The sequence below is a fragment of the Macrotis lagotis genome, chromosome X, assembly GCF_037893015.1.
Source record: "Macrotis lagotis isolate mMagLag1 chromosome X, bilby.v1.9.chrom.fasta, whole genome shotgun sequence".
Lineage (NCBI taxonomy): Eukaryota > Metazoa > Chordata > Mammalia > Peramelemorphia > Peramelidae > Macrotis > Macrotis lagotis.
This window is the reverse complement of record NC_133666.1, coordinates 83,740,094-83,812,182: the sequence shown is the minus strand read 5'-3', so window position 1 is coordinate 83,812,182 and position 72,089 is coordinate 83,740,094. Positions and strand designations below refer to the sequence as shown.

The 72,089-nt window shown below is 42.0% G+C and overlaps 3 long non-coding RNA genes and 1 pseudogene across 3 annotated transcripts; all 4 read left to right on the top strand.

The window, feature by feature from the left end:
* Positions 1-12,400: 12,400 nt before the first annotated feature.
* On the top strand, positions 12,401-20,880 carry LOC141503332 (uncharacterized). Its single transcript, XR_012472809.1, has 4 exons — positions 12,401-12,463; positions 19,034-19,173; positions 19,370-19,635; positions 20,537-20,880. It is a non-coding gene; the product is annotated as an uncharacterized LOC141503332 (long non-coding RNA).
* Positions 20,881-28,260: 7,380 nt separating this feature from the next.
* LOC141503379 (uncharacterized) lies at positions 28,261-38,255 on the top strand. The gene is made up of 4 exons (XR_012472828.1): positions 28,261-28,322; positions 36,410-36,549; positions 36,746-37,011; positions 37,912-38,255. It is a non-coding gene; the product is annotated as an uncharacterized LOC141503379 (long non-coding RNA).
* A 7,773-nt stretch (positions 38,256-46,028) lies between these two features.
* On the top strand, positions 46,029-54,975 carry LOC141497506 (structural maintenance of chromosomes protein 6 pseudogene; annotated as a pseudogene).
* Positions 54,976-59,310: 4,335 nt separating this feature from the next.
* Positions 59,311-62,955, top strand: LOC141499882 (uncharacterized). The gene is made up of 3 exons (XR_012471781.1): positions 59,311-59,407; positions 60,723-60,775; positions 62,863-62,955. It is a non-coding gene; the product is annotated as an uncharacterized LOC141499882 (long non-coding RNA).
* Positions 62,956-72,089: the final 9,134 nt, after the last annotated feature.

Here is a 72,089-nt window from a genome sequence, read left to right as displayed (position 1 = left end):
GTGACTGCTTGTCCTGGGATGAGCGCTGCACCAGCAACCTCTTGCCAATCATAAGGGATTCAGGGCATGCAGCAGTGGCATTAGTTAATAAATGTTTCATATATGCCGAAGAGGGGCCGTACTTGGCAACAGCTTCCTTGAGTTCTTTCAATACTTTAAAAGGAACTGGCTCATGACGGCGATTGCCACCCTGGCCATCATCAAACACAGGACAAAGAGTGGGAGTAATACCCCAATCTTCCCAATCTACAATTTCCCGTTCTTCAGCAGGCGCTTTAAGAATGCGTGCTATGAGACTTTCTGGAGCAGGGCCCCTAGAATTTATTATGTTTATTATAAGTTTCTCTAAATTCTGCCCAAGGATAAATCGGAGGAGGAGGATTATTACAATTCTCCTCCTCAGAAGATTCTCCTAATGATTCTCCCACTTGTGTGCCAATTGTTTCTCTCCCACAGGGACGAGAACCCCCCTGTAGCATTGTATTTATGAGAGAATAAAAGGAGAAGTCATGTAGGTTAGGATTCCAGGGCATGACTCATCAAAAGAAGCAAATTGTCGCCCAACTGTCTCCCAGTTCTCTTTGGTAATCCCTGAATGTTCAAACCAAGGGGATACCCCCCCACACCTTATCTACAAATTCACCACACTGCTTAATATGTGGCTTAAATTGATGCTGCTTACCTAATTTATATAACTGACAAGCTAGAACTGCCTTTTCTTCAGGTCTAATCAGGGGAAAACCCATCCCCTGCCCCATAACTTCATCCCAGATTAATCTCAAATTAATCTGAGGCTGTCCAGCTCTTCTCACTATTAAGGGAGGCCAGGCAGAAATTTCCTTTACCCCACGTTGGGCGCCAGCTGCTACGGGGCCAATCCCGAGCCTTCACCTGGATACATACCTTTCCCCGGTCTTCGGACACACAGACCCTCCTTTGGGGAAGGAGGGCAATAACGGGACAGAGCACACGGCTGCAGTTACCAAGAGAGAAGTCCACATTATTGACTTCTTTAAACATACATTGTTAATATAAATTAAACATTAAGATTTTAAACATCTCATTTCCCTTAGAACAAAAGTGAAATTCTCAGAATCCAATCTCATACATATGACACCTTTAAACCCGAATGTCATTACAATTCAACTAACTTTCCAACAGCTTAGTTCAATAAAAACATTAGAGTACCTTATACAGAGAATCCAGGACTCACTTTCCAAAAGCTCCATCCAAATAAAAACACTGTTAGCATCATTAAACTCAACATTAAAACCAATTAGAGTTTTCCCCAAAAAGACATCAGTAAACATGCCTGATAACCTAGGTGTTTCTCTTCTTAGTAACCCAATACCAGTTTTCTTAACTCAAAGGTGTTAGAATAGAGTTTTGAAATCCAAAACTCCTTGCAAAAGTTACAATAGTGTTAAAACTGTTTAATCCCAAACTAATTTAACAATCTAGGATATTGAATTGCTCCCATTCTGTAAAAATTTTGTCAGAATATTACAAAACTAGTATTCTTCTTTTAGAACCCTCAGTATGCTTTCCAAAACTGTAGTTCACAAACTTTAGAAACAATGGGAGTCATCACTCAGGCTACATGCTGAGCAGGTAGTCATTAAATGTGATTTCCTTTCAATAAAGGAGTCTCTTATCCACGGGATCTTAGATAATTAATGTTTTCTTCCAATCACACATCCCACCTGTGGAGGGTTCTTTCCCTCTAAGGCTTAAGTAGGTAAGGATTTTTGGAGTTCCCCACCATCTTCCTGCTACCCTCTTGCCCCTTTTTTTTATTCAGTGAAGGAACCTTCTGAGAGGGGAGTAGACTGCTTCAAGGGGAAGGGGAGCCAGGTCTAGGAATGCTAATTACCTTCCCGGCTATTGTATTCACACATTTTGATCTAGTGAAGGAAGCTTCCAAGGGGAAACAGAAGGGACCTGGTGACAGGGGCGGGGGATGCGGTGTGGAAATTCAGGGGCTGAGGGTTCTAAATTTAACAATAGAGAAATATGCATAATTTCCTCTTCAACAGATAAGAAACTACACTGATCTCACATATCAATATTGCCTTTCATAAACATGAGGTGAAAAACAAAGCCTTTCACAAATTTTGTGGGCCAAAAGGACCTTGAGAAGTATAAACCACTGGCAAGGTATTCTCTAGTTGTTTTTTTTTTTCCAATAACAAAATCTTTACAATTGTGATAGGTGAAACTTCAATTCATTTGTTCTTACAAAACAATTTATATCTCAAAAAGTGTAGTTTAAACTGTTCTTATACAAAGCTTACTAATTGTACACAGCATATTTCCATTGCATGTTGTATGTTCTCTTCATTCCCTAAATCTTTAAAAAAAAAAAAGAATTCTTAAGACTAATTGTTGCTAAAAAAATCCCTTCTTATGACTACAAGATTTCCTTCATGTTTCTCTTAAATTGCAAAAGTTACATTCAAATTAGTTTTAAAACATTTTCTTTCCAAAAGCCTAAAAAGTTTGCATATTCTTCTTATCCTCTTCAGTGCAATTCTAACTTCTGAATGCTCTCACTTATAAGAACTTTCTATCTTCACTGAACAACATTGCTTATTATAAGACCATTCTATGTTCTGGGAATGAGAGATTCCCCACAATTTGAGATGTCAAAGTGATACGCACTGATTCTTTACCTTTACTGTTTATCATTACTCACTTACTCCAGATTCTTCCCAAATATATGATCCACATTCCAATTAGTGTAAAATATTAACTTCCTCATGTTTAGTTATTCTAAAGCTAATTCACAAGTCTATCCTGACTCCTATGACTCTGGAGGGGCCATAAAACATCAGAATCCAAACTCAAGCATATTCTTTACAAACGCCTCAATTCAATTTACAGTTATCTTTAGATTAGCACATTATAGGATCAATAATAAAGTTAATAAAATTAACATTTACCTAGCAATCGCTTTCATATCAAACTTTTCACTTTATGGGGCTTTTTGCTTTTCTTATCAATTCATTGCCAAACATTGCAAAAAGTACCAATTTAATGCAATTTTACATGACCCCAATCTCAGATAAACACATATCACCCTATAGACTTACAGTTCTATACTTTCTTCTTTTCTCATAATGATTTGTACACATTTTTACAAAGTTCCCAAAATCCATCTTTGGTGTACAACAAAGTCAAGCCTGCTGAAACCTTCTGTCTACCTACTTTTACCACTTTCCTTACTTGGCAAATGGTTCAAAAGGAACCCCATTTGTCTCTAAGTCTGGATTTTCTTGCCCAGTACTTTCAGAATCTCTTACTCAAACTATACAACTCACATTTTCCACCATTTCTTTTCATTAGCTCCCACGGACCTCAAGTCACATCATCCCAAACTAGAGTCACATACTTCATACTACAGATATGATTCCACTTGTCACAAGGCACCTTCCATTCCAAGGTTTTAATACGTAACATTTCTTGAATACAACTGCTAAAACTCTAGAGAAGGCAGTCATTCAAAAATCTCCTAGCCCAAATAGAACATTACCTGCCCCCCCTTCTTCAAATAGAGTTAACTGAATAACTTTTATAAAGAGAGAGAGAGACCATCCTAGATTCTTTCTTTGGGGGGGTTGATCTTCCATTCTTCAACCCTTACATGTTCCATAATTTTCTGTAATTACTAAAATATCTGAATCCTTATTGATAAACTCCTAAAGCTCTAATGATGTCATATCATTCTGGAAAAAGTCTATTTAGCTTCCCCTGTACAGCCATCTTGGTAGCCACAATATAAACTTTAGGATTAAACCGACTCTCTTGTCTTCCTGAAATTTATTTTCCCTATTTTCAAATTAAAATAACATTTCTTTCTATGATTTCTTTGCTTAACACATTTGGTAATATTTGCTATTTCTTTACCTTCAAAATAAGGTCCTTTTTAATACTTATTTTACTCATTTTCCTGAAGTAGCACTCTCTCCTGTAAGGGGGAGGGAAGGGCAAACACTCTGGCAGCACAGAATGAAGGAGGATGGTCCCTTGACCTCCTTAAAGTGGTCTAGGAGCAGGCTCAGAGGAGTGGTCTGGGTCTGTCCCATCCCAGCAGGAACTTTGCTTAAATGATTAAGAGCAATAAGCAAAGTAGAAGCAAAGCAAAAGAAGAAAATGTGATAGATAACCAGTCAGCATCCATCCCTTCCAGCAGGACTATGTGTTGTTAGCCAGGTCCTAAAAGAAAAATCAGGTTAACCTTGTTTCCTTATCTCAATCCCATACATCAGTCATTCCTGATGTGCAAAAAGAGTTCCCTTATCTCATTTCCAAGTGTCAGTCCTTCTAATACTGAACTCTCAAAGGGTGGGGGAACGTCTTCCACCACAACCCATTGGCGACCATAGCAGTGTGTCCACCTAGGTCCTTTGCGAGCTTAGTCCAAATAAAGAGCCGCACGGATTTGGTTACATCATATACCCCTCCAAGTATGTCTTGTGGCCTCTGTTGGGGATCCCGGGAGAGAACCCAAATGTTAAGGTCCGAGAAATGTCCCCAATTATGGAACAGAGGCACTCGACACAATGGAGATGCAATAGCAAGAGTTTATTAAACTAGGTCGAGCTAGGATTCTGTCCTAGAACAGGGCTAGGATCCTGGAACCCCGAGTAAAGTGAGGCGAGACCTTACATATGGTTCAGTGGGGGATTTCCAAGCATCTGGCTGCTGATTCTCCTGAGATGGTGCAGCATGTTCTTATTGGATGCAGGTCCTAGGAGAAGCCACCCTGTTGCATGGTCTGAGAGCTGAGCAGGCAGAATCTCCAGGAGCTGACCAGGCAGAATCACAGAGAGCTGACCACGGATAGATTTAGAAGTAGAATTCAGGCAAAACTTCATAGGTTTTGATACTCAGGGTCTTACAGACATTAGGGCAAAAGTTCATAGGTTTGGACAGTGAGGATCTTACAGGCATTCAGGCAAAAGTTCATAGGTTTCGAAACTCAGGGTCTTACACTAGGATTCCCTCATCAACATCTTCCTGCACTTGGGAGAAATCAATGAACCTTTCCCAAGAAATGACTCTAGTCCCACTGAAGCAGAAAGATGGGGAAGGCCACTTGTGGTCCTGTGACTCTGTTCTAGAACAGGTGAATGTGGATCCAAGCACAGATCCACCAGAAATTCTCTATTCTCTCTCTCTCTCTTTCTCTCTCTCTCTCTCTCTCTCTCTCTCTCTCTCTCTCTCTCTCTCCCCATTTTAAAGTTTAAAATTCATCACATTTTTATTTATCCCTTTTGTTTTCCCATCACATTCATTTCTAAATATATTCCTCTCACTTCTATCTAACCAGTAAATATATATGTCAAAAACTTTTCCTAAGAAAAACCATTGCAGTTCAGTTCACATGACCCTTGCCTCTCTGAAGTACGTATTCATTAACATTGGGCATTTAAGTTGTGTTGATAAATGTTGGAAAGTCAGAGAGTTTCTTTTCTAAATGTTGCATTTCTTCCAGGGCTTAGAGTGATTCTTCTGCAGATGGTGGATGCTTAATCAATGTTTGTCTACAACAATTCATTCTGGAAAGGAATTACATTGTTCAATTTGACTGGAAGCTAGAAGAGATAAAAGTTTGTATACTAATTCTGGATTAGGGAAAACAGGACAGAAAAATTTGGCAGAATGCAGATTTTTATCTCTAGAACTTTCCCTTTTCCTCCCTCACTGTGATCACTTACACAGGCCCAGCCTTCTGGGTTGAACTCTAATTGTTCAATAAAATTAAGCTAAACTGCTTAGTTCTCTCAGGTCTTCGAGGAATCAATGCTTTTTCAAAGCTCTATTTCCTTAGCAAAGGAAGGACGATTTACTGATTCACTCCTAGGTGTCTACATTAAAGGAGAATGTTAACAACAAACTCCTCACCCTGGAGTCAGGCTGTGTTGGGAAGGAGGACTTTAGGATGCATAGTGCCTTCCCCCAAAAATGAATTCCTAAGCATGGGAATCTCAAGACCACACTCTCAGTAAATAGCGTGTCAAACCTCAAATTGCAAAACCTTTAAAATATAGTTAAAATAAAATGTGGAAATATAAGTTAGACATTTTGAAGATTTATTCTCTAAAATCTTGCCTCTAAACCTTAATCTGGATGTCATTATGATAAAGATCATACTGAACTAGGAAAGAAATTGACCTTTTAAGCAAAAACAGAGAATAGGGTAAATTACTAACTGGTTTTGTGACTTAACTGAAAACATCACAATATCTCTGCCCAAAACTGTTCCTCAAAGACTATCATCCTTGTACAATATTACCAGGTCTGTTGGTATCTTTTCCTGGAAGGACAGTCTCCCAACATCCTGATCATCATCCTACTGCATTTGTAATAAGCATAAGGAGAGATACCTTGGAATTTTAATATTATACTAACATATGCAGACTGAGTACTCAAAGTAATTAATCGTTTCCCAGGATTATAGTTTTGAGAAATTATGCTTTGAGAGCAGTGAGGAAGTCTGATCCTACACCTGCCTGTGCTGTATGGTTTCTCCTACTCACTCCAGATGAAGACCTTTTGATAACTTTCGATGCTCCCAGGAAAATACTTGATTGAAAGTGCCTTGAGCAAGCCTATGAAAAGTTCACCAATTCTCTGCCAAACTATGAGGGGCTGTCACTTGTCATGTTGGCCAATAGCAACCTCATTAGAAAGGAGACATTCTGCTTGATCTGACCCAAATGGAGAAAGACAGTCTGCATTCTGATCAAGAAAGCCACCCTGCTCTGGAAATTACAGAAACCAGAATCAGGAAGAAAAGTCCAAGCAGCAGAGAGCCACATTTGGGGTATAATGAAGTAGCTAAAAAAACAGTCAAAGCTCCCTGATTTATTATTCATAGGCCAATAGATAGGTTATCTTGCTACAGAAAGAAGGCAATGATATTTTAAGTCAGGGACAATGTCAAGACACAGGATATTTCTGTTAAGGGCCTGTGGGAGCCCAGAGATGAAATCTGTTCCCTGAAGACTAAGTGATCAGTGAATTTCAAGTACATGAGGAAGAAAATATGCTATGAAACTAGAGTGCCATTTCCAGGTAGGAATTGTATGTTGCCCACAAACCCTCGAAAAGACCCAAGTGTTTTGTCGCAGCATGCTTTTCTCTTCCCCCTTCCATCCTCACCCGCAAATGTAAGGAATAAATGGAGAGATAATAGAGAAAATGACAGTGATCTAGTGATGGGAGGGGAAGGGGAAGGGAGGTCTGCATTCTATTATAGTTTATAAGAAAACATCCTTTTCAAAGACACATTGTAATGGACAGGACGAAAAACTACATTTCCCAGTACTCAATTAATGAATGAAGAGGACTCACAGGTCACCATTCTTAAAGATCTTTTTAGGAGGATTGGTTTTGGGGGCGGCTAGGTGGGACAGTGGGTAAAGCACCGGCCCTGGAGTCAGGAGTACCTAGGTTCAAATCTGGCCTCAGACACTTAAGAATTAAATAGCTGTGTGGCCTTGGGCAAGCCGCTTAACCCCATATGCCCTGTAAAACCTAAAAAAAAGTCCTCTCTATGCATTCAATAGGATAAAGATTCATATAAAGAAAAATTCAATATGAAATAATTGCATTTGGTGTGTGTGGGTTGCATTATCATCAATTCACATTTCAATTCACCAACAATGCATTGCTCAGTAATGTAGAACACACTGGAACAAATCAGAGTTTGGATCTAGATTGTGTTTTTAAATGTTGTGTTTAGGCATATTAACTTTATAGTTATTGAAATAACCTAGAGGTTTAAATATCCAGCTTCCTGGACTGTTGATGAAGTGTTTACAGCACTCCTCAGGAAACAGCTCTCCTATATTTAGGGTCTGATTCTGACAGTCAGAATTGGTTCCTACCTCTAGTGTCTTCAAGGTGTTGGCAACAGGAGCCAATCTTCAAATGTCCACAAAGCTGATCTCTTCATGGTGGGGTAGAAGTCCTCTTTCTCTGGTGGGCAGAGATCCTCTGACATGCTCAGGCAAGGAAAGAAAGGGGCACATGAGCTCAGTTTGGGGGCATTCCACTTCTTTCCTTGCCCTGACTCTCCCAGCACCTTTCTGACACCCAGCCTGCACCTTCTGCATTGACACCAAGATTCACCTTTGCTCCTGTCTGCAGTTTTACCTTCAGCTACTGCCCACCTCTGGAAAGCCATTCCTGATTCCCATGTCACAAAATGCACTCTCAACTGTCCAGCCCTTTAGTTAGCAATACGACATATCCCCAGGTCAAACTTATACCTTTCTTTGCCCCACTAGTCTCTGTGTTTTCTGAGGACAAAACCTCAGTCTTGCCTGGGCTAATCTCCAAGCCCCAGGAAGTGTGCAAATAAGACTCTGAGCATAGGAGGTGGCAGTGGTTGAGGGATTGTCCTCCTTTTTGACAAATGAAAGAAACCCACTAAGAGAAGGTGTGGGAGCGGCTAGGTGGCACAGTGGAAAGAGTACTGGCCTTGGAGTCAGGAGTACCTGAGTACAAATCCAGCCTCAGACACTTAATAGTTATCTAGCCCTGTGGCCTTGGGCAAGCCACTTAACCCCAATGCCTTAGAAAAGCTAAAAAAAAAAACAAAAAAAAAAAGAGAAGGTGTGGAATATATGTAGGCTCACTATGATAGTGTGAATCCCAGGCTGGCCCAAAGGTAGAGGGGCAAGGTGGGAAGAGGCTTGCTTTGGTCTTAATCCCACAATTCTAACTGCAAACTGCTAGAACCCCCAACTCTAAGGGAGACCTGTACAACTGCTTCTGTCAGACCTTCCCAGGAGCTTTGGAGCCATGAAGCCCTCCCCATTTCCCAGAGACTGTCTGATCTGTGGAGGGGACCAGTTGGGTACTGGTACCCTGATAGGTCAAGAGTCCTGGGGATTGGGGTTTAAATTTCCGGACCCCTTGTTTGCCATGCTTAACATTCTAGGGGGGCTTTGGACAGGTCCCCTATCCTTTCTCCTCTCTTAGCCTGAGAGCCATCAACCAAGGGGAAGGGGAGGGGGGGAACTAAGCCTGGCCTAATTGCCACTCCTGCCCTGAGCGCTGAGGATCCGTGACATCAAGTGCCCACCTTGGTAAGGCAAAAGTCCCATTCCTGCCAACCCTGGCATTTCCTCTACTAGTCCAGTAGACATCCTACTCACCCCTCTCCCTGGAGACAGCAGCCCCTGCCCACCACCCTCTCGGGGCCATTTTGTTCTGCCCCGGGCATCCTCTCCATCTCTTTTTCAGCCACCACCCCGCCCCCGCCTCGGGCTGATTTTTCCCCTCCCTATCCTGGTAGGGGGTCGACCTCCCAGCGGGGTTCCCTTGAGATTGGCCATTCAGGGAGTAGGGTTGGGAGGTAGGACCAGGGGGGCACGTGCAAAGATAGATTGCAGCCAACCACCCCTTTTTCCTTCAAATCAAACTAGAATGACTTTTTCCATTTTTATGCCTGAGTCCTCATACATTATATGTTTGGATATATTACTATTCCCTCTATAATCAAATGTATTCTACTCACATAGACGCATTAATGTATATTAATACAGTGAATACATGAACTTATATACATATATGTGAATCTATAGAGAATATATGGCAATTCATGCATATGACTATAGTGAATATATCCATATATCTAAGAACATATATTGTCTCTATTCACATATGAGACTCATATTCGCCTGTACCCATAAGTTCTTTCTGACCCTATATCCATTAATCTTTGTACATTTTTCTCTATTAATAAACATAATGCATATAATATCTATCTATTCCTTCATAGATAAAAATAGATACCCACTCATATGTCCCTATATCGAGAGAATATAGAAGTATTCATCTAATTGAATAGCCAGAGAGACACTAGGAGCACATCAGTATTATATTCTCCCATTTAGTGAATAAATGATTCCTCTTTTATTGGAACAGAGATAATATCAGAGTACTGACATCTTTGTGAATACTTAGAGAAGAGATATGAATATCTCTAAATGAAAAGGAAGAGATAATATAGGAGTCTTCATATATATGAATATAGAGAGATCATATCTGTAGCAATATGTATATTGAGAGAGAATATTTGATTTTAATATACCGAAATAATACAGAAATATTCATCTATAAGGCCCAATTTTCAACCATTATTTCCAGGAAATTTTATAACCAAATATAGATTCTATTTCTCTTTTATCATTGGTTACCAAATAAGAAAATCAAATACCAACTAAAGCACTTTGGAGGCCCTCTTTGGTCCTTGGCAAATGCATAATATATATACATATATATATATATATATGCATATATATATATATATATAAATTCTATATGTAATGATTTTTAAGAGTTGTGCAATCATGTATATATGTATGTTTGTGGGTATGTGTGTATGTGTGTGCCCTTTCTTAACACATCCCCTTTGAACTAATAATACTTTTTTGGAATATGTCAGATTGGAAGGGTTCTTATTGTGGGCCACATCTCTATTGGTTTTGTTTTCTTTTACTTTTATACTACCATAATTATCTTCTCTGAGAAGTTAGTGGATGGGGCAGCTAGGTGGCATACTGGACAAAGCACTGACCCTGGAGTCAGGAGTAGCTGGGTTCAATTCCGGTCACAGACACTTCATAATTACCTAAGTGTGTGGCCTTGGGCAAGCCCCTTAACCCCCTTAGCCTTTCAAAAATGTAAAAAAAAAACAATTAGTGGCTAATGTGGTCAACCTCTGAGGTTTTTGCTGAAAAATATAAAATTACTAAAGCTTCAGGAGAAGGTGTTCTCTTATATTTGAGGCCTTGGATAAACAGAGATTTTTACAATGATTTCCACGAAGCTGATATTTCCTTCAGCTGGTCTAAGGGGATCTGCCCAGAGTAGGAAAGAGAGGGTCTATGAGCACTGGCCTAGGGCCTAATTCTGACTTGTTTCCCCAGTCTGATGCCCACAAGCCACTTCTACAGCCCAGCCTAGTCCCTTTACTGGACAAATCACAGCTCCGCTTTTTGGAGTATTTCCAACTCCCCTACCCTCCTTGAAAACTCTGCTCATGGGGCTGCTAGGTGGCGCAGTAGATAGAGCACAGTCCCTGGAGTCAGGAGTATCTGAGTTCAAATCTGGCCTCATACACTTAATAATTACCTAGCTGTGTGGCCTTGGGCAAGTCACTTAATCCCATTTGCCTTGCAAAAAAAAAAAAAAGAAAACTCTGCTCAGATGTTGCTCCACAAAGGTCTCCCTCTTTGACCTAACTCTTTTTAACCCATAACAACTTCACCCTGTCAAAGGCCATTCCCTGTCCACCTCTAATCTCTCCACTTACCCCTACTAGACTATGCGCAGGACTAAGGGACCTTGGCTAGGTATTTCCTTCAAGAACCCAGGACAATGTCTAAGTAGAGCTCTGTATGAAGCAGCTAGGGGTTATTCCTCTATATTTGTGTATTATTGGTGCATTTGTGAAATAAACAAACGGAAGCAACTCATTCAGGGAAGGCATGGAAATTATCTCAGGTTCAGGAGTTTGCCCTTCACTTAGCCCAATTGTCTTAACTGAAGACGACCCGAACCCCAGCTCTATGGGGAACCTGTCCCCTACCTTCTGGAAGTGCTTTCCCAGGAACTTTTGGCCCACAAAGGATGAATGTCGGAGGAGGGAAAGGGAACAAGGTGGAAACCAGTCAGCCTGACAGGTTAAGAGAGACTCGGGCTCCAGGTCTGGGTCAGCCCCTTCCTCACTGTGTGACTTTAGTTATGAACCCACCCGCCTCTAGAACTCAGTAGCCCTTTTACCCAAATGAGGAGGTTGGGCCAAATGAGTTTGGGGTCTCTGGTAGGCCTCCATCCCATCCAGTCTTACAAGGCTGTTGGGACTCCAGCCCACCCACCAGCCACCCCCCACAGCCCTCATCCCCCTCTGAGACAAGCCCCTGAATTGGGGACAATTTCCCTACCTCAGAGCGGATGTTTCGTTGTTGTCTGCGGCCTTCCCGAGGCACCTGAGGCTCCACTGGCTGTTGGTCGGGACCCCTGCTGTCACTCGAAGCCGATATTTTCTTTTTTTTTTCCCAAAGCAATAGGGTTAAGTGGCTTGACCAAGGCCACACATCTAGGTAATTATTAAATGTCTGAGCTCTAATTTGAACTCAGATCCTCCCTGACTCCAGGGTCAGTGCTCTATCCACTACGCCAATTAGCAGTCATCTCGTCCCTGATGTTTTCTTCCAAACACAGGGAAGCTCAGAGAGTCACGAGCTGAGCAAATCCAAATTTTGGATCGATACTACCCTATTAGTCTTAAGCTTGTGACGTAGGGGACCCACCTTTGTGCGGTTGGCGTTGGTCCGCTCCCTTCTTCTCCGCTCCCGGCAACAGCACAAACATTCCAGCACCAACCGCCTGCCCCAGGAGCATTCATTCCGTCAACCACCGCCTGCGCTCCGCCAGCCCCATCGTGAGTATGCTTCTACTACCCAAATCTTTTCTCCTCTGCCCCCTCCGCACCTCCCTATGGCCCCGTGTGTTTAATTTATTTGACTACTTGCGTCCTAACGCCAATTGGTCCCCCTGCCCTTCGATAAAAACCCTCCATTCTTCCTTCCTTCTTTTCTTCCTTCCGTCTTTCCTTGATTCCTTGTCTCCATTCTTCCTTCCTTCCTTCTTTCCTTCATTCCATCCTAGCTTCTTCCTTCCTACCCTCCTTCCTCCCTTCCTTCCTTCAGTCTTTCCTTCCTTCCTTTCTTCCTTCCTCCTTCCCTCCTGCCTTACAAACTTCCCTTCTTCCTTCCTCCCTCCCTCCCTTCATACCTTCCTTCCATTCTTTCTTTATTCTTTGCTTCCTTCTTTCCTTCCTTCCTTCATTCTTTCCTTCCTTCCTTCAATCTTAACTTCCTTCCTTTCTTCCTTCCTCCTTCCCTCCTACCTTACAACCTTCTGTCCTTCTGTGGTTCATCCCTTCCTTCATTCATTACTTCCTTCCTTACTTTCGTCTTTCTTTGCTTCCTTCCTTCTTTCCTTCCATCCTCCCTTCTTTCCATCTTTCCTTCCTTCCTCCCTTCCTTCCACCCTTCCTCCATTACTTCCTTTCTTCCCTCCTTCCATCCCTCATTCTTCCTTCGTTTCTTCTCTCCTTCCTTCGTTCCCTCCTTCCTTCCTTCCCTCTTTACCTCCTTCCTTCCCTCCATCCTTCCCTCCTTCCTACCCTCCTTCCTTCCCTCCTACCTACCCTCATTCCTTCCTTCCTTCCCTCTTTCCTTCCTTCCTTCCTTCCTTCCTTCCTTCCCTCCTTCTTTCCTTCCTTCCTTTCGTCCTGCCTTCCTCCACTCCTTCCTAGCTCCCTTCTTTCCTTCTTTCCTTCCCCCTGCATTCTTTCCTTCCTTCCTTCCTTCCTTCCTTGGAACATTCCTACCATCTCTCCTTTCTTTCTTCCTCCCTTCTTTCCTTCCCTCCTTCCCCCACTCCTTCCTTCCTTCTTTCTTTACTTCCTTCCATCCTTCCTTTTTCCTGCTTTCCTTCATTCTTTCTGTATTTCCTTCATTCCATCCTTTGTAACAACCTATCTTTTTCCCTTCCTTCTATGCTTCCTTCTTTCCTTCCTTCCCCCTTCCTTCCTTCCTCCCTTCCTTCATTCCTTCTTTCCTTCCTTGCTCTCTTCTTTCCTTCTTTTCTTGCTTCCCTCTTTCCTTCCTTCATTCCTTCCCTCTAACCTCCCTTCCTTCCATGCTCCATTTCTTCCCTTGTTCCACCATTCTTTCCTTCCTTACTTCCATCTTTCCTTCCTTCATTCTCCCTTTCATTCATTCCTTCCTTCCCTCCTACCTACCCTCGTTCCTTCCTACCTTCCTTCCTTCATTTCCTTCCTTCTATCCTTCCTTCCGACCTTCCTCCCTCCTCCCTTCGTTCACTCCTTCCCTCCTTTCTTCCATCCATCCTTCCTTCCTTCCTTCCCTCCTTCCTACAGTCCTTCTTTCCTTCCTTCTTTCTTTCCTTCCTTCCTTCCTGCCCTACTTCCTAGCTTCCTTACCTCCTTCCTTCCTTCTTTCTTTATTTCCTTCCATCCTTCCTTTATTCCTTCCTTCTTTGATTCTTTCCTTCATTCCTTCCTTCTTTCCTTCCTTCTATCCTTCATAACTCACTTCTTTCCTCCCTTCCCTCTATTCTTTCCATCCTTCATTCATTTCTCCCTGCTTTCCTTGCTCCCTTCTCTGTTTCCTTCCTCTTTTCTTTCCTTTCGTCCTTCCAACCTTCTTTGCTTCCTTCCTTCCTTCCTTCTTTCCTTCCATCCTTGCTTTCTCCCATCCTTCCTCCCATCCTTCCACCCTTCCTTCCCCTTCCTTCTTCCCTTCCTTCCTCCCTTCCTTCCCACCTTCCTTCCTTCCTTCTTTCATCCTTCACTCCTTCCTTCCTTTTTCTTCATTTCTTGCTTCTTTCATTCCTTGCTTTCTTCCTTTTATCTTGCCTCCTTCCGTCTTTCCTTCAATCTTTCCTTCCTTCCTCCCTTCTTTCCTTCCTTTAATCCTTGCATCCTCCCTCACTTCCATCTTTCCTTTCTTCCTTCTCTCCCTCCTTCCTTCCATCCATTTTTCCTTCCTTCCCTCCTTCCTACCATTCTTCTTTCCTTTCTTTTTTCTTTCCTTCCTTCCTGCCCTCCTTCCTAGCTTCCTTACCTCCTTCCTTCCTTGCTTCTTTCATCCTTCCCTCCTTCCTTCCTTTTTCTTCATTTCTTGCTTCTTTCATTCCTTGCTTCCTTCCTTTTATCTTGCCTTCTGTCTTTCCTTCATTCTTTCCTTCCTTCCTCCCTTCTTTTGTTCTTTTCCTGCTTCCCTCTTTCCTTCCTCCACACCTTCCTTCCTTCTTTCTTTACTTCTTTCCATCCTTCCTTTTTTCCTACTTTCCTTCATTCTTTCATTCTTTCTATCCTTTTTAACTCCCTTCTTTCTTCCCTTCCTTCTACACAGCCTCCTTTCCATCCTACCTTCCATCTTTCCTTTGTTCATTCCCCATTTCATTCATTCCTTCCTTCCCTCCTACCTACCCTCGTTCTGTCCTGCATTCCTTCCCTCCTCCTAGCTCCACCCCTTCCTTGATCCCTTCCTTCCTTCTTTCTTCATAGCTTCATTGTTTCCTTGCTTCCTTCCCTCCTTCTTTCCTTACGTTCCTTCTTCCCTACCCTTCCCTACTTCCTTCCTTCCTTCCTTATTTCTTTGCTTCCTTCCATCCTCCCTTCCTCCCCTTATTCTTCACTTTTTTCTTCCTCCCTTCCCTCCTTCTTCCTGCCTTCCTTCTTTCCATCCTTCCTTCTTTCCTTCCATCCTTGCTTTCTCCCATCCTTCCTCCTTTCCTTCCTTCCTCCTTTCTTTTCTTTCTTCTTTCCTTTCTTCTTTCCTTCCTTCCTTCTTGTGTTCATTCCTTTTCCCCCTCAATCCTTCATTCCTTCTTCCTTCCTTCCCTCCATTGTTTCTCCAGATGGTCCTTCCCTCCTTCCTTCCTCCCTTCCTTCCATCCTTCTTCCCTTCCTTTCTTCAATCTTTCCTTTCTTCCTTTCTTCCCTCCTTCCTAATCTCCTCCCTTGCCATCTTCCCTCCTTCCTTACTTACTCCATTCTTTCCTTCCATTCTTCTTTCCTTCCCTCCTTCCTATCTTCCTTCCTGCCTACCTTCCTTCCTTCTTTCCTTCCTACCATGTGTCCTAACTCCCTTCTTTCCTCCCTTCCTTCCACCGTTCCTTCATTCCTTCCTCTATTCCCTCCTTCCTTCCTTCTTTCCTTCGTTTCATCCTTGCTTCCTCCCTCTTTACTTCCTCCTCTCTTTACTTTCCTTCCTTCCTTCCAAGCTTTTTAGCTTCCTTCCTTCCTTCTTTCCTTTCTTCCTTCTGACGTTCCTGCCTCCTTCCTTCCTTCCCTCCCTCCTTCTATCCATCCTTCCTTCCCTCCTTCACACCATCCTTATTTCCTTCCTTCTTTCTTTACTTCCTTCCATCCTTTCTTTATTACTTCATTCCTTCTTTCATTCTTTTCTTCCTTCCTTCTTTCCTCCCTTCCATCCTTCGTACCTCACTTCTTTCCTCCCTTCCCTTTTTTTTCTTCAGTCCTTCATTCTTCCCTTCATTCCTTGCTCCCTTCTCTCCTTTCTTCCTTCCTTCCAACCTTTTCCCACTTCTTTCCTTCCTTGTTTCCTTTCTTCCTTCCTTCCTTCCTTCCTTCCTTCCTTCCTTCCTTCCTTCCTTCCCTCCTTACTACCATCCTTATTCCCTTCCTTCTTTCTTTCCTTCCTGCCTTCCTTCTCTCTTTCATAGCTTACTTACCTTCTTCCTTCTTTCTTTACTTCCTTCCATTCTTCCATTATTCCTTCGTTCCTTCTTTCATTCTTTTCTTCCTTCCTTCTTTCCTTCCTTCCATCCTTCGTACCTCACTTCTTTCCTCCCTTCCCAATATCTTTCCTTCCTTCATTCATTCCTCCCTTCTTTCTTTGCTCTCTTCTCTCCTTTCTTCCTCCCTTCCTTCCTCTTTTCTTTCATTCCTTCCAAACTTCTTTGCTTCTTTCTGACCTTCCTTCCTTGCTTCCCTCTTTCCTTCCTTCATTCCTTCCCCCTTCTTTCATCCCTCCTTCCTTCCTTCTTTCCTTCATCCCTTCCTTCTTTCCTTCCTTCCTTCCTACATTACTTCCTTCGTTCTGCTCCCTTCATTCTTTCCTTCTTTGCTTCCATCATTCCTCCACACCATCCTTGCTCCCTTTCTTCCCTCTTTCCTTCCTCTCTTCATTCTTTCCTTTTTTCTTCCCTCGTTCTTTCCCTATTTTTTTATTCCTTCCTTCCTTCTTTCCTCCCTTTCATCCTTGCTTCCATCCTTCCTTCCTTCTTTCCTTTCTACCTTGTTTCTTACCTTCCTCCCTTCATCCTTGCTTCCCTCCTTTCTTCCTTCTTGTCTTGCTTCCCTTCTTCCTTCCTTCCTTCACTCCTTCCTCACTTCCTTCCTTTCATCCTTGTTTCCTTCCTTCCTTCCTCCCTCCCTTCCTTCTTTTTGGCTTCGCTATTTCTTTCCTTCATTCCTTCCCCCCTTCATTCATCCCTCCTTCCTTCCTTCTTTCCTTCCTTCCCTCCTTTCTTACTTATTTTCTTGCTTACCTCCTTCCTTTGATCCCTCCTTCCTTCCTTCTTTCCTTTCATCCTTCCTTGTTTCCTTCCTCCCTTCCTACATTCCTTCCTTCCTTTCTTCCCGCTTCATTCTTACCTTCATCACTTCCCTCATTCCTTGGAAAATTCCTACCATCCCTCCTTGCTTCGTCCATTCTTTCTGACCTCTTTCCTCCCCTCCTTCTTTCCTTCTTTCTTTATTTCTTTCCATTCTTACTTTTATCCTACTTTCTGTCATTCTTTCATTCTTTCCTTCATTCCATCCTATGTAAGTCCCTTCTTTCTTCCCTTCCTTCTACACTTCCTTCCTTCCTTCCTTCCATCTTTCCTTCCTCCATTAGCCCTTTCGTTCATTCCTTCCTTCCCTCCTACCTACCCTAGTTACTTCTCTCCTTCCCTCTTTCCCTCCTTCCCTCCTTCCATCCTCCACTCCTTCCTTGCTGTCTCCCTTCCTTCCTTTTTCCTATCTTGTCCCTTCTTTACTTCTTTTATTGCTTCCCTCTTTCCTTCCTTCATTCCTTCCCTTCCCTCCTTCCTTCCTTATTTCATTACTTCCTTCCATCGACTGATCCTACCCTAATTCCTCCCTTCTTTCCTTCCTTCCTTCCCTCCTTCCTTCCTTCCTTCCTTCCTTCCTTCCTTCCTTCCTTCCATCTTTCCTTCCTTCATCACCCCTTTCATTCATTCCTTCCCTCCTATCTACACTTGTTCCTTCCTTCCTGCCTTCCTTCCTTTCCTCCTTCCTTCCTTCCCTATTTCCCTCCTTCCTTCCTTCCTTCATTCCTTCCTTCCCTCCTTCCGTCCTCCATTCCTTCCCTTCTCCCTTCCTTCTTTCCTTCTTTCCTTCCTTGCTCCCTTCTTTCCTTCTTTTCTTGCTTCTCTCTTTCCTTCCTTCATTCCGTCCCTCCTTCCTTCCTACATTCCTTCCTTCCTTATTTCTTAAATTCCTTCCATCCTCCCTTCCTTCCCTTATTCCTCCCTTCTTTCCATCCTTCCTTCCATGTTTCCTTCATTCATTCGCCCTATCGTCCATTCCTTCCTTCTTTCTTATTTAGACTCGTTCCTTCCTTCCTTCCTTGCTTCCTTCCCTACTCCCTTCCTTCCTTCCTCTACTCCTCCCTTGCTCCCTTCCTTCCTTCTTTCCTTCCTCCCTTCATTCTTTCCATTCTTCCTTCCCTCCTTCTTCCCCTAGTTTCCTTCTTCACTTCCCTCCTACCTACTTTCCTTCTTCCCTTCCCTCCCTCCATCCTTCCTTCCTTCATTTTTTCCTTCCTTCCTTCCTTCCTTCCTTATTTCTTTACTTCCTTCCATTGTCCCTTCCTTTCCTTATTCCTCCCTTCTTTCCTTCTTCACTTCCTCCCTTCCCTCCTTCTTCCTGCCTTCCTTCTTTCCATCCTTCCTTCTTTCCTTCCATCCTTGCTTTCTCCCATTATTCCTCCCTTCCTTCCTCCTTCTTTCCTTCCTTCAATCTTTTCTTCTTTGCATGATTCTTTCCTTCCTTCCTCCTTTTGTTCCTTCCTTCCTTCCTTCCTTCCTTCCTTCCTTCCTTCCTTCCTTCCATGGCCTTGGGAGGACTTAATTTACCCAGACTTCTGACTGAACATTCTTGAAAGCTCCACTGCTTCTGACCTTGGGAGGCAATGTGTGTGAGTTCTCAGAAATATGTGTATGCATGTGCAGAGTTGTGTGTGGCAAACACAAGACTTAGGGGCTTTATGGAAAAGTATGCATGATAATGTGAAGCTTCTGTGAATTCACACATCCTTAGGACCATGCAAAGCCGATATATGAGTCTTGTTACTATGTACATGGAAAATACTCCTACCTAAAACTCTAGACATAATTTATGCAAGTGAAAAATATAGCTAAAATCAGTATGTATATCACTGTGTAGATACAACACCTGAGAACTACCCTGAGAGAAACAGAGGGACTCAATGAAAGCTCGTGCAGATGAAGGTACAAGTAAATCCAACTTTGTTAAAGGAGAGAGATTAAAAGCATCTATATTGCTCCAAGACTGGCAGATGGCAGGTAAGCCCACTAGGCATGTGGGTGGCCTACAACAGAGGTTGGGGGATTGAGGAGTGGATGCTAGAAGGCCCATAGGGCATGGGGGTGTGGTGAAGGGGTTGGGGCAGGACTACTGGGGAGGGGGCTCCTGGCTCAGAAACGTGAGCCGCGACATGTCATAGAGATGGCTACATCATCTCAGGGCTTGTCTCTCCAGGTTCGGTCATACCCAGCTTTTGCCTCCTTCAGCAACATCCCTTCCACTACCTCCCCCTCTCCTTCCCCCCTCCCCCTCCACGTAACCCCATCCCTTCCCCCTCCCCCCTCCCCCCTCCACGCCCCAAGACCTTACGCAAGCATCACAATATGCACCGCATTCGTAACCGGGTCCATCGCAGACGGAGATGCCGAATGAGACTTCGAAAGAGATTTCGAAGGAACCCACGAATCATCCATCTCAAGAACAACAGACTCGTTCCCAAGGTGGGACAGTGGGCCCCAGCTGGGTCCTGGGGTCTTTATTCTTCCAGCCCACCCCCACAACCACCTTCTGAAGTGTGAAAGCCTCTGTGAGATGGGAGGGCACATCCAGGGTAGAACTGGGCTTCCTTCCAATCTTTAGGGTTAGACTAGCAGTTGGGGGCAGAAACAAGGGAAAGCATCCAAATAGCCGGGTAAGCTCAAGATAGGGTGGGGGTGCGGTGAAATTGCTAGAGTGGGGTGACAAGTGGTCAGGATGTGGGGGTGAGGGATGAATGGGCTTCTAGTTTTGGGTAAGGTGGAGGGTTAGAAGAAAACTCAGAGCTAATCTGGTCCAACTTCTCATCGTAGAAAAAGGAGACTGAGGTCAAAGGGAGGGCATAGCCATGGCCAAACTCACAGAGTCAATCAATGGAGCAGATGGAAATCTTGAGTCTCTTCCCTGCTGCCTCCCTGCCAGACTCATTGGCTTCCATCTTGCTCCTTTTTCTGCCACTCAAATTTTTATAGGCTGCAGGTTTCTTTGAAGACACTCCCCAGAAGTAGGTTACAGTAACATTTGGGCAGGTTAACTATAGAGCTACTGATTTGGAGTGGGGGGGATTAAAAATGTGATGATGAAAATGGAGAGTAAGAAAAAGTCCCTTGGCCTTTGGGTCAGCTCTCCTTCAACATTTTCCTGGAGCTTGGAGGTGTTAGCCTAGGCCAGGGCCCTGTGCACTGCCCTCAGAGAACTCTCAGTCTAGGGAGGGAAAATGTGCCTGGGATATGCCTAGTGTGGTAGTGGTGGGCAAGGATACCTGTTTTGGGTTGTAGAAGGGAGTTCTGGGAATCAAGGTGAGAAAGGAACACAGATATTCTCTTGAGCATAATTCACTTACTCTTTTCTTTTCTTTCCTAACAGGTGAGTCAGGTTTTGTTACCTTGGATCAGAGACTCCTTCCAATCTACAGAGATGGACCTCAGTGAAATCATTAAGACAGTGGATCTGATGCAAATAGAATGAAGAAAAAGGATCATTAGGCTCAAAGTTAAATTAATTGTCCATAAAAATGAAAACACCCAAATAGGAAAACAATTTCACCAGTAACTAAAATTCCTTTGTCAACTGTTTTGGAGATTGGACAATTTTAGCCAATACCTTAGCAACAATACTGACAGTATGAAATAGGAACAAAACGTGATCCATTGTGGCCTCCAGAAAAACTCACTCCAATTTGTCCCAACAGGATAGTAGTGATTAAAATGATGGGCTTTGACAAAAATTATATGCTGTTAATTTTTATTTAATATAGCTTTATAAGTGATATATTTTCATAGTGCGTCAATAAAAGGGAGCATCACAAATGGGCCTAAAGAAACATTTTACTCATTTCCTGAGATCTGGCAAGCAAGGGCAAAAAATGATTTAGAACACAATCATTTCTAAACTCTCATAGAAAAGTGTATTGGAAAATTAGGATATATCTCTTCATAGATGGGTATTCCTGTATTTTCTGTTCATTGGCATGTGAGTATTCACATATTCTCCCTCCATATATAAATATTAATAATTTCTTCATACAGATTTCCAAACGTGAGTGCTCATGTATTGTCTCAAAGGGACAGGAAAAGTGAAAGTTTTAAGGCGTGTTCAGTGGGGGGGCATTCAACTAACAGAAATAAATAATGAATCAATAAATAAAATAAAACTGGAGGGAAGATGACATGATGTCAAATGATATCAAAGATCTGCACATGTTTCGCTGTCCCCATCACTGGTGACAATAGTAGAGATGGATGTTGTTCTTTTTTGTGGTTTTTGCAAGGCACGTCCTCTTGACTCCCAAACTGGTGCTCTATCCACTGTGCCACTTAACTGACACCCCCCCCCCAGCTCATTTCTTAAATCACATCAGTAGTCCGTCCCAATCATATACCACAGCTCCTTTTGCCATTCCTCACTTGACAACCATCTATAATTTTGGCCAATCTGATAGGTCTAATATGCTATATCTCAGTTATTTTAATTAGCATTTCTCTAGTCAATGATTTTGAGCGTTTTCTCATTATAGGCACAGTGTTCTCATGTCCTTGCAAACACAGAGTTGGACATAGTCTGCTATGTAAAGAAGGAGGAGTTCTGATAAGGTGTCCAACAAAACACCCAAGCTACTCCTGTTTCTAGCTATGTCAAAATCCTCTTAGCTTCTGTGTCAGCACAGAGGGGAGATAATCCAGCATGTACTCCATTAGGTCTATCCTTCTGTCCAAAAAATAGGACTTCCTACCGCAGAACCTTCCATAGCACAGGTAAAGGAAAGAGTAGCAACTCGTGCCAAAAAAGTGGTGTCATTCAATGATCACTATATTTTGGTAAATATTTTTTGTTCACATTATATGTAAAGATACTTTTCAACATGTATTTTTTATTAGTTCTTGAGTTCAGATATTTCTCTCTTCCCCTCTTCCTCCCAGAGATGGTAAGCAATCAGATAGAGGTTTTACATATGATATCCTATTTAAACATTTCCACCTTAATCATATAGTGAAAGAAGAAACAGACCAAGGTGGAAAATACAATTAAAAATGTGGGTAGAATATGTTTGGTTCAGCAATTACATTTGTAGCTCTTTGTCTGGATGTCAGTTGTATTTTACTCCACAAGCCTTTTGGAATTGTCTTGGATCTTTATATTGCTGAGAAGAGTTCATCAAAGTTGCACAATATTGCTGTTATCTCTACAATGTTCTCCCTTTAGTCATATATATATGAGGAATCTCTTTATACAAATACTCAGACTATTCTTTCTATTCTTATGTATTAATGCTTTCTATATTCCCATTTGAGTACTGTTTTCTCTTTCTATTTTTCTATTTCTGAACAATTTTCTATTATGATTATTCATACATTCTGTTCATATTTATTCATATTTTATACATTCCCATGAGTGCTTTATGTATTCATTTGAGTAATCTATTCTCTTTATATTCATATGCATATATTCATCTATGTAAGAATCTCCTTTTGTTTTTGTTTATTATATAGATGGGGGATTCTATATTCTGTTTAACTATGGGAGTCCTCTAGCATCTCATGAGTTCTATAGGTAATATGCACTTATTCTCGACTCTTACAAAACAAATCCTTTAGTCTCTAGTCATATATGAATATTTAGAGAGAATGTATGAGTTCTCCCATATAATGAGAGCATATACAAGGACGTGGGGATATGAACAGAGAAAATAAATCCAGTTTTATTAGGGAACCAGAGGGATGAACACAGAGATGACTAGACTGTGGTAACCGGGTCCTCCACTCTGTCTGCAGGGCACATGCAATGCTTGCAGTCAGATAACGGAACGCGAGCTTAGGAGAATTGGCAGATTTGAGTCGGGGTGCGGTGGGGTGGGGGGAGGGAAGTGAGGGAGGGCTGGTGGCTAAAGAGAGGTCGGGAGGTAGTGTGGGGAAGGGGAAGCAATCCACAGGTGGCTCCCTAGTTAGTGGGGCACCTTAGCCCAAGGGCATATTGGCTGGGGGGGCTGCCAGATAGTGGGGCTCTGGGCTCCTGAAGTTGGGCACTGACATCACTGACTATCGGCTCTCTTCGGGATTGGTCTGTCCCGGGCTCTGCTGAGCACCTGTTATCCGGACTATTCCCGTCCACTCTCACCCCTACCTCTTGAGCCAGGAGTGGAAATCTGTGCTGTTGAGAGATTCCAGGAGACCTGCCTCACCCACTTTATTCTGTTCTACCTGGTGAAAAACTGAGAAGAGGGATTGGGGCAAAGGAGACGCTCGATGTGGACGAGTGCCCCTGCCAGAGTCATTAGCTCGACCCTTGGAGGGAGAGAATTGAGGAGAGCCTGGGTGAGGCAGAAACGGCCACTTTCAGTCCCCTCTTCTTGTCTCTGTCAATCAAAGTTGGGGATCCAGGTCTTGTTTTCACTGAGGGTGTGGTCACCTGTGACCAAATAGGCCGGGTCATTTTTCTCTTTGAGCTGCAGACACATTCTGGAGGGCCACGGTCCACTCCAGGTTATCCTTTAAGTTAAGGAGGAACCTGATCTGAGCCAGTCGGGGAGGAGAAGGGGAAGGAGATGGATCCTAAAACCCATCCCAGGTTCTCTCCCTCCCCGGACTCCAGAGTCCAGTAGGTTTCTGGGCAGATAGCTGAATGGGGGTACTTGTCATCCCTACACTGCTCTTCGCTCCCTCTCTTCCTCTTCTTCCTTCCCAGGTCGCATTGGGAGACCACAGCAAGTTGCTTGTCTCCCAGAGCCCCAGGACTGAAGGAGGAGATGAGGAAATGCAAATAAGGCCTGGAGGACTGGGGAGAGGGGTGGAGGAACCTCCGGGAGCCCCCTGGTTACTGGCAACCTGACTCCACAAGAATAGACTCCAGTTCCTTGAATTTTATTTTTGATTGAAAAAACATTTCTAATATTCTTCCATGGACTTAGTGTTGTGCTTGGGTGGGCACAGAAAGACAAAAAAACAGCCCCTGCCCTCAAGGAGCTTAAAGTCTACAGGAGACATTGACACCCCCCCCCCCAGACTTGTTCCAGTCACTCCTAGGACAAGAGTCACTAGTTTAGGAGGTCAGGTTATCATGTGACCCTCATATAGTGTTAATTTCCAAGAAAAGTCCCCCATTTCAGAACAGAGGCACTCAACACGATGGAGATGCAATAGCAAGGGTTTATTAAACTAGCTCATGCTAGGGTTCCGTCCTAGGACAGGGCTAGGATCCTGGAACCTGTAGCAAAGTGAGGGGAGACCTTATATATGGTCCAGTGGGAGATTTCCAAGCACCTGCCTGCTGATTGTCTTGAGATTGTGCAGTGTTTTCTTATTGGATGCAGGTCCTCGGAGAAGCCCCCCTGTTGCATGGTCTGAGAGCTGACCAGGTAGAATCTCCAGGAGGTGACCAGGCAGAAACTCAGAGAGTTAACCAGGCAGAGACATAGGGGTAGAATTGAGGTAAAAGTTCATAGGTTTCAACACTCAGGGTCTTACAGACATTCAGGCAAACATTCATAGGTTTCCACACTCAGGGTCTAACAGGCATTCAGGCAAAAGTTCATAGGTTTAGACACTCAGGGTCTTACATTCCCTCCTCTTCTTGTTCAATCCAGGAGCACTCATGCTCCTCAAAGGGATTCACAGAACCCCCAGGGAGACTGTTTTAAGACTGCATGAGTACCATTAGTTAGATAGTGTTAAACCTATTCCTAATGAAAGCAAGCAATCTGTTTAACACACAATGCCCAAAGGGAAGGTGGAGTAAAAGCAGTATCAGGGGGCCAATCAGGGTAGAGATCAATGTGGTGAGCCACAGGGATTGGTTGAATCATGCTTCAAGCCATCCTTCTTGCTGTTCTCATTCTTTCCTTCTTCTTACCTAAATATCCCTTCAAAAAATCAAAGAAACTTAATTCCTACTGTAACATGTAGCTGTTAGCAGGTGTTAGAGCCATACACCAACCCACCTAACCTATCTCTGGCTATTGGATCCAATTCACCTAAAATTTCTTTTTCTAGTTTGCTTAGTAATTAACCAAAAAGATCCAGAACATTAAAGGAAAATTCCTTTATACATATAAGTATTGCGTGTCAAATGTATTCTATTCACATAGACACATTATTGTATATTAATGCAGAGAATACATGAACGTACATACATATATATGAATCTATAGAGAATATATGGCAATTCATGCATATGACTGTAGTGAATATATCCATATATCTAAGAACATATATTGTCTCTATTCACATATGAGACTCATATTCATCTGTACCCATAAGTTCTTTCTGACCCTATATCCATTAATCTTTGTGTATTTTTCTCTATTAATAAACATAATGCATATAATATCTATCTATTACTTCATAGGTCTCCATGTCTATTTATATTCATCTGAGTACTTCTATACGTGACTATAGAAAGATGGATATATGATGACTATTTTACATGGAAATACATAGAAAATACCTATGAGTACTCACTTAGGCCAATATACAGAGAGAATATGTCAGTCGTCATGTATATGATTACAGATAAAATAGATAACAACTCATATGTGCCTATATCGAGAGAATATGGAAGTATTCACCTAATTGAATAGCCAGAGAGACACTAGGAGCACATCAGTATTATATTCTCCCATTTAGTGAATAAATGATTGCTCTTTTATTGGAACAGAGATAACATCAGAGTACTGACATATTTGTGAATACTTAGAGAAGAGATATGTATATCTCTAAATGAAAAGGAAGAGATAATACAGGAGTCTTCATATATATGAATATAGAGAGATCATATCTGTAGCAATATGTATATTGAGAGAGAATATTTGGTTTTAATATAAAGAAATAATACAGAAATATTCATCTATGAGGCCCAATTTTCAACCATTATTTCCAGGAAATTTTATAACCAAATTTAGATTCTATTTCTCTTTTATCCTTGGTTGCCAGATAAGAAAATCAAACACCAACTAAAGCACTTGGAGTCCCTCTTTTGTCTTTGGCAAATGCATAATATATATACATATATAAATTCTATATGTAATGATTTTTAAGAGTTGTGCAGTCATGTATATATGTGTGTGTGTGTTTGTGTGTATGTCTGTATGTGTGTGTCCTTTCTTAACACACATCCCTTTTGAACTAATAATACTTTTTTGGAATATGTCAGATTGGAAGGGTTCTTATTGTGGACCACATCTCTATTGGTTTTGCTTTCTTTTACTTTTATACTACCATCATTATCTTCTCTGAGAAGTTAGTGGCTGGGGCAGCTAGGTGGCATACTGTACAAAGCACTGGACCTGGAGTCAGGAGTACTTGGGTTCAAATCCAGTCTCAGACACTTCATAATTACCTATGTGTGTGGCCTTGGGCAAGTCACTTAACCTCCTTAGCCTTTCAAAAACCTAAAAAAAAAACAATTAGTGGCTAATCTTGTCAGCCTGTGAGGTTTTTGCTTAAAAATATAAAATTACTAAATCTTCAGGAGAAGGTGTTCTCTTATATTTGAGGCCTTGGATAAACAGAGATTTTCACAGTGAGTTCCACGAAGCTGATGTTCTCTTCAGCTGGTCTAAGAATTCTTCTCCTGGTTGGAGAAATATGGGGATCTGCCCAGAGTGTAAAAGAAAGGGTCTATGAGCTCTGGCCTAGGGGCCAATTCTGACTCCTTTCCCAAGTCTGATCCCCACAAGCCATTTCTACAACCCAGCCTAGTCCCTTTACTGGACAAATCACAGCTCTGCTTTGTGGACTATTTCCACCTCCCCTACCCTCCTTGAAAACTCTGCTCATGGGGCTGCTAGGTGGCACAGTACATAGAGAACAATCCCTGGAGTCAGGAGAATCTGAGTTCAAATCTGGCCTCCTACACTTAATAATTACCTAGCTGTGTGGCCTTGGGCAAGTCACTTAACCCCATTTGCCTTGCAAAAAAAAGAAAACTCTGCTCAGGTGTTGCTCCACAAAGGTCTCCTTCCTTGACCTAACTCTTTTTAACCAATAACAAATTCACCCTGTCCACCTCTAATCTCCCCACTTATCCCTACTAGACTATGGGCAGGACTAAGGGACCTTGGCTAGGTATTAACTTCAAGAACCCAGGACAATGTCCAAGTAGAGCTCTGTGAAGCAGCTAGGGGTTATTCCTCTATATTTGTGTATTATTGATCCATTTGTGAAATACACAAACGGAAGCAACTCATTCAGGGAAGGCATGGGAATTATCACAGGTTCATGAGTTTGCCCTTCACTTAGCCCAACTGTCTTAACTGAAGACGACCTGAATCCCAGCTCTATGGGAAACGCTTTCCCCTACCTTCTGGAAGTGCTTTCCCAGGCACTTTTGGCCCACGAAGGATGAATGTCGGAGGAGGGAAAGGGAACAAGGTGGAAACCAGTCAGCCTGACAGGTTAAGAGAGACTCGGGCTCCAAGTCTGGGTCAACTGCTTCCTGACTGTGTGACTTTAGTTATGACCCCACCCTCCTCTAGAACCCAGTAGCCCTTTTACCCAAATGAGGAGGTTGGGCCAGATGAGTTTGGGGTCTCTGGTAGGCCTCCATCCCATCCAATGTTACAAGGCTATTGGGACTCTAGTCCACCCACCACTCACCCCCCACAGCACCCACCCCCCTGTGAGACAGGCCCCTGAGTTGGGGACGCTTTCCCTACCTCAGAGCGGATGTTTCTTGGTTGTCTTTGGCCTTCGTGGGGCACCTGAGTCTCCACTGGGTGTTGGTCGGGACCCCTGCTGTCACACGCAGCCGATATTTTCTTTTTTTTTTTTTCCCAAAGCAATAGGGTTAAGTGGCTTGCCAAAGGGCACACATCTAGGTAATTATTATTATGTCTGAGCCCTGATTTGAACTCAGGTCCTCCCTGACTCCAGGGCCAGTGCTCTATCCACTGCGCCACCTAGCCGTCACCTCGTCCCCGATATTTTCTTCCAACCACAGGGAAGCTCAAAGAGTCACGAGCTGGACCAATACGAATTTGGGATCGATACCACCCTATTAGTCTTAAGCTTGTGACGTAGGGGGCCCACCTTTGTGTGGTTGGCGTTGGTCCGCTCCCTTCCTCTCCGCTCCGGGCAACCGCACAAACATTCCAGCACCAATCACCTGCCCCACGAACATTCATTCCGTCAACCACCGCCTGCGCTCCGCCAGCCCCATCGTGAGTATGCTTCTACTACCCAAATCTTTTCCCCTCTACCTCCTCTGCACCTCCCTATGGCCCCGTATGTTTAATTTACGTGACTACTTGTGTCCTAACGCCAATCCGTCCCCCTGTCCCTAGATAAAAATCCTCCATTCTTCATTCTTTTCTTCCTTCCATCTTTCCTCAATTCCTCGTCTCCATTCTTCCTTCCTTCCTTCGTTCCTTCCTTCCATCCTACCTCCTTCCTTCCTACCCTCCTTCCTCTCTTCCTTCCTTCCTTTCTTCCTTCCCTCCTGCCTTACAAACTTCCTCCCTCCCTTCCTTCCTTCCTTTCATGCTTTCTTCCTTCTTTGCTTCCTTCCTTCCTTCCTTCCTTCCTTCCTTCCTTCCTTCCTTCCTTCCTTCCTTCCCTACTTCTTTCCTTCCTCCCTTCATTCTTTCCTTCCTTCCTTCAGTCTTAACTTCCTTCCTTTCTTCCTTCCTCCTTCCCTCCTACCTTACAACCGTCTGTCCTTCCGTGGTTCATCCCTTCCTTCATTCATTCCTTCCTTCCTTCCTTTCTTCCTTCTTTGCTTCCTTCCTTATTTCCTTCCATCCTTCCATCTTTCCTTCCTTCCTCCCTTCCTTCCATCCTTCCTCCATTCCATTCCATCCTTACTTCCTTCCTTCCTTGCTCCCTTCAATCTTTCCTTCCATCATTCACTCTTTCATTCCTTCCTTTCTTCCCTCCTTCCGTCCCTCGTTCCTTCCTTTGTTTCTTCTCTCCTTCCTTCCTTCCCTCCTTCCTTCCCTCCTTCCTTCCCTCCTTCCTACCCTCCTTCCTTCCCTCCTACCTACCCTCATTCCTTCCTTCCTTCCTTCCTTCCTTCCTTCCTTCCTTCCTTCCTTCCTTCATTCCTTCCTTCCTTCCCTCCTGCCTTCCTCCATCACTTCCTAGCTCCCTTCTTTCCTTCCCCCTTCATTCTTTCCTTCCTTCCTTCCCTCCTTTCTTGGAACATTCCTACCATCTCTCCTTCCTTTCTTCCTCCCTTTGTTCATTCCCTCCTTGCCCTACTAATTCCTTCCTTCTTTCTTTACTTCTTCCCATCCATCCTTTTTCCTGCTTTCCTTCATTCTTTCCTTCTTTCCTTCATTCCATCCTTTGTAACTCCCTATTTTCTTCCCCTCCTTCTATGCTTCCTTCTTTCTTTCCTTCCCCCTTCCTTCCTTCCTCCCTTCCTTCATTCCTTCTTTCCTTCCTTGTTCTCTTCTTCCCTTCTTTTCCTACTTCCCTCTTTCCTTCCTTCATTCCTTCCCTCTAACCTCCCTTCCTTATTTCTTTACTTCCTTCCATCCTCCATTCCTTCCCTTATTTCAGCATTCTTTCCTTACTTCCTTCTATCTTTCCTTCATTCATTCTCCATTTCATTCGTTTCTTCCTTCTCTCCTACCTACCCTCGTTCCTTCCTGCCTTCCTTCCTTCCTTCCTTCCCTCCTTCCTACTGTCCTTATTTCCTTCCGTCTTTCTTTCCTTCCTTGTTTCTTTCCTTCCTTCCTTCCTAGCTTCCTTACCTCCTTCCTTCGTTCTTTACTTCCTTCCGTCCTTCCTTTATGCCTTCCTTCCTTCTTTTATTCTTTCCTTCCTTCCTTCTTTCCTTCCTTCTATCCTTTGTAACTCACTTCTTTCCTCCCTTCCCCCTATTCTTTCCATCTTTCATTCATTCCATCCTTCTTTCCTTGCTCCCTTCTCTCCTTCCTTCCTCTTTTCTTTCCTTTCTTCCTTCCAACCTTCTTTGCTTCCTTCCTTCCTTCTTTCCTTCCCTCTTCCTTCCTCCCTTCCTTCCCTCTTCCTTCCTTACTTCCTTCCATCCATCCTTCCCACCTTCCTTCCTTCCTTCCTTCTTTCATCCTTCCCTCCTTCCTTCCTTTTTTCTTCATTTCTTGCTTCTTTCATTCCTTGCTTTCTTCCTTTTATCTTGCCTACTTCCATCTTCCCTTCGTTCTTTCCTTCCTTCCTCCCTTCTTTCCTTCTTTCCTTGCTTCCCTCTTTCCTTCCTTCCTCCCTTCCCTCCTTCCTTCCTTCTTTCCTTCATTAATCCTTTCTTCCTCCCTTCCTTCCATCTTTCCTTTCTTCCTTCCCTCCTTCCTTCCTTCCATTCATTCTTCCTTCCTTCCCTACTTCCTACAATTCTTCTTTCCTTTCTTCTTTCTTTCCTTCCTTCCTGCACTCCTTCCTAGGTTCCTTACCTCCTTCCTTCCTTCCTTCTTTCATCCTTCTCTCCTTCCTTCCTTTTTTCTTCATTTCTTGCTTCTTTCATTCCTTGCTTCCTTCCTTTTATCTTGCCTTCTGTCTTTCCTTCCTTCTTTCCTTCCTCCCTTCATTCTTTCCTTATTTCTTCCCTCATTCTTTCCCTACTTTTCTTCATTCCTTCCCTCCTGCATTCCTTCCTTCCTTCCTTCCTTTTTCCTTCCTTACATCCTTCCTAACACCCTTCTTTCCTCCCTTCCTTCCACCTTCTTTCCTTCCTCCTTCCCTCCTTCCTCCTTCCCTCCTTCCTTTCTTCCTTCTTTCCTCCCCTTTATCCTTGCTTCCGTCCTTCCTATCCTTCCTATCCATTCCTTCCTTCTTTCCTTTCTTCCTTCCTTCCTTCCTTCTTACCTTCCTCCCTTCATCCTTCCTTCCCTCCTTTCTTCCTTTTTTTCTTGCTTCCCTTCTTCCTTCCTTCCTTCCTTCCTTCACTCCTTCCTCACTTCCTTCCTTTTATCCTTGTTTACTTCTTTCCTTCCTCCCTTCCATCCTTTTTTTGGCTTCCCTATTTCTTTCCTTCATTCCTTCCCCCATTGATTCATCCCTCCTTCCTTCCTTCATTCCTTCCTTCCTCCTTTCTTACTTATTTTCTTGCTTCCCTCCTTCCTTGCTTGCATGCCTCCTTCCTTCCTTCTTTCCTTCCAAACTTCCTTGTTTCCTTCCTTCCTTCCTACATTCCTTCCTTCTTTCCTTACCACTACATTCTTACCTTCCTTCCTTCCCTCATTTCTTGGAGCATTCCTACCCTCCCTCCTTGCTTCCTCCATTCTTTCCTGCCCTCTTTACTCCCCTCCTTCTTTCCTTCTTTCTTTACTTCTTTCCATCCTTACTTTTATCCTTCTTTCCACCATTCTTTCATTCTTTCCCTCATTCCATCCTTTGTAACTTCCTTCTTTCTTCCCTTCCTTCTACACTTCCTTCTTTGCTTCCTTCCTTCCTTCCTTCCTTCCTTCCATCTTTCCTTCCTTCATTAGCCCTTTCGTTCATTCCTTCCTTCCCTCCTACCTACCCTCATTACTTCTCTCCTTCCTTCCTTCCCTCCTCCACTCCTTCCTTGTTCCCTCCCTCCCTTCCTTGTCCCTTCTTTACTTCTTTTATTGCTTCCCTCTTTCCTTCCTTCATTCTTTCCCTCCTTCCTTCCTTATTTCTTTACTTCCTTCCATCCACCATTCCTTCCCTTATTCCTCCCTTCTTTCCTTCCATCTTTCCTTCCTTCATTCCCCCTTTTGTTCTTTCCTACCTTCCCTCCTACCTACACTCATTCCTTCCTTCCTGCCTTCCTTCCTTCCCTCTTTCCTTCCTTCCTCCCTTCCCTCATTCCTTCCTTCTTTCCTTCCTTTAATCCTTCCTTCCATCTTTCCTTTCTTCCATCCCTCCTTCCTTCCATCCATTCTTCCTTCCTTCCCTCCTTTCTACCATTTTTCTTTCCTTCCTTCTTTCTTTCCTGCCCTCCTTCCTAGCTTCCTTACCTCCTTCCTTCCTTCCTTCTTTCATCCTTCCCTCCTTCCTTCCTTTGTTCTTCATTTCTTGCTTCTTTAATTCCTTGCTTCCTTCCTTTTATCTTGCCTTCTGTCTTTCCTTCATTCTTTCCTTCCTTCCTCCCTTCTTTCGTTCTTTTCTTGCTTCCCTCTTTCGTTCCTCCACACCTTATTTCCTTCTTTCTTTACTTCTTTCCATCCTTCCTTTTTTCCTACTTTCCTTCATTCTTTCATTCTTTCCATCCTTTTTAACTCCCTTCTTTCTTCCCTTCCTTCTACACTTCCTCCTTTCCATCCTACCTTCCATCTTTCCTTCGTTCATTCCCCATTTGGTTCAGTCCTTCCTTCCCTCCTACCTACCCTCGTTCTGTCCTTCTTTCCATCCCTCCTCCTACCTCCACTCCATCCTTGCTCCCTTCCTTCCTTCATAGCTTCATTGTTTACTTGCTTCCTTCCCTCCTTCTTTTCCTACATTCCTTCTTCTTTTCCCTTCCCTCCTTCCTTCCTTCCTTCCTTATTTCTTTTCTTCTTTCCATCCTCCCTTCTTCCCCTTATTCCTCCCTTCTTTTCTTCCTCCCTTCCCTCCTTCTTCCTGCCTTCCTTCTTTCCATCCTTCCTTCTTTCCTTCCATCCTTGCTATCTCCCATCCTTCCTTCCTCCCTCCTTTCTTTCCTTCCTTCTATCCTTTCTTCTTTCCTTACTCCTTTCCTTCCTTCCTTCTTTTGTTCCTTCCTTTTTCCCCTCCATCCTTCATTCCTTCTTCCTTCCTTCTCTCCATTGTTTTTCCAGATGGTCCTTCACTCCTTCCTTCCTCCCTTCCTTCCATCCTTCTTCCCTTGCTTTCTTCATTCTTTCCTTTCTTCCTTTCTCCCCTCCTTCCTAATCTCCTCCCTTGCCATCTTCCCTCCTTCCTTATTTACTCCATTCTTTCCTTCCATTCTTCTTTCCTTCCCTCCTTCCTATCTTCCTTGCTGCCTAGCTTCCTTCCTTCTTTCCTTCCTACCATCCGTCCTAACTCCCTTCTTTCCACCCTTCCTTCCACCATTCCTTCTTTCCTTCCTCCCTTCCCTCCTTCCTTCCTTCCTTTCATCCTTGCTTCCTCCATGCCTTCCTCGTTCCTTTCCTTCCTTCCTTCCAACCTTTTTAGCTTCCTTCCTTCCTTCTTTCCTTTCTTCCTTCCGACGTTCCTCCCTCCTTCCTTCCTTCCCTCCTTCCTTCCATCCATCCTTCCTTCACTCCTTCACACTATCCTTATTTCTTTCCTTCTTTCTTTACTTCCTTACATCCTTCCTTTATTCCTTCATTCCTTCTTTCATTCTTTCCTTCCTTCCTTCATTCCTCCCTTCGTTCCTTGCTCCCTTTTTCCTTTCTTCCTCCCTTCCAACATTTTTACTTCTTTCCTTCCTTTTTTCCTTCCTTCCCTCCTTCCCTTCTTTCTTCCATCCATCCATCCTTCCTTCCTTCCCTCCTTCCTACCATCCTTATTCCATTCCTTCTTTCTTTCCTTCCTTCCTTCCTTCATAGCTTACTTCCTTCCTTCCTTCTTTCTTTATTTCCTTCCATTCTTCCATTCTTCCTTCTTTCTTTCATTTTCTTCCTTCCTTCATTCCTTCCTTTCATCCTTCATACCACACTTCTTTCCTCCTTTCCCTATTTCATTCCTTCCTTCATTCGTTCCTCCCTTCTTTCCTTGCTCCCTTCTCTCCTTTCTTACTCCCTTCCTTCCTCTTTTCTTTCCTTACTTCCTTCCAAACTTCTTTGCTTCCCCCCTTCCTTCTTTGCTTCCAACCTTCCTTCCTTCCATCCTTCCTTCCTTCTTTCATCCTTCCCTCCTTCCTTCCTTTTTTCTTCATTTCTTGCTTCTTGCCTTCCGTGCTTCCTTCCTTTTATTTTCCTTCTTCGTTCCTTATTTCCTTCTTTCCTTCCTTCCTCCCTTCTTTCCTTGCTTCCCCCTTCCTTCCTTCATTCCTTCCCCCTTCTTTCATCCCTCCTTCCTTCCTTCTTTCCTTCCTTCCTTTCCACATTACTTCCTTCATTCTGCCCCCTTCCTTGTTTCCTTCATCCCTTCATTCTTTCCGTTTTCTTCCCTTGTTCTTTCCCTATTTTTCTTCATTCCTTCCCTCCTGCATTCCTTCCTTCCTTTTTCCCTCCTTACATCCTTCCTAACTCCCTTCTTTCCTCCCTTCCTTCCACCTTCTTTCCTTCCACCTTCCCTCCTTCTTTCCTTCTTTCCTCTATTTCATCCTTGCTTCCACCCTTCCTTCCTTCTTTCCTTTCTTCCTTCCTTCTTACCTTCCTCCCTTCATCCTTCCTTCCTTCCTTTCTTCCTTCTTTTCTTGCTTCCCTTCTTCCTTCCTTCCTTCCTTCCTTCCTTCCTTCCTTCCTTCACTCCTTCCTCACTTCCTTCCTTCTTTCCTTGTTTACTTCCTTCCTTCCTCTCTTCCATCCTTTTTTTGGCTTCCCTATTTCTTTCCTTCATTCCTTCCCCCACTGATTCATCCCTCCTTCCTTCCTTCATTCCTTCCTTCCTCCTTTCTTACTTATTTTCTTGCTTCCCTCCTTCCTTGCTTGCATGCCTCCTTCCTTCCTTCTTTCCTTCCAAAGTTCCTTGTTTCCTTCCTTCCTTCCTACATTCCTTCCTTCTTTCCTTACCGCTACATTCTTACCTTCCTTCCTTCCCTCATTTCTTGGAGCATTCCTACCCTCCCTTCTTGCTTCCTCCATTCTTTCCTGCCCTCTTTCCTCCCCTCCTTCTTTCCTTCTTTCTTTACTTCTTTCCACTCTTACTTTTATCCTTCTTTCCTTCATTCTTTCATTCTTTCCTTCATTCCATCCTTTGTAACTACCTCCGTTCTTCCCTTCCATCTATAGTTCCTTCTTTCCTTCCTTCCTGTCTTCCTTCCTTCCATCTTTCCTTCCTTCATTAGCCCTTTCGTTCATTCCTTCCTTCCCTCCTACCTACCCTCATTACTTCTCTCCTTCCTTCCCTCTTTCCCTCCTTCCCTCTGTCCGTCCTCCACTCCTTCCTTGCTCCCTCCCTTCCTTCCTTGTCCCTTCTTTACTTCTTTTATTGCTTCCCTCTTTCCTTCCTTCATTCCTTCCCTCCTTCCTTCCTTATATCTTTACTTCCTTCCATCCACCCTTACTTACCTTAATCCTCCCTTCTTTCCTTCCTTCCATCTATCTTTCATTCATTCCCCCTTTTGTTCATTGTTCCTTCCTTCCTACCTACACTCATTCCTTCCTTCCTGCCTGCCTTCCTTCCTTCCCTGTTTCCCTCCTTCTTTCCTTCCTTCATTCCTTCATTCCTTCCTTCCATTCTTCCATCCTCCATTCCTTCCCTGCTCCCTTGCTTCCTTCCTTCTTTCCTGCCTTGCTCCCTTCTTTCCTTCTTTTCTTGCTTCCTCTTTCCTTCATTCATTCCATCCCTCCTTCCTACCTTCCTTCCTTCCTTCTTTCCTTATTTCTTTACGTCCTTCCATCCTCCCTTAATTCCTTTATTCCTCCCTTCTTTTCTTCTTTCCTTCCATCTTTCCTTCGATCTTTCCTTCCTTCATTCCCCCTACCATCCGTTCCTTCCTTCCCTCCTACCTAGACTCGTTCCTTCCTTCCTTCCTTCCTTCCTTCCTTCCTTATTTCCTTCCTCCCTTCATTCTTTCCATTCTTCCTGCCCTCCTTCTTTCCCTACTTTCCTTCATCCCTTCCCTCCTACCTACTTTCCTTCTTCCCTTCCCTTCCCTCCTTCCTTCCTTATTTCTTTAATTCCTTCCATCCTCCCTTCCTTCTCTTATTCCTCCCGTCTTTCCTTCCTCCCTTCCCTCCTTCTTCCTGCCTTCCTTCTTTCCATCCTTCCTTCTTTCCTTCCATCCTTGCTTTCTCACATCCTTCCTCCCTTCCTTCCTCCTTTCTTTCCTACCTTCATTCTTTTCTTATTTGCTTTCTTCTTTCCTTCCTTCCTCCTTTTGTTCCTTCCTTCCTTTCTTCCTTCATTCCTTCCTTCCATGGCCTTGGGAGGACTTAATTTACCCAGACCTCTGACTGAACATTCTTGAAAGCTCCACTGCTTCTGACCTTGGGAGGCAATGTGTGTGAGTTCTCAGAAATATGTGTATGTATGTGTAGAGTTGTGTGTGTTCAGACAAAAGACTTAGGGGCTTTATGGACAAGTATGCATGATAATGTGAAGCTTCTGTGAATTCACACATCCTTAGGACCATGCAAAGCCGATATATGAGTCTTGTTACTATGTACATGGAAAATACTCCTACATAAAACTCTAAACATAATTTATGCAAGTGAAATATATAGCTAAAATCAGTATATATATCAATGTGTAGATACAACACCTGAGAACTACCATAAGAGAAACAGAGGGACTCGATGAAAGCTCGTGCAGATGAAGGTACAAGGAAATCCAACTTTGTTGAAGGAGAGAGATTAAAAGCATCTATATTGTTCCAAGAGTGGCAGATGGCAGGTAAGCCCATTAGGCATGTCGGTGGCCTACAACAGAGGTTGGGGGGTTGAGGGGTGGATGCTAGAAGGCCCAGAGGGCATGGGTGTGTGGTGAAAGGGTTGGGGCAGGACTGCTGGGGAGGGGGCTCCTGGCTCAGAAACGTGAGCCACGACATGTCATAGAGATGGCTACATCATCTCAGGGCCTGTCTCTCCAGGTTCGGTCATACCCAGCTTTTGCCTCCTTCAGCAACATCCCTTCCACTACCTCCCCCTCCCCTTCCCCCCTCCCCCTCCACGTAACCCCATCCCTTCCCCCTTCCCCCTCCCCCCTCCACACCCCAAGACCTTACGCAAGCATCACAATATGCACCGCATTCGTAACCGGGTCCATCGCAGACGGAGATGCCGAATGAGACTTAGAAAGAGATTTCGAAAGAACCCACGAATCATCCATCTCAAGAACAACAGACTCGTTCCCAAGGTGGGACAGTGGGCCCCAGCTGGGCCCTGGGGTCTTTATGTTTCCAGCCCACCCCCACAACCACCTTCTGAAGTCTGAAAGCCTCTGTGAGATGGGAGGGCACATCCAGGGTAGAACTAGGCTTCCTTCCAATCTTTAGGGTTAGACTAGTAGTTGGGGGCAGAAACAAGGGAAAGCATCCAACTACCCAGGTAAGCTCAAGACAGGGTGGGGGTGGGGTAAAATTGCTAGAGTGGGGTGACAAGTGGTCAGGATGTGGGGGTGAGGGATGAATGGGCTTCTAGTTTTGGGTAAGATGGAGGGTTAGAAGACAACTCAGAGCTCATCTGGTCCAACTTCTCATCGAAGAAAAAGGAGACTGAGGTCAAGGGGAGGGCATGACCATGGCCAAGCTCACAGAGTCAATCAATGGGGCAGATGGAAATCTTGAGTCTCTCCCTGCTGCCTCCCTGCCAGACTCACTGGCTTCCATCTTGCTCCTTTTTCTGCCACTCAAATTTTTATAGGCTGCAGGTTTCTTTGAAGACACTCCCCAGAGGTAGGTTACAGTGACATTTGGGCAGGTTACCTATAGAGCTAGTGATTTGGAGTGGGGGGGATTAGAAATATGATGATGAAGATGGAGAGTAAGAAAAAGTCCCTTGGCCCTTGGGTCAGCCCTCCTTCAACATTTTCCTGGAGCTTAGAGGTGTTAGCCTAGGCCAGGGCCTTCTGCACTGCCCTCAGAGAACTCTCAGTCTAGGGAGGGAAAATGTGCCTTGGATATGCCCAGTGTGGTAGTGGTGGACAAGGATACCTGTTTTGGGTTGTAGAAGGGAGTTCTGGGAATCAAGGTGAGAAAGGAACACAGATATTCTCTTGAGCATAATTCACTTACTCTTTTCTTTTCTTTCCTAACAGGTGAGTCAGGTTTTGTTACCTTGGATCAGAGACTCCTTCCAATCTACAGAGATGGACCTCAGTGACATCATTAAGACAGTGGATCTGATGCAAATAGAATGAAGAAAAAGGATCATTAGGCTCGAAGTTAAATTAATTGTCCATTAAAGTGAAAACACCCAAATAGGAAAACAATTTCACCAGTAACTAAAATTCCTTTGTCAACAGTTTTAGAGACTGGGCAGTTTTAGCCAATACCTTAGCAACAATACTGACAGTATGAAATAGGAACAAAACGTGATCCATTGTGGCCTCCAGAAAAACTCACTCCAATTTGTCCCAACAGGATAGTAGTGATTAAAATGATGGGCTTTGACAAAAATTATATGCTGTTAATTTATATTTAATATAGCCTTATAAGTGATATATTTTCATAGTGCGTCGATAAAAGGGAGCATCACAAATGGGCCTAAAGAAACATTTTACTCATTTCCTGAGATCTGGCAAGCAAGGGCAAAAAATGATTTAGAACACAATCATTTCTAAACTCTCATAGAAAAGTGTATTGGAAAATTAGGATATATCTCTTCATAGATGGGTATTCCTGTATTTTCTGTTCATTGGCATGTGAGTATTCACATATTCTCCCTCCATATATAAATATTAATAATTTCTTCATACAGATTTCCAAACGTGAGTGCTCATGTATTGTCTCAAAGGGACAGGAAAAGTGAAAGTTTTAAGGCGTGTTCAGTGGGGGGGCATTCAACTAACAGAAATAAATAATGAATCAATAAATAAAATAAAACTGGAGGGAAGATGACATGATGTCAAATGATATCAAAGATCTGCACATGTTTCGCTGTCCCCATCACTGGTGACAATAGTAGAGATGGATGTTGTTCTTTTTTGTGGTTTTTGCAAGGCACGTCCTCTTGACTCCCAAACTGGTGCTCTATCCACTGTGCCACTTAACTGACACCCCCCCCCCAGCTCATTTCTTAAATCACATCAGTAGTCCGTCCCAATCATATACCACAGCTCCTTTTGCCATTCCTCACTTGACAACCATCTATAATTTTGGCCAATCTGATAGGTCTAATATGCTATATCTCAGTTATTTTAATTAGCATTTCTCTAGTCAATGATTTTGAGCGTTTTCTCATTATAGGCACAGTGTTCTCATGTCCTTGCAAACACAGAGTTGGACATAGTCTGCTATGTAAAGAAGGAGGAGTTCTGATAAGGTGTCCAACAAAACACCCAAGCTACTCCTGTTTCTAGCTATGTCAAAATCCTCTTAGCTTCTGTGTCAGCACAGAGGGGAGATAATCCAGCATGTACTCCATTAGGTCTATCCTTCTGTCCAAAAAATAGGACTTCCTACCGCAGAACCTTCCATAGCACAGGTAAAGGAAAGAGTAGCAACTCGTGCCAAAAAAGTGGTGTCATTCAATGATCACTATATTTTGGTAAATATTTTTTGTTCAAATTATATGTAAAGATACTTTTCAACATTTATTTTTTATTAGTTCTTGAGTTCAGATATGTCTCTCTTCCCTTCTCCCTCCCTAAGATGGTAAGCAATCAGATAGAGGTTTTACATATGATATCCTATTTAAACATTTCCACCTTAATCATATTGTGAAAGAAGAAACAGACCAAGGGGGAAAACACAATTTAAAAAGTGGGTAGAGTATGTTTGGTTCAGCAATTACATTTGTAGCTCTTTGTCTGGATGTCGGTGGTATTTTCCACCACAAGCCTTTTGGAATTGTCTTGGATCTTTATATTGCTGAGAAGAGTTCATCAAAGTTGCACAATGTTGCTCTTATCTCTATAATGTTCTCCCTTTAGTCATATATATGAGGAATCTCTTTATAGAAGTACTCAGACTATTCTTTCTATTCTTCTGTATTAGTACTTTCTATATTCCCATTTGAGTACTCTGTTCTCTCTCTATTTTTCTATTTTTGAACAATTTTCTATTATGATTATTCATACATTCTGTTCATATATATTTGTATTTTATGCATTCCCATGAGTGCTTTATGTATTCATATGAGTAATCTATTCTCTTTATATTGATATGCATATATTCATCTATGTAAGAATCTATTTTTGTTTTTGATTATTATATAGATGGGGAATTCTATATTCTGTTTACTTATGGGAGTCCTCTAGCCTCTCATGGGTTCTATAGGTAATATGCAATTACTCTCGACTCTTAAAATACAAATCCTTTATTCTCTAGTCATATATGAATATTTAGAGAGAATGTGTGAGTTCTCCCATGTAATGAGAGCATATACAAGGACTTGGGGATATGAACAGAGAAAATAAATCCGGTTTTATTAGGAAGGCAGAGGGATGAACACAGAGATGACTAGACTGTGGCATCCGGGTCCTCCACTCTGTCTGCAGGGCACCTGCAATGCTTGCAGTCAGATAAAGGAACGCGAGCTCAGGAGAATTGGCAGATTCGATTTGGGGTGTGGTGGGGTGGGGGGAGGGCAGTGGGGGAGGTCTGGTGGCTAAAGAGAGTTCGAGAGGGAGTGTGGGGGAGGGGAAGGAATCCACAGGTGGCCCCATAGTCAGTGGGGCGCCTTAGCCCAAGGGTAGATTGGCTGGGGGGGCTGCCAGATAGTGGGGCTCTGGGCTCCTGAAGGTGGGTACTGACGTCACTGACCATCGGCTCTCTTCGGGATTGGTCTGTGCCCAGCTCTGCTGAGCTCCTGTTATCCTGACTCTTCCCCTCCACTCCCACCCCCACCCCTCGAGTCAGGAGTGGAAATCTGGGCTGGTGAGAGATTCCAGGAGACCCGCCTCACCCACTTTATTCTGTTCTCCCTGGTGACAAACTGAGGAGAAGGATCGGGGCAAAGGAGACGCTCGATGTGGAGGAGTGGCCCTGCCAGAGTCATTAGCTCGACCCTTGGAGGGAGAGAATTGAGGAGAGCCTGGGTGAGGCAGAAACGGCCACTTTCAGTCCCTCTTCTTGTCTCTGTCAATCAAAGGGGGGTATCCAGGTCTTGTTTTCACCGAGGGTGCGGTCACTTGTGACCAAATAAGCCGGGTCATTTTCTCTTTGAGCTGCAGACACATTCTGGAAGGCCACGGTCCACTCCAGGTTATCCTTGAAGTTCGGGAGGAACCTGATCTGAGCCAGTCAGGGAGGAGAAGGGGAAGGAGATGGATCCTATGGCCCATCCCAGGTTCTCTCCCTCCCCGGACTCCAGAGTCCAGTAGGTTTCTGGGCAGATAGCTGAAAGGGGGTACTTGTCATCCCTCCTCTCTTCTTCCCTCCCTCTCTGCCTCTTCTTCCATCCCGGGTCGGATTGGGAAACCCCAGCAGGTTGCTTGTCTGCCAGAGCCCCAGGACTGAAGGAGGAGATGAGGAAATGCAAATTAGGGCTGGAGGACTGGGGAGAGGGGTGGAGGAACCTCCGGGAGGCCCCTGGTTACTGGCGACCTGACTCCCAAAGAAGACTCCAATTCCTAGAATTTTATTTTTGATTGAAAAAGCATTTCCAAGATTCTTCCATGGACTTAGTGTTGTGCTTGGGTGGGCACAGAAAGAAAGAAAAACAGCCCCTGCCCTCAAGGAGCTTAATGTCAACAGGAGACATTGAGCCCCCAGACTTGCTCCAGTCATTCCTAGGACAAGAGTCCCTAGTTTAGGAGGTCAGTTTATCATGTGACCTTCATCTAGGATTCCCTCATCAACATCTTCCTGCACTTGGGAGAAATCAATGAACCTTTCCCAAGAAATGACTCTAGTCCCACTGAAGCAGAAAGATGGGGAAGGCCACTTGTGACTGTTCTACAACAGGTGAATGTGGATCCAAGCACAGATCCACCAGAAATTCTCTAATTCTCTCTCTCTCTCTCTCTCTCTCTCTCTCTCTCTCTCTCTCTCTCTCTCTCTCTCTCTCTGTCTCTTTCCCCATTTTAAAGTTTAAAATTCATCATATTTTTATTTATCCCTTTTGTTTTCCCATCACATTCATTTCTAAATATATTTCTCTCACTTCTATCTAACAAGTCAATATATATCACAAAAACTTTTCCTAAGAAAAGCCATTGCAGTTCAGTTCACATAACCTTTGCCTCTCTGAAGTATTTATTCATTAATATTGGGCATTCAAGTTTTGTTGATAAATGTTGGAAAGTCAGAGACTTTCTTTTCTAAATGTTGCATTTCTTCCAGGGCTTAGGGTGATTCTTCTGCAGAAGGAGGATGCTTAATCAATGTTTATCTACACCAATTCATTCTAGAAAGGAATTTCATTATTCAATTTGACTGGAAGTTTGAAGACATAAAAGTTTGTATACTAATCCTGGATTAGGGACAAGAAGACTGACAAATTTGGCACAATGCAGATTTTTATCTGTGGAACCTTCTCCTTTTCCTCCTTCACTGTGATCACTTACACAGGCCCAGCTTTCTGGGTTGAACTCTAATTGTTCAATAAAATTAACCTAAGCTGCTTAGTTTTCTCAGGTCTTCGAGGAATCAATGCTTTTTCAAAGCTCTATTTCCTTTGCAAAGGAAGGACGATTTACCGATTCACTCGTAGGTGTCTACATTAAAGGAGAATGTTAACAACAAACTCCTCACCCTGGAGTCAGGCTGTGCCGGGAAGGAGGACTTTAGGATGCATAGTGCCTTGCCCCAAAAATGAATTCCTAAGCATGGGAATCTCCAGAGCACTCTCTCAGTAAATAGTGTCAACCCTCAAATTGCAAAACCTTTAAAATATAGTTAAAATAAAATGTGGAAATATAGGTTAGGCATTTTGAAGATTTATTCTCTAAGATCTTGCCTCTAAACCTTAAGCTGGATGTCATTATCATAATGATCATACTGAACTGGGAAAGAAATTGACCTTTTAAGCAAAAACAGAGAATAGGGAAAATTACTAACTGGTTTTGTGACTTAACTGAAAACATCACAATATCTCTGCCCAAAACTGTTCCTCAAAGACTATCATCCTTGTACAATATTACCAGGTCTGTTGGTATCTCTTCCTGGAAGGACAGTTTCCCAACATCTTGATCATGATCCTTCTGCATTTGTAATTAGCATAAGGAGAGATAGCTTGAAATCTTAATTTTTTACTGATATATGAAGACTGAGTACTGAAAGTAATTAATCTTTTACCAGGATTATAGTTTTGAGAAATTATGCTTTGACAGCAGTGAGGAAGTCTGATCCTACACCTGCCTGTGCTGTATGGTTTCTCCTACTCACTCCAGATGAAGACCTTTTGATACCTTTCGATGCTCTCAGGAAAATACTTGATTGAAAGTGCCTTGAGCAAGCCTATGAAAAGTTCACCAATTCTCTGCCAAACTATGAGGGGCTGTCACTTGTCATGTTGGCCAATAGCAACCTCATTAGAAAGGAGACATTCTGCTTGATCTGACCCAAATGGAGAAAGACAGTCTGCATTCTGATCAAGAAAGCCACCCTGCTCTGGAAATTACAAAGACCAGAATCAGTAAGAAAAGTCCAATCAGCAGACAGCCACATTTGGGGTTTAATGAAGTAGGTAATACAATACAGTCAAAGCTCCCTGATTTATTATTCATAGGCCAATAGATAGGTTATCTTGCTACAGAAAGAAGGCAATGATATTTTAAGTCAGGAACAATGTCAAGACACAGGATATTTCTGTTAAGGGCCTGTGGGAGCCCAGAGATGAAATCTGTCCCCTGAAGACTAAGTGATCAGTGAATTTCAAGTACATGAGGAAGAAAATATTCTATGAAACTAGAGTGCCTTTTACAGGTAGGAATTGTATGTTTGCCCACAAACCCTTGAAAACACCGAAGTTTGTTGTCCCAGCATGCTTTTGTCTTCCCCCTTCCATCCTCACCCCCAAATGTAAGGAATAAATGGAGAGATAATAGAGAAAATGACAGTGATCTAGTGATGGGAGGGGAAGGGGAAGGGAGGTCTGCATTCTATTATATTTTATAAGGAAACCTCATTTTCAAGGACACATTGTAATGGACAGGAAGAAAATCTACTTCTCCCAGTACTCAATTAATGAATGGAGAGGACTCACAGGTCACCATTCTTAACTATCTTTTTAAGAAGTTTGGGTATGGGGGTGGCTAGGTGGCACAGTGGATAAAGCACCGGCCCTAGAGTCAGGAGTACCTTGGTTCCAATCTGGTCTCAGACACTTAATAATTACCTAGCTGAGTGGCTTTGGGCAAGCCACTTAAGCCCATTTGCCTTGCAAAAACCTAAAAAAAAAAAAAAGATTGAGTATGGCTGGCATTTAATGATATCTATAGTCCTTCCTCTTCATATCTGTACCTACCGAAATCCAAGTCATCATTATTGGAGTAGCCATCCCTTTCCTTTAGAATATTAGAAAAGTTGTCCTTCAACATCAAAACCTCAGAGTTGAAAGAGGAGGTTCTGTTTCCCTAGGCCAGCTCTGTCCATTAGCCCCAGGAAGGGATTCATCCCGAATGGACTTGGAGATCTTCAGCCTTTCAAGGTGGGCAGTTCATTTCCTCTCATGGCAACTTGTCACATCCCTGTGCAAGTCTTTTGTAGGAAACTGTTCTTTACCTGCAGCCAAACATTGCTTCTCTGTTCGTTATCACTGTTACTGATCCTAATAAAGCTGTCGGGAACTGAAACTATTTCAATTTCTCTTGCAGGGCAGTTCTAGCAATATGTAAAGTGTCTGCTCAGAACTAGCTTTCTCACCGCAAATTTCTTCTTTTTAATGATAATATCACCATTCCCTTTCCCTTTCTCTTCAACATAACCTACCTAGTCCTGGAGACACTATCCTGGAAGTACTGGAGGAGTTTATGTCTGTCCAACTCAAATTACATTATAAATTCTAAGTCTTCCTGCAGTCTTTTCTGTGAGGCGATTGAAAATGCGATTGCTTTGAACAAAGGTCTTCATGCTTACCTGAGTCCTGAAATTCAATTCAATTTTGTAAAAATGGGTCATCAGAATTGGCTTTATTTGTTTTGTTTTGCTTTTCATCTGTGAAAAACCTGAGACAGAGAATATTGGAGAGGCTCAGCAGTGAGGAGGGCCTGGAGGAGGAGATCAGGCAGCTTTCGGCCCAGGGCTGGGCAGGGAACCCATGGGTGCAGACAAGGGGGGAGGTGGAGGGCCGCACAGAGAGACCCTTTAGGGCCCAAGGGAAAGATCAGAGAGCGAGAGCACGAGAGGCTCCATTTGCTCAAGGGCCGCTTTGGCCCTCCTGAGACCCACGCTGCGGGAGAGCACAGAAGGTGCGGGGACAGCCAGAATTTCTCTCATTGTTTCTCTCTTCCTGTCTCTCCCTGTCTCTGTATCTCTCTCCTCCTCTCTCCCGCCCCTTTCCCCCCCTTTGGGGCGGAGCCCATCACGCAAGCGTGCTGCAGGACGCTAGCCCGGCCCCCTTCTTGCCCTATTTCTGCGCAGGCTCAGGCGGGAGTCCGAGCTAGAGTTGCGTTGGGAGCTGGTGGTCCGGGCTCTGGAGCTGCTGCTGTTCGGCTGAACCGTGAGGACTAACGGGGCCGCCCCAGCGTGCGTGGGAGGCAGATTCCCGGCTTCGCCTGAAGGGGAGCGGTGTGCGGGGGCCAGAGCCCCTGGGACACTGACTGTCGAGATTGCTTCCGCCACCGCCTCTGCCGATCCTGAAGGCTCGCGGCGCGGGGTGCGCCGCGCCCGCCACCCTCCCCTGCCCCCCACCCGCCCCCGCCATTGCCCGTCGTCTCAGTGGGTATTGCCGTTTGCGCCCCTCCCCCACGGGGCTCGCCACCTCTGCCGGAGGTTGGCGTTCACGGCCTCCCTGCTGCCCTCCACCTGTGCCGGACCCTAGCGCTCTCGCTCCCGGCGCCGCTGCCGGAGGTCGGCGTTCGCGCCCCCCACCCCAGTACCCGCCACCGCTGCCGGACATCGACGTTCGCGTTCCCTCGGTGCCCGCCGCCTCCGCGGTGCCCGCCCCCCTACCCGCGGTGCCCGCCGCCTCCGCGGTGCCCGCCCCCCTCCCCGCGGTGCCCGCCGCCTCCGCGGTGCCCGCCCCCCTCCCCGCAGTGGCCGCTGCCGGACTTGGACGTTCGCGGCCCCCCGGCGCCCGCCGCCCTCCTCCTCCGCGGGTCCGGGCGCCCCGCAGCCGGTGGGCGGCCGCCCCGTGTCAGCTGCGCCTCTCCGAGGAGCCGCGCCGTCAGGCTCCGAGGTAGGTGGGGGACGCGGGACGCGGCCGTCTGGGCTGCTCTACAACAGGGAGCCGGGGGTGGCCATGAGTCTGGGGGTCTGAGAGGAGGCGAGGACGGGCGGAGAGAGGCGGTGGCGGCGTCTGCGGCCGCGTCGGGCTCGGCGTGAGCGGCCCGGGGGAGGAGGACACAAGCAGCCTTAGCAGCGGGAGGAGGACACAAGCAGCCTTAGCAGCGGCGGCTGTCGCGGGGGGCGCCGGGCGGTCACTGACCCGCACCATGTCTAAGAGGAAAGAGGACGATTTCCCCATGGGGGCAGAGCACAAAAGAGCCAGGTCAGGGCCATCGCCGGGGCCGGGGCCAGGGCCAGAGCCATCACTGGGGCCAGGGCCATCATCGGGGCCAGGGCCATCCCCGGGGCCAGGGCCATCATCGGGGCCAGGGCCATCGCCAGGGCCAGGGCCATCATTACCACAGCCATCAGCTGGGCCATCGTCGGGCTCAGAGGAAGATTCCGATGATGAGATGGAGGGGCCCTCCACTGAGGAATTTTCCTTTGAAAGTTGTACTTCTCAGTCAGAGTCAGCAGACTTTGGGATCATTGAAAGTATACAGCTTGAAAACTTTATGTGCCATGCTATGCTTGGACCTGTGAAATTTGGAGCTAATGTCAATTTTGTGGTAGGGTATGGTGGGAAGAGTACATTGTTAACAGCTCTCATAATTGGTCTTGGAGGGAAGTCGTTGGGAACCTCTTTGAAAGAGTTTGTGAAAGATGGAAAGGATTCAGCCAACATCTCAATCACATTAAAGAACAGAGGGGAAAATGCTTTCAAATCTGAGGTTTACGGGGACTCAATAATTGTGGACCAGCATATCAGTGTTGATGGAAGTCCCAGTTACAAACTAAAAGACCAAGCTGGAAATCTGGTTTCTTCTAAGAAAGCAGAACTTACTGCCATTCTCGAACATTTTAAGATACGGGTAGATAATCCAGTGTCTATTTTACCACAAGAGATGGGCAGACAGTTATTGCGCACCAATAATGGAAGTGAAAAATACCAATTTTTTCTGAAAGCTACAGAGCTTGAAAAAATGAAAAAAGAGTATTCAGAAATTATGGAGAGAAAGGCCAGAAGCCATCATCAGATAGAGCAAGGAGAAGAACAACTTCAGGAGCTCAAACGGCAGGGCATAGAGATAGAAGAACATTTTCAAACCATGGTTACCTTGGGGAAGATGTTAGAGGATGCAAAAGATGAGCTGACTTGGGCAGTGGTGAGTGAAATTGAGAGACAACTTGATGATATGATAAGTAACATAAATATTGGAGACCAGTGTACTATCATATTAAGTCAGGAACTGGAGGCTTCAAAAGTCATATTTAATGAAGCCTTAAAGAGGTATACAGCCATTCATGAGAATGTGCAAAAGTTAAGTGAAGAAATCACTACATTAGAGCCTAGGTGTTTTCAAGCCAAAGAAGAGGCCATGAGAACATTCAGGGCCTACAGTCTAGCCAAGGCTTTCTATAATTCTTCCCAAAATGAATATAATAGATTAGAAAAAGTTGCAGAACAGCATCAAAACAAACTTGACATTCTGAAATCAACTCTAGAAATAGCAGAGTTAGAGAAACAGGAAAAAATTTCCAAGTTGAAGGAAAAGCTCAGGAGCTTTAAGGAACAAGAAGATTCACTTGTTGGAGAAATAAAACATCTTCATCAAGCTATAGAAAAAGATGATAAAGACTATGCTCGAAATAGGGAAGAAGTGACATACGTGCAGAAAATATTGAATGAGGACTTAGAACAACTAAACCGATTTAAAGACTGTAAATCTGAGCCACTAAAATTATATGGACCCCAGATGCCAGCCCTTATTGCAGCAGTACAGGAAGCCCACAGACAAGGGCATTTTACTTACAAGCCTCTAGGGCCACTTGGAGCTTACATTCGTCTCCGAGACCCTGCATATGCTTTGGCTGTTGAGTGCTGCTTAAAGGGCCTTCTACTTACCTTTTTTTGTGACAACCATAAAGATGCACAAATCCTTCAAGAGCTGATAAAAAGGTTTTATCCATTGGGCTCTCCACGACCACAGATAATCGTGTCAGCCTTTGACTGTGAGTTGTATGATGTAACGGACAGAGCTCCTTATCACCCAGAATTTCCAACAGCTCTCACAGCTTTGGAAATAGATGATGCAGTGGTGGCCAATTCTTTGATTGACATGACAGGCATAGAGACTGTGCTGCTTATTAAAAATAATTCCGTGGCTCGTAAATTGGTAATTCCTCATGGGCCCCCTAAGAACTGTACCAAAGTTTTAACTGCCTGTGGGGATGAAGTATATCAGGGACGCTATTACTCATGTGAAGAATCAAGACCTACTTACTTGGGTGATATGGATGTAGAAATATGTGAATTGGAGAAAGATGTGGAAAAAAAAAGGGCACGGCTGTCTGCATTTCAACAACATGTGTGTTCACTTGAAAAGGCTATCAGGAAGAATCGAGAAACTATTGATAGTCATTATCAGCATTTAAAAGAAATAAAGGTTAATGTAATAAATATCACTGCAGAAATAAGAGATCTTGAGGATGAAGAGGATAGCCGAACAATAAATCTCTCCGTTCTGGAAGATGAAGCTCAAGAAATTAAAGAAGAGATGAAAGAGGTTGAAGACAAGTTGAAAACTAGAAGGGTAGAAATGGAGACTTTACGAAAACCAAAAATAGAAGCTGAACAGAGACATGAAGAACTGAAATTAAAATGCACCCAAATTTCAGAATTAATGGAATCCCTTCTTGAAGAACGAAACCAGACTGTTTTAGAAGTGGAAACCAAACACCAATCTATGATGCATTATGACAGTAGGCTTAAGGAACACTTGGATTCCCTCCAGGTGAAAAAAGAAGAGATGGCCATGAAAGAGAGAGAACTTGAGAGAGAGACAGCTCAGGCCAGGTGCCTCTGCCCAGAGCGTAAAGAAGTAACAAAAAGTGCCTTTCTTCTCAACAGAGAAATTAATGTTTTAAAAGAACGGATACAGTCAGAAAACTACACCCACAGAAGACGAGAAGACGTAATGAAGCAGTACCATGAAGCAAAAGAAAGATATGTGGATCTAGATATTAAAGTGAAGAATTTGAAAAAAATGATTAAAACACTGGATAAAGTATCAACACAGAGATATGAAACATACCAGAAAGGTAAAAAGAATCTTTCTTTACAATGCAAGTTGTACTTTGACAGCTTAATTTCTCAGTGGTCCCTCTATGGGAACTTGCACTTTGATCATAAGAATGAGACTCTTTCCATAACAGTTCATCCTAGAGGAGCTGATTTCCATGACCTGCCAGATTTATCTGGAACTAGAGCGTCTTTTTCAAACTTTATATTAATTCTTACTTTATGGGCTGTCACAAAATCACCCTTCAGATGCCTAGATGCAATTGATGTCTATATGGACTGGGACAGAAGAAAAATTGCCATGGAAATGATTCTCAGAATAGCATGTTCTCAGCAACAGAACCAGTACATTCTACTCACTCCAAAATTCACCTGCCCCCTAAATCCACTAATTGAAATACACCGAATGCCAGACCTTGATAGTGTTGAGGCAAATCTGCCTCCCCAAGAGGTCAAACCAAAAAAAGAAGAAGCCTGAATTTTTAATTAATGTGATTGTGTTGTCTGCTCATTGTGGTGTTTTATTTTTGTTTCTCAAAGTATCTGCAGTGTAGTATGCAAAATCTCCCTACTTTGGAAAAATAATATTTAACAATTAAAAGCATTTCAGAGAGGCAGATTCAAGATGATAGAGGAGCAGGAACAATGTAAAAATAAGGCTCCCACTAGGCCTCCCTTTTGAATATCTAAAATATGCACCAATTAAATTCTGATCAGGAAATCCCAAAAAAAGTCACCAACACTTGGCAGCAAAAGTAAAGAGACAAAGATCTGTGAACATTGGGGTTGGGGACTTGGCCAAGAGCATTCTAACACCCAGGGATTGAATGAGAGCCAAGACTGGACACTTGGACAAGAAATACCAGGTGTAGTGAGAATAAGTTTGTTGCCTGTGACAAAATTGACTCCATTTTTAATTAGGCCACTTTTTGTATTTAAGCATTTTGGTTTTAGTTTTTCTTAACTTGATTTTTCAGTTATTTGCTTATGTATAGTCTGTGTTGTAAAGGACATGTATATTCATAAATATCTGACAAACATGAGATACCCATCTATATATGACAACCCACCAATGGGAAATTTTGATAAGTGACCTCACCATTAGCCTATATCATCAGGTACAAATGAACTTAAGTGATAAACAAACTAGTTTCTAACCACCAATCAGAATTTGAGTGTAACCAGCTAGTGTTCCTAGCAATCTTCACCATGCTCTTTGGTTGAGACTCAGCTTGGTTCCTGTGTTCCCCACACTTGAGACTCAAGCACCCACATCATCTTTCCTTGAATATAATACTGATTGACTGACAGGGATTTGCAGACTTGCAAGTCCTTGTTGGGAGACAGACCATTTCCAATTGAGCAGAATTTGCAGACTTACGAGCCAACCACCTTGTTGGGAGACAGACCACTTCCAACGCAGCAGAGTTTGCAGACTTGCCAGCCAACCAACTACCTTATTAGGAGACAGACCACTTCCAGTTGAGCAGAGAGAAGAAAATTTGTCATCAAGTTCCAGATCAAGACATCTTACTGACAAGCCCTAGGAAATCAGGTTGGTGATTTTTTTCCCTAATGAGGTTAAACACTTGTTTTCTTTAAAAGATAATATAAACCAATGATTAGCATAAACTAAGAATTGTTTAAATGTAAAAACAAATATTGCCTAATCTGTGCAGAAAAGACTTAAAATGAAATCAGGCTCCTGCCTTGTACAGAATTTTATAGATTAAATATTAGTGGACATGATAAGCACAAGGTATTAGAGTTCACAGAATGTATTGATTGGCAGTTAGCCAATGCATGTTACAGAAGGGTCAATTTTCAGTTAAATTCTAAATGATAATTTGATATTCAGAGGGACTTTTAGTTCCTCAGTCAGAAATAGAAACTATTTAGCTTTTCAAGCCTCAGAAGGAAAAAAGGGACACCCAGAAACTAATTGAATTGTTTAGATTCAGGAGAAACCATATTGCAGGTATGGTGTCTAAAGTTAAAAGGAAATAGAGACATTTTGAGTGGAGATTAAAACAGCAGCATGTATTAGAGCAAGTGAAGGAGGCAATACAGCATGCCATACCCCTTATTCCTATTTCTTTAAACCCTTTTATAGACTAGAAGTCAGCCATGAAGTTTTTATGATTTTGTCCTTATGGATTAAGCCAAAAGGAAATAAGGAAGAATTTTACATGCCAGTACAGTTTGGGATCTACAAAGATGACTACTGTCCTCAGATTAGATTAACTAATGTGCAAAATATTATCCCTGTTAGTATACTGAAATGATCCAAGGTATTCCACTAACAGTAAAAACACCTATTCCTTTATTAGCTTGGGCTAGTATCGATAACTTGGTTCCTGACACAATATGATAGATTATTTTAGCCTACTTGTTTATTAAGCGTAGTAAAAATATTTATATTTGCAAATGCATAGAATTAGTTTTTGTTCTTCCCTGTACATGAAAAAAGCAGTCTCCTCTCTTGAAGGCCTAACATTCTTAATTCCTTATATGGCCAGATAGCAATGGTTAAAAATGATCACATTTTTCAACCCATAAGGTCAAGGACTTGGGGAACCCAGGCCATATGTGGAACTTTGACTTAGCTTATAATCCAAAGGTATAGGGATAATTAAAAAATGCTTGAATCATAGGGCAAGGAAAATTCATCCTGGGTTGATAGATGAGTTTAAAATTATTGTTTTACCTCCCATTGATTTGAAAAGAAGCTACAGATTCTTACAGAAAGAGCGAGAATGTAGTGGAATAGAGCCCCCCAAACAGCAGCTAGTTCTAGTGGAGACCATTGGGGTGGAAAAATAGAACATTAATCTGGGTTACAAATGGATCTGGTAAAAGGTTTCAGGTCCTTTGAAGAAAAATTATGTACAAAGTTCTGCCAAAAATGCTTTTTTTTCTCTTTTTAACAGATGTTCAAGTGCTGTGATTTCATCTTTGGTGCCTTGGTGACTCTACTGCTGCTCGTCCTCGCTTATCTCATCACATGTGTATCACCTTCTTGCTCCCCCTTGCAAACAAGAATGGCTTCACTCTCTGTTTGGTTGTTTGATATCCAGTTATTCCTGTAAATCGCAGTCGTGACAAGCAGGATGCACAAGGATACAAAACCTTGCCAATATGGGAGTGGGGAATGCCACTTGTTTAGACAATGTCAAGGGGTTACAAACTTTGAGCTTGCCAGAGACACAAGAAAACCTCAAGATACAACAGTGATTGCTTAAGCATTACTGCGTGCTGGTGCAGGCAATCAGACTATATAGTCATGTCTGGTTTATAGAAAGACAAATGATGAAAGGACATGATCATCAGACAGAAAATCGCAGGCTATTGACTTGCGTGGGAAGAGATCAAGAGACCTTGAATTAGGTTCTCTTAGAAAAGCTCCTGAGTTGGTCTGCAAAGGACTTGACATGTGAGAATTTGGGACATATAGAAAGACCTATTAAAATAATTCATTAAGAACATTTTAAATGTTAATTGATAAATGTAATAATGATGCTTGTGAGTACCATATGTTCAAACACTTAAGTGAAATTTGATTGTTTGGAATTGCTTTTTGGATTGTATTAATGGTAACCATGATGCTATATATAACTATTCTAAATGGTTGTAGGGATAGCCAGCAGCCAGAGGGTGAATGTAGTGATATACATTTGTCTTTATATAACTTACTCCATTTTTATAAGGTTAATATTTTGTGATGTGTTCCTGTTTTTTTCATAGCTTCTCTTTCATCATTAATATAAGCATATTGTGGAATTGAGTGGTAAACAACATGTGTGTTAATGAATTGATAAATATACATAACCCTCATGTAGGACAGCACATCAATGAGAAAATTTGGTTAAACAACCTTACCATAGGCTTATATCTTTGACTGTCATCAAATTAATTGGTAGGCAAATTAGATCTCCAGATGCTCGTTAGAATTTGAATGCAGCTAGCATATATTCATAGCCAGAAATATAAGAAATTACTGGAACTCTTAGCCTTCAACCTACTCTTGAAATTGAACCTGACACCACTGTGTCAGACTTAACCTAATCAATTGAGGACCATGTCAGTTGATTGATGGAGATTTTCCAATTTGCCAAACAATCACCTTGGAAGGAAACATGACTTCTGGCTAGGCAGAGAGTACTAGTATGAGACATACCTACTGATAATCCTCAGTTAATAAGTGTAGTGGTTTGTTCTTAATGTGGTTAATGTTTGTATTGTTTAATAGTTAATGTAAACCACAGTAACCTAGTGTTTGATAAACCTAGGGATCTAAGTGATTAGGGCAAGAACTCACTATTTGACAGAATGCTGGGAAAATTGGAAAGCAGTCTGGTATCACTTTATACCCAGATAAATTCAAAAGTGGGCACATATTTTAGATATAAAGAGTGATAGCATAAAAAAATTAGGGGATCAAAAAAACAATTGCCTGTTAACTCTATGGGTAAGGTAAGAGTTCACACAAAACTAGAGAGTGGCTCATAAGAAGTAAAATAGATAATTTTGTTCACATCAAATTAAAATTAAATTGAAGGATTTTTGCACAAAACCAGTGCAGCAAAAATTAGAAGGAAAGTCAGAAACTGGAAAAAAAATTATATCATGTAACTAATAAAGATTTCATTTCTCCCCTGCGTAAGGAAACTAACCAAATTCAAAAAATAAGAGTATTCTCCAGTTGATACATGGTCAGAAGATTTGAACAGGAAGTTTTCCAAAAAACCAAAGCTATCAGTAGTCATTAGTATAATGTTCTAAATCACTAATAATTAGAAAAGTGACAAAATTCTGAGGTTCCACCTCATACCCATCATATTGACTGACACAACAGAATAGAAAAATGATCATCACTGGAGGGAGTGTGGAAGAGTAGGAACACTAATGCATTGTTGGTGGAGTTGTAAACTGGCCCAACTATTGTGAGAAACAATTTGAAACTATGCCCATAGGGCTATAAAATTGTGTATACCCTTTGAGCCAGCAATGCCACTACCAGTTCTGTAATCCAAGAAGAAAAAAGAAAACAAAACATCGACAAAATTTTTTATAGCAGCTTTTTGTGGTGGTAAAGAATTAGAAACTGAAGGCATACCCATTAATTGGAGAATAGTTGAATAAATTTGGTATATGATTGTAATGATTTATTGTGCTGTAAGAAATGATTAAGGAAATGGTTTCAGAAAAATCTGGGAAGACTTATATGTACTGATGAAAAGTGAAGTGTGCAAAACTAAGAGAACATTGTACAGTTACAGCAATATTGTAACAATATTCATCTTTGAAAGACAGATATTCTGATTAGCACAATAATTGATGAGAAATGAAAATTCCAAAGGAATCATGGGAAAAATGCTACCACTTCCAGAGAGAGAGAGAGAGAGAACTGATGAACTCTGAGTACAGATTGAAGCATATTTTTTTCACTTTATTTTTCTTGCTCCCCGCTCCCCCACAATATGTCTAATTTGAAAATCTTTTGCCTGCCTTTATATGTGTAATGGGTATTTTATTTGTTGCCTCTCAGTGGGTGGGGGAGGGTGTAGAGGGAGGGATGCAATTTGGAAGTGAAAATCTAAAAAAAATTTAAAAATGAAAAAATAGTTGATTTAAACTAGTGTTTGCATGCTGTTAATGAATAAAGTTGATTGTTAGCATTGAGAAGTGTAAGTCTCATGTTTCTCTCACAGTGGTTAGCATATTGTGAGTAAAAATTCCAAGAGAAAAAATTCTGGGTAACAAAACTTAACTTATTAAATAGGTCACCTAAATCAATAAATTAATGTTCAGTGATAATCAAAGATAACAAGAGAGACTCTGAAGTAGCTTAAATCAGGTATGTTCCTTCTGACAGAACTCCACCTACAATTGAAACTCAACCCTGATTGGTAGACAATTGATGAGGAGGTGGGCTAAGAATTCAGCCCTTCCCAATTATTTCATTATAGAGGGGATGGCGTCAGTTAGGGATGTGGCCTGCTCATGATGTATGAGCCCCCTTCAGCAATCTGGACACCACATCGGATTCTCTGATTTGGTTTCTTAATAAGTTAGGTCCAAATTCTTAATGAAATGGAACAAGGGCAGAAGCTCTTTCCCTAGGGAAGGACTTAACTCACTGGATCCTGTTAGTGCCAGACATTAATCAGGTTTCTAGTTGACTGAGGCCCAGCTCCAAAGCCTTGCAGATGCTTTAAGAAGAGTTGAAATGCTTAGGACATTTTTTTTAACTGGGGAGGAACTTCTGTCAAAGCTAGTCTTTTGACAGAGAAGGGAATATTATAAATTATAAATGATCAAATAGTACCATATCACAAATATGTAATGGTAAATTGGTTGTGCCCCTGCACTTTACATTCCAATGGAGCAGAGAGGCATCCCAGGTAATCCCTGAATTAGTGCAAGGTGCAGATAGCATCCAGCAGCTCTGTCACCTACTACCCTATTCTAGTTCAGACTGAGCAGGAGTGTTGGGGTGGTGGAGAGGAGGGGGTTGGTCACTGGCAGGCTACTTGGCTGTGTCCTGAGCATGGAACAAATTGGGAAACAAACAGGTAACTCTGTGGCTCTGACACCAGGAGCAGATCGATGACTCAGTTCCAGCTTCCAGTCCAGGGTGAAAGCCTGCAGTGGAATAAGCAGATCAGGAGTCCCAGGCCAAAGGGGAGCTTGTATTAAAGCCTCCTAGCCAACGAAGAGCAGCTGTGTTCACCCGCATTCTTCTGAAACTGCCCCCAAGCCAGTCATCCTCAAACTGGGTCAGGAACTTACAGAACTCAGACCAGGAGATGAGTGGGTGAACTTTGCCCTAGATCACATCCCAGTGGGAGCACTGAAAGCTTGCACACCCCTGGGGACCCAAAAGATGCCTACTGTCCCCCTAAGGATCTTATTTTAATTGTGTTTCTGTGTGTATGTCTGTTGGATTCAGATGCGTTCCTTTTAAAAAAACATTGTTACACTTTGCTGTCTAAGTTTGCTATGATTTTCCTTTTTTGGGGGGGGAATCATTCCATTCACATTGCCAGTTATGATGAATAATTGTGTACTTCCCTCCATCTTATTCTTTTATACATATCTTCTCCCCTCTCCTCTTCAAGAGTTTGTTTTCCTTCTGGAAAATCCAATTCTTACTCTATCCTACTCATTCATCTCCTTACTCCCTCTTTCCCTTAACTTTTTTCCTTGGTGAGTAAAATATATTTCTGTATCCAACTATGTGTATATGTGTATTCTTCCCTCCTGTGAGCATTTCAGATGAGAATCACCCATTCCCTCACAAGTTCCTTCTCATTTTATACACACTTTTATCCCATTGAGGTAGCATAATTTTCCACATTTTTCCTCTCCTTTTCCCCCCCCCAGTGTAGTTCTCTTAGTCACTTTTACATCCTTTTCAAATCATACCCAGCTCATCTTTCTTAGACTCTGCAGGATAATTAAGAAACATTTTTACTAGACTAAAAATCCTCTTCATCCCTAACCCCTTAAGAAGGTAAGTAACAGATCAAGAAAAAATGATCTTCCTAAGACATTAAAATAAGGGTGGAAACCAAACTTTCATCACAGACTTTGTTCTCTGGTTAAGATCATCATTCTTTAAGGTGCTTGACCTAATATTACAGGCTACTTGGCTGTGTCCTGAGCATGGAACAAGTTTAGAAACAAACAGTTTCTTATTACAATTGATTTTCCAGATACATCTTCAGAACTAGATTGGGGTGGGGAGAGGGAATAAGGAAAGGTAGCAATTCATCCAGTATTTGAGGTTTCAAGTGGAAAATAAAAGTCAACAGGGAAGTTGCCAGTACAGGGTTAAGCAGGGTAGGAATGTGACCTACACCATAGAAGAATGTAAACTAATCATGAATAAATGTAAGTAGCAAAAGAAGTTCCAACTATTCCATGGGAATACTTGCACATGATCCTGAACCATTCCTGGCAATATGCCTTCTTTGTTCTTTTTCTAGATGGCACCTGACTTGGCCTAGGGTTGGTGCATGAATCCAGGATATTAGTGCTGTCCAGGAAAACCTGCCTCTTGTGAATAAGCTCTCTCCAATTAATCTAATTAACTCTAATAAAATCTATGAATAACCAAGTTGGTATGAACCCCTCTTTCTATGGTATCACAATATTCTCTCAGAAGGTATGCCACTCTACCATTGTAATAATTAGGGCAGAACAGATTTTGCTACCCTACATTTGGCATAGTCAGCAGGAAGCCAAAGGGGCTTGGGAAGTGAGGCTTTCACATGGGGAATCCTGGCCATCTTCATCCATGAGGGTGACATAGTATTACTGCCAGAGGGGAATCCCAGCATGACCATTCACATCTAACTGATGTTGGGAAGAGGGTTGTGGCCTGAGCCATACAAATACACACACCCAGAAAATGCACATTGGTTTGTGCCTTGATAGACTTCTTGGTGGGACAGGGAGAAGAATTCTGTCATAATGCCAACTGTTTGTGTTGTTTAATATAATACTTATAACCTAGGAATAGATGAGAATTTTCAACACTGTTAAGAAAGACCTCGAAATGGCAATTGCCCTCTGTATTATAGGATAAAGAACAGAGAATCTCTCTTTGTGTATCACTGTCTCTCCCTGTCTCTCACTATCTCTCTCCATCTCTCTTTGTCTCTCTGTCTCTCCTTCCCTTTTTGGATGCATGCACCAGAGGGATAGGAAAGAAGCAGAGGAAGAAAAAGTCAGAGAAGTGAAGATTATTTGGGATATGATTGATAAAGAGTCAGATCAAAATGTGCCGATGTTTATTTGCCTCTCAGAATTTTTAACTGTGGGCATGGAGTTTAGTTTTTTGTTGTTTTTTTGCAAGGTAATGGGGTTAAGTGGCTTGCCCAAGGCCACACAGCTAGGTAATTAAGTGTCTGAGGGCGGATTTGAACTCAGGTCCTGACTCCAGGGCCATTGCTCTATATACTGTACCACCTAGCCGCCCCGGGCATAGAGTTTAAAAGAAAAATCTTTGCTGGCAAAACTCTTCTCCCTGTGTGTCTTGTCAAGTAATATGAATTTAAGTTTTGAAAAAGATTCATCCATTTTCTTTACACTTCTGAACTGTAGCCAATTCAAGGAACAGAGGGAAAGGCAAATAAGAAGGAAGGAAATCTTTTGGCTGTGATTCAATAATGTTTTTACAATGTGAACTAATTAGAAACTGAATTTAGCACTAAAATGTAAATTCTCTACTGAATTCTTAATTGTGATTGAAACTTTTTTTTTATAAATTCTGAACATTTCTTTAGAATTTGTTTTAATGGAACTAAGAGTACCTTCCACTTCCCATACTCAGAATGACAGATGGATTGTTTTACAACTAGAAGGTGCAGGTCATCTCACTGATTACAAAGAAACAAAGTTGAGATGATGCCAATGAAATTTCAAAGAAAAATAATTGACCTGTTAACTTAAAAAACACCTACGTATATTATTAACCTGTGAAAAAAAGAGAAAAGGTTCATGTAATTCAGGAAACAACTAAAAAGTAATTGAGTTTGATTGGATCATCTAATTAGATATTTGATGACTTTTAAAAACTAAAGTTGAGCTCTGATCAATTTTAAAATAACTTTAAATCACTGTGTTTTTAAATTGAAATTGGAAATTTTGCCTATCAATTGGATGAGACTCCTACCAACTTTTGCAATAGATTATTTTCAACTTGAATTTTAAGAACTATCTTGCTTTCTATTTACAATAAAAAGAAAAACTTATTTAAGGAATGAGGAGGGGCAAACTGGAGCCCTCCTGAGATATCCCAGATAAACAAGCTACAACATTTTGGGAAAATATCTTAGCAGTTAGATCCTTTATCTCAGTAAGGACTGAAAAAAAAACATTTTTTAAAAGGGAGGAAAAATTGGGTGTGAGAAAAGTTACAAAGTAAAAACCTTTATCTGTAAATTGAAACTATCTATATGGTCCTGTGAAAAGAGCTTGTTTGGGGTTATGAAATTCCTAAATAAGGAACAGGCTTACTGAAAACTTACTTGTTTATAATATAGACATGATGTCTAATGATTGATTTTTACACCAGAATGACTTGAAATCTCCAGAAGGGGAAAAAAAGAAAAACAAGTGAAGAATATTAGGTAAACTTTCTTATGTGTGTGAGTCTAGGTAAACTTTTGTTGCAATTCTCTGAGAAGTAAAAATAATTGTATCTAACTCTAAGTTGTGATTAGTATAGCATGCCATTTGAGATGAAATCTCTTGGGACTGTAATGTAGTTGATGCCGTTTTGTGTTTTGAATTGTGATGAATGACAAGTCCAAAAGACATAGTTTCTGGGTAATTAATAATTAATATATTAATTATGGCTAGCAAATAATCAATAAATTGAGGTCAGTGGTTCTCTCAGAAACTAAAGACCTCTCTTGGAGACTATTGAATGCTTAAATAAATTTAGAAAAGGGAGTTGTCCCTGACAGATGGAAATCAACTCTGATTAGTTAACAATTAGAGGGTAATATAATGAGAGGTAGGTTTATTATAATAAGAGACTCAGAGAAATGACTCTTACCTTATCAATGCTCTTAGATCAGAGCTGTCCACATTGCAGCCTGTAGTATGATGTTATGGGACCCCCTATGAGTTTAGTAAATGTTTTAGTAAATGAAGCAGAGCTACTGCAGAGCTCTCACTAAAATGTCAAATCAAAATATATTGTCTATTATTTCAATAACAATTTTTAAAAGTAAGTTTGAAAAACGCTTCTCTTATATCATTCTGTCTCCAGCCTCTAACAACCTATTCAAAAGATTCCATTTTCCACCTAGTCCTACCTCACTAGAAAAATGGGCCTAAATTCACCTAGATTAGATTCTCTTTACCCTTTAATAAAAACTAAGCTCTTCAAGTCAACTGGAGTCCCCACCAAGACTGAGGAGAATGTCTCATTGTCTGACCTGTTCTTCACAAGGAATTTAAGAGGGGGAAAAAACTCTTTGGGTTCTGTATATAAAATTGGTCATTAACATAAAAAGAAAATAATATTTTTTCTTAGAATTTGGGTGTAATTGTCTGATGGATCATTAATCAGTAATCCACCATTCAAGAGACATACCACAAGCTACTCAGAGGGAATGTGATCCTGAGGTGTTACAGCTGAAGGTCTGTATCTGTTAAAAAGTCAATAGGATGGCTTTGACACAGCTGATTGTAGAAACTTAGCTTCCCCACTGTGTTATTTCCTTTGAAACAGGAATGTTTTGCCCTTGGCTATTTCTGAGTCTGACTATAAGGTGGAATTGTTACTGTATGATTGTCAGCTGTGACTCTTACCTGATATCAAACAGATCTAAGGATGTCTTATATGTGTTGAGTCATTCTGTGCCCTTGGCCTTAGGCCTGAAGGACCAGTTTGGATGCTATTATAATCATGTCCCTGCTTTTTTTCTTTTATAGCAAATTTTGATAATCAGAGTAAGTGATCAGTAGAAGAGATGAGCAAAACCCAGGTATGTAAGATCTTACTGTTTTCAGTCGAAATGTATAGTTATTCCATATCCCAAATAACTAAGTAAACTATTTCTTGGACTAATCATCTGCAGGCAAATACTTACATAGTGATATGCCCCTGAAATAGCTCATTCTTTCAGATAAACATAAAAAAATCTTATGATAAAGATATGAATATATTAATTTATGAAGTTAAAGTCAAAACCTCTTTTGTTTTATTTTAAGGAATAGAATTACAGTACCATCAGTTATCTTGGTAGAGAATAATATTTGTATAATATATATTTCATTTGGATATGGTTAATAACTGAATACGTTTTACCACAGGCGACACATTTGCTATACACTATTCTGTGTATACAATTTGGAATTAATTGCTTAGTGAATCATATAGCCCAAGGCTTTGGTTACAATTAAAGTCAGCCTCTTGAAAATGACTTCATTTGTGTACCCATTAAATCCAAGGGTAGAGAACCTCTACCTGCACAGAGTGTTGTTACTTATGTTTTTATGTATAAGATTAGATGCTTAATAGCATCTGATACTCTTTTTTTAGAATTTTTATTTAAGGGGGAATGGGGTTAAGTGACTTACCCAAGGTCACACAGCTAGGCAATTATTAGGTGTCCGAGACTGGATTTGAACTCAGGTCCGGCTGACTCCAGGGCTGGTGCTCTATTCACTGCACCCCAGATCTGATACTCTTAAGACTAATTGAAATTAATAGGAATGGAAAAATTTTGAGAAACCAAGAACAGTCACATATAGTAATGTACATATAAATGATTCTAATGATGCATGTAAAAGCCTAGAAAATTTTCTGAAGGATCAAGTGAACTATGGGTTCTTAATTTTGTATTCTTCTTATAACTCTATTGTTAATAAGGTCAGAACTATAAAATTTGAGTTGATTTTTTACTATATGAACTAGTTATTGGAGAAGTAAAATTTGAGAGGTTGTATTAACTTATATTGAGATCTGTATTGCAATAGAGTTCTACAAGTAACTTGGAACCAGAGGAACAAATCTACTAAAGAAGAAACCAATCCCAGAATGTCCAAGAAAAGATATTTCCAAACACCAGACAAATACAGGAGACATCTGAGATCCAAGATGAAATTTATTGATTAATTGAATATTTGGAGTGTATTATTTTTTAGTAATCCAAAAATAGAAAAAGACTTGATGTTAGCTAATATTGATGGTCTTTATTTTTTACTTTGACTTTTTGTTTCACTGTAGCCTTTATACTGAGATATCTCAGTTATCTTGGTATCATGTAAATTTCCCCCTAAAATTAGTCCATGGTTTTAAACATTCTTACTATGGCTTGTGCTGTGATAAGTCAATCTTGTTGTCTTTATATTAACTTGTCATTAGCTTGTGACAAGTTTCTCATTGACAAAAAGGAGGAAATCAAGAAATCAAATGAATCTGATTCCATTTTGTAACTAATTCTGCTACCATTCTGTATCAACCCCAATGTGTTGTAGAATTGCCAGCCTCAGACAATAATTGCCTAGCTGTGTGACCTTAGGCAAGTCATTTAACCCCACTGCCTTGGAAAAAAACCCCAAAACCAGAATTGTCTAAGACATGTTTCTTTGTCTCAGAATTCAGTTCAGAAATACAGCTAGTTTATGATAAGTGAAGTTTAGATATATATACTTCTCCCATTAATCACCAAATGCTATTAGTTCTTCCTTCAATTTTCAAGGGAGGAATGGAAGAAAATTATGACAATTGTGGTAATTTTCTCATTGATCCTGTTGTTTCCCTACTTGTGTTTGTGTTACTACTGTGAATTGTGCCTCCAATGGAGCTCTTCTTCCTCCATATTAACAAAAGAATCCCTACATCTCTTAGGGAACTTTATAGAAAGTATTATTGGAAAGATTTCTAGGAGCAGCTCATGCATGGTATAATGTATAGGATAGCCTGAGTGGAAACATGAGTTATGACTTCACAGAAGAATATAAACTATCTTGTATTAATGCGAATAGCAAAAGAAGTTCCAGATATTCCATGGGAACATTTGCACCCTGGACCATCTCTGACAGTATACTTTCTTTGTTTTGTTTCTAGATAAGACCTGACCTGGCCTATGGTTGATGCATGGATCCATGATGTTACTTTGTCCTGCTGCTGCCCAGGATAACCTGCCTGTGTGAATAGACTCTCCCCAATTAACCTAATTAACTCTAATAAAACCTATTGAATAAGCAAGCTGGTTTGGGTCCCTCTTTCTATGGTATCACAGTATTCCCTCAGGAGGTATGCCACCCTACAATTGGAATAATTAGGGAAAAGCAGATTCTGCCACCTTATAGCGAAACCTACCCTACACACACACACACACACACACACACACACACACACACACACAAACACACACACACCACAGCGAAATCCCAAACCAAAGAGTCTGGGTTGAACATCTCACACATTTTGGAAAAACCTGGAAAGACTTACATGAACTGATGCTGAGTGAAATGAGCAGAATCGGGAGAACATTGTACAGAGTAACAGTAATATTGGGTGATGATCAACTATGATATATTCAACTCTTCTCAGCCATACAGTGATCCAAGATAATTCCAAAAGATTTCTGATGGAAAATAACAACCATATCCAAAGAAAGAACTATGAAGGTTGAATACAGTTTGAACTAATTTTACTTTTTTTGTGACTTTTCCCTTTTGTTCTCTTTCTTCTTTCACAACATGACTCGTGTGGAAATATGTTAACATAATATCATAATAACAGATTACTTGAAGTCTTGGGGGGGATAGAAGGATTTTTTTGCCCAGAGATCAGCAGTGGTGAGATATTCAAGGCTTTATCACATAAGTAATTCAGTTTAATATTAATGTATTAAAGGAATGAACCAGGAGTTCCAGAATGAGTAAATATGTAGTTTAATAATAAAACTGCAATACTCACATTGGGGTAGTCTGGGGGGGCACTAAAAATGGATTCCCCTAAGGACCACTCTAAAATCCCCATGGTAATTATAGAAAACAAAAAAAGAAGGAGTTACAAAGAATATTAATGTGAACTGGCTGATATTTTTGGATTTCTTCAGCTCAGTTCTAGACTTGGGTCCCAAATGCCTGGGTACCATTTTGCAAAGCCTTGTACTACTCCTTAGTATTATGTCTTAGCTAGCATATTTTCCTTTGGCTTACATTAATCATTATTCATTGAGAGGGCCTCATAATTATTATTATGGCTTTCACTGATAGAAACTTTTTCTGGGAACCCACATTATTCATGACCTTTATTGCTAGAGATTTTTGCTATGAAATCCATATCATGACTTTCACTGCTTAAAGGGATTCACACAGCTTAAGAGTCCACATCACAACTTTCACCCACCAAAGTGAGCAAGGGGGGAAAAAATGAAAGAAAACCTTATAAAAATGTTGAAAACTATCATTACATGTAATTGGAAAATACCATTTACCTAAATTAAATTAACTTTTTTTAAATAGAATTTGGGCTGCCTTAAGAGACTAAATAACTTCACTGCTCAGACTACATCTGTAAGAACATGGTCTATACTCCATGCTCCATTATCAAGACAGAGAAACAGACAGTCTACAACATGACCACCTGGATAAAGCTCCGGGTCATGCCATTTGAGGGGGGCTGGAAGGACTTGGAGATGGTGATCCTGGTGAAAAAGCCCCAGGAGGTCATTCCAACAGCCTGGAAGTGTTTGAAAAGGCAGAGGAATAAGGACCGGGCCACAGACTGGTTCCAAACTACATTTTGAGGCTACTTACTGATCAGTTTTTTTAATTAATAAAGAGAAACATGCTTCAGTCTATACTCTGAATCCTTCATTTCTCTACCTGGGGCTTACCTATGAATCTGCATATATTCTATGGTCCAGTCAATCGAGCTTCTTGCTTGTGCCTCTTAGGGTTTTCTCTTTGGCCCTGTCTATCCCCAGCACTGAAAAAGACTCCAGCTCTTCAAAACTCAGCTCAAAGAATAACTTCTCCATGGGGCCTTTCCTCCCCCTCCTCAAATTATTTTATATAACTTGGTCTCTACTTATATAGGCATAATGTTTCCATCAATCTCACCTCAACTTAGAATATAAGCTCCTTGAGGTTAAGAACATTTCACTTTTATCTACATATGCTTGAAACTCATAGAAGGATTTTCAAAAATGCTTTTGATTGATCACTAAGTGGACACCATTGGCAGCTTGTGCCTCAACTCAGTCCCTGAAAAATGTGAGAACCCACAGGCCTGTCACATAATGCCAGACTGACTTTGAAATCTTGCTCTCCCAGTCCCCTACATGCACACTCTTGTTCATTTTATTGGATTGTTTAGTCTTTTCACATATGAAATTTAAGTGTTAGGTTAACATATTCCTCCATCTGTCTCTCATATTAGATTTTTCTTCAAATTGTTTCTTTCCAGTAAACATGGAATGATGTTTCTTCAATTACTTTATTGTTTTTAATATGTCCTTCTTTCCAGTGGGTTTCTCTTTCTCTTGTCCCTACTCCCTTATTCTTGTCTTTTATACATTTCCCTTTGGGTTTTCTTATTCATTCCTTTTCTTCTTCTGGTTGTTGAATTTTGGCCATGACCTTAACCTTCTCAGTCAGGTAGATTTCCCCCTTCGCCCTCTTCCTTTTTGAACTGTTCATTTTCTAAATTTCACTTTTTTGCTTGCTCCTCTTTCCAAAAGGGATTTCTCTCACTCTCCTCATTCTCTCTCCTCTCTTTGGGTCTACTCTAGGCCCTCCTTCTCTGATGCATGGCCTCTATATGAATCTGGCCTCTCAATTTTCTCTGTAGTCTTCATACAATCAAAGTTTCCAAGATAACCATTCTGGGCTATGGATTTCCCTGTTCTGTTGGGCCCAACTCCAGAACAAGGCCAATTAGTGGCAGTTTTCATAGAGGACACTCACTGCTACAAGGTACAGCTGCCTCCTCATCACCTCATGATGGATTCCACCCATGCTGGATAATCTCCCCAAGGTACCTTCCTTCCTTTTCCCATTCTTTGCTTCAAAAACTCCTCACTGTGTCCATGGTCACAATTCAACAAGGACTCAGATGCTCCAGAGATTCCAAATCTCCTCCCTCCCCAATGTAGGATGAATAGACTTTTCAAGCATCAAATCCCTCAGGCTGCACCCAGGGGACAACTCCCATCTCCCTTAATAGACCACTTCTCAGCACCCATAGAAGCATCTGTCAGTGGAACCCACTCCCACCACCAAAGTAAAAACTCATTCCCTTTCCCTCCATTCCCAGTCATTCCCTTGTAGCCCCTCCTCTTTCTGAGATCACAGGTTGTCTTCCCCTCATGGATCCAATCAGGACCCACTCCTCTCGAGACCTTCCATTCCTCTTCACCTCTTTCCCGTACCCTTCAATTCTTGTTCAGGTGACAGCTGAAGTTGCATTGTTTTTCATGAATGATTTTGTTTGGGAGGAATTTGAGAGAACACAGGAATAAAGAGGAAAGGTCTAATCCTCCATCTATTTGCTCGTATGTCTTGAAAATTCATTCATTTTGAATAAATACTTCCACCTTCCATCTATGAATGAAAATAGATGGAGTGTTCCACACCCATAGATCCTCCCCTCTGTAATGGAGGGAAGTGAATGGTCTTCAGTGTCCCGTAGGCCCAGCTTGGTCATTTGACAGTCATGGGCCATATGGTTTTTCTGAAATTGCTATTTTTGTTCTGTACTGTTATCTGGAGAGCTTCACAATGTTCTCAGAAATCTTCCAATTTGTCATTTTTCATGGCACAGTAACATTCGATGACAAATGGGTACCACAAGGCAACTAGGTAGGGCAGTGGTTAGAGCCCAGAGCCTGGAATCAGGAAGCCCCGAATTCCAATTTGACCTCAGACATTTATTAACTGGGTGAGACATTGGGCAAGGCCCCTAATCTCTCTCTGACTCCCTTTCCTCAACTGTAAAATATGAATTACAATAGCACCCACCTCAAAGGTAGAGTTGAGAGAATTAAGAAAATAATTCTAAAGAGCAGGCCACAGAATCTCTCCACACAATCCCTTTCCATATGCCCCAAGTCACAGGGTTCTGTTTTGAATCTAGTTCTTTGAGAACACAGTCTTGCTATGAAAATTCAAACTAACCAAGTTTTTGCAGCTTAAAGCTACTTTTGACTTCCTGGGCTTATCTGCACAACAATGCAATCTCTGCTGCTGACATTTGAGTCACTTTATTAAAGTATAATTCCAAATGGCTTAGCAGAATGGCTGGACCTCAAGCAACATTGACTAAACACTACAATGGACCCAACCAGCCTCCCAGGCAGAGGGGGAATACAATGGTGGGTTATTTTTTAAGACAGTTCCTGTCTCAGCATTTAATGTTAGGATATAGGTTACAATAAACTTCGATCTGATAGACAGGGTCACACCAGGAGTACATTGGAGAGCTGGAAACCAAGGAGTCTAGGAATTGATCTGAACTAGATTGCTTTCTTTTTTCTCAAAATCTTTGTTACAAGGGAGGGCTTGTTGGATAAAAACAATGAGGGGAATACATTACCAAAATAATATTTGTCCTTCATTCTTGAGGAGGACCACAACTTCAGGGAAGTGATGCCATGACAAGCAAATGAACTGAGTGAGGAGTGTTGTATTGAGTGACCAGCCTCACTTTCTCCTCCAGAGTCATCTGGGTCTGGTGGTCAGATATGGATCAGGAGGACTAAAGATGCCCTGGATGTGAGGCAGTCAGGGTGAAGTGACTTGTCCAAAGTCACACAGCTAGTATGTGTCAGAGGCTGGATTCAAACACCCATCCTCCTGACTCCAAGGCCAGTGCTCTATCCACTGCACCATCTAGCTGTGCATATTCCTAAAAGAAGGAGATGGAAAAACTAATGATAACTGCACAAAGGAGTTCTATATGTAGATTTACATTTCTGAATATCTACACCCATATGAACTGTGGGAATATAAAAATCAGGAGGCAGAAATAATCCCAAATTGATGAGAAGTTGGTTAATTGTCACATGCAGAAGACAGAATGTATACATATAGGCTGAATACATGCATGCAGGTAATCCCAACAAATCACCACAATATGTGTGTTCTGCATCAACCAAATCTGACCACTTCTCATTACCAAACATTGCTACCCAGCTGACAGAAGAATGTCTCAAGTCTTATCTTAGCCAGAAGACAGTGTTCTCTTCTCAAGATCACAGGAAGTTCTCCTTTGCAAACCAGCTTGTACTTTATCAAGTTTTATCGCTTCATTTTACTTTTTGAAGCCTTGTGTTGGCCTGAATCTTATTTCCTTATTAGAACATTCTGTTACACTCATAAACAAAAGTAGCTGTTTATATGTAAATAAAATACATTTCTGGAGACTGACCGCTAGTAAGTCTTGCTGATTTCATCCCAAGGTCATAGATCTTCCCATCTGAAGGATAAGGAGGCAAGGCGTGGGCTTGCATCCACAGTCAAAGATTCTACAACAACAGTCTCAGGGCCATTCCACACCATGTGACTAATGTCCTATATGGAATGTAAGATCCTGAAGGACAATATCTAAGTTTTTGTCCTTGTGTCCCCCCAAGCTAGTGCACAGTCTGGAAAATAGTAGGTATTTAATATATGCCTGTTGAATTCAAAGCAAAATTGAAAATATTAGTGAATCCATTCTTTTTTTCCTTCATTTTACAAAAGTATTTTTATTTTTTACTCCATATTCTCTCCCTCTCTCCAGCCTCTCTCCCAACCATTGAGTACTCAAAAACTACAATGTCAAAGATACATATGATGTCATGAAACCATATTTCCACATTTTCCATACTCTGAAAAAAATAGTTGGAAAATGAAGAAAAGGGAAAAATGTGCTTCAGTCTGCACTCTGAGTTCATCAGTTTTCTATCCAAAGGTGGATAGCAATTTTCTTCCTGAGTCCTTTGGAATTGTGAGTGATCTTTGTATCCTTCTCAGTTGGTTTGTAGTTCCCAGGGTTCTGACTAGCATCCCTCTACGTAAGGCAGATGTACTTAGCTTGTCTTTGAGCTTTACTATCCTGTCACCAACTAGTTGTGACACCTCTCAAAATGGACATCTCATAGATAATATATCCAGCATGTCCAAAACATAACCCAGTATCTTTGCCACCAAGCCCAGTTCATAACCAAGCACGCTTATTTTTATCATCAGTGTGATACTCAGTTCCCCACTGGCCTTCATCCCATTTTGACATTAATATGTGTATATAATCTTTTATATATATATATATATATATATATATATATATATTTTAATACTTATATGCTCTTCTCACTGATCCTCACATATGGATGGCAATGACACTCTATCTTCCAACATTTCATCTCTTCACTGGCTGCTCTCCTTGTCTAGAATAGCCCAGCCAAATTTGATGATGCACCTTTTCTATGACAGGCAAAAATGAAATGCAAAATGAAAAATTCAATTATCCTGCTTATAGGGAGGCTGATTGCATTCTAATGTGAGGGGCCACAAGCACAGGGACACATGCATTGACACACAAACACACGTTTATATGGTATATACATATATGTGTGTCTGTGTGTGTGTGTGTGTGTGTGTGTGTGTGTGTGTGTGTGTGTAGATTTGTGATGCCAGTTATATGAGGACTATCAAGAAGCCAGCAGAAAGGAGTAAAGTAGAAAGCAGTTTGGAAGAGAAGGCCCGAGATAGGAATTCTGCCAGTGGTAGAATCTACAAGTTAATGCAAAGGCAGTTTATCATTTAGGGAGCTGGAGAGCTTCCGGAGAATCAGTAAAAGAATATGAGTCATGCCTGTTAATACAGGTACATGAACAGTCTTCTGAAAGATGTGACACTTGAGCTAAACCCTGGAAGCTATTGCTAGGAGACAAAAAGAAGGTAAGCATTCTAGTTACAGGGATATCTTCGTCCTATAGATAGGAATAGAGATAGGGACTGGACTTGGGATTTCATAGGCATAAGGGAATTGTAGTTAGACCATTTGCATTTAAGTGTTCTCCTTGTTCTTGTTCTTGTTGTCTGTCCTTAATTCTTGAAGAGAACAATGAAATCAGAGAGCTGACATGATGACATGCAAATGAATTGAATTTACGTGAGGGAGACTGTCCTAAGTCACCAACCTCACTTTCTCTTCCTGAGTCATCTGGATCCAGGGACCAGATATGGCTCAGGATGACTGGAGATGGTCCTTGGAATATTATGTAAAGAACAGAGAAAAGACCAGTAACATTTAATGAACTAGCAGTCCTACTAATAATTAAGTTGAATGCTGTTGGTCAGGGGTGTTCCCTCCTGCAGAATAGAAAAGTACCCTAATTTAATTCCAATATTGAATGAAGAACGAGTGTGAGGACAAAGAAAATGTTTGCTATATGAAAATAAATCATGGACATTTTTTAAAATTCTTAATTAGGGAGTACTAATTATTAGGGAGTGCTAATTAATCCTCCCTAATAAATTTGAAGCAAATGAATTAAAAGTTGCTCAACTGCTGAAATAAAACCACTAAACTGCTGTTTAAATATAACTCTGCCTCCTTGTACTTACCAGTTAATTTTTAAATTGTATTAAAATAATAACAACAATAAAAATAGTTGGTATTTATAGATCACTTGCTCTGTCTTTCTATCTGTCTCTCTACACTAGATCAAAGTGCTTCTCATGGGCTAGCATATATTGATGATGCAAAAATCATTACTACCTATTACAAAATTGTTTTTGTAACCATAGTATTAGCACATCATAACTGACCCCCTCCTGAACTCCCAAAATTCTAATTCATCCAATCAATCCTTTCTCTCAGAATCAGAGCACTGATTTCTAGAACAAATAAAAATGTATTCCTCTCTTTTCTCAGAAGAACACAATGTAGAACTGTCATTGGGGGCCTTGTGGTTTGCACATAATAAGTGATTTGGCCTTATCTGAAAGGCAGTGGGTACAGAGGGCAGCCCGGGGTTGTGCATTTGAATCGCAATCCTGCCACTTACTATCCCTATGTTTTTCTCTGGGCCTCACAGAAAGTGACCTTGATAATTCCTTCCATTCTGAAAGTACCATCCTATGATCTAGAGATGTGAAAGTAGAAACCATTCAGAGGAAATCCAAAGTTAATTCTAGTTAAAGAAAACCTCTGCCACTAACAACACTGCTTTTCAACCATGAGCAGGAAAGCCCAAGAGTCCCAGGAGGAGAAATGTCCCCCAGACTACCAGCCCCTGAAAATAGCATTTGTAGGTGCTTCCAAACCCTTCCTTCCATCATCCATAGATGGAAAAGAACCTTCTCACCAACAAAATCCTTAGTCCTTGGTTCAAGAACAGGAATGAATAAGGATTTCTTCCAAGAAATATCAACTCCTATGATTTTCATGATCATTGCTAAGTAGATAAACCTCAGATCCATTTCCCCAGTCCTAACCTCTCCCTTGACCTCCAGACTTGAATCTCCAGTTGCCTAGAGAACATCTCCAAGAGGATGTCCCTTAGCTATCTTAAACTAAACATGTTCAAAAAATGGGAACTCATAATCCTTCCCTACCCTCAACCATTCCCTTTTCTGACACTTCTACTACCATTACTACTAAATGTTCCACCATCTTGCTAGTCACCCATGCTTTCAAACTAGGTGTTAGCCTTGATCTCTCATTCTTTCCCTGCCATCTGACCAATGCTTGGCAGGCCCTGACATTTCTACCTTCTTCCCATCTCTTATCTAATGCTTTTCTCCTTGGATACTGCCACCACTTTGATGTGTCATCCTCCCTACCTCAGACCTGAACTATTGCAGTAGCTAGCTGTTCTTCTCAACTCCACTTTCTCCTAATTCTAGTATTTCTTCTACTCAGCCATCTGAGTGTTATTTCCAAAGGGCAGGTCTACCTCCACCTCATTCAATAAACCCCATGGCTCCCTATTACCTCTAGAATCAAATATCAAATCCTCAAATATAAGAAATTCAGGGCAGTTGAACCTGTCAAATTGTTCTCAAATGAGGAGGTTCAACCTGGTGATCGCTGAAATCTTGTTTAACCCTCCATCCTATTCAAACCCACAAGGACATTCAGAATCTACCTCAACATCCTCATACCACACCTATGTTAACAAACTAGTCCCCTCACCTCCAAGCTGAGATATCACTGCTAGTCTAATGATTTTCCTTGGGGCAGCCCCCACTCAGCAAGTCCTACCTTTATTCTAACTTCATAGATTGGAATAAAAGTCATGGTTCTTCCCCAAACTGGGTCCTGAACCAGAGGTGCTCCAACTCTATCAT